The sequence below is a fragment of the Bufo bufo genome, chromosome 2 (genome assembly GCF_905171765.1).
Source record: "Bufo bufo chromosome 2, aBufBuf1.1, whole genome shotgun sequence".
Taxonomy (NCBI): Eukaryota; Metazoa; Chordata; class Amphibia; order Anura; family Bufonidae; genus Bufo; species Bufo bufo.
This window is the reverse complement of record NC_053390.1, coordinates 460,905,224-460,977,312: the sequence shown is the minus strand read 5'-3', so window position 1 is coordinate 460,977,312 and position 72,089 is coordinate 460,905,224. Positions and strand designations below refer to the sequence as shown.

General features: G+C 44.3%; 1 protein-coding gene across 4 annotated transcripts; it reads left to right on the top strand.

Annotated features, from left to right (window-relative positions):
• The first annotated feature begins 27,164 nt into the window (after positions 1–27,164).
• LOC120989502 (kelch-like ECH-associated protein 1A) lies at positions 27,165–66,092 on the top strand. 4 transcript variants are annotated; one of them, XM_040417645.1, is made up of 7 exons: positions 34,340–34,567; positions 37,641–38,447; positions 39,562–39,615; positions 39,760–40,238; positions 59,052–59,257; positions 62,449–62,625; positions 65,866–66,092. In XM_040417645.1, the coding sequence occupies exons 2-7, from the start codon at positions 37,884–37,886 to the stop codon at positions 66,027–66,029; spliced, it is 1,644 nt and encodes a 547-aa protein (XP_040273579.1). In that variant the 5' UTR covers positions 34,340–34,567; positions 37,641–37,883; the 3' UTR covers positions 66,030–66,092. The 4 variants fall into 4 exon arrangements, with proteins under 4 accessions (XP_040273577.1, XP_040273579.1, XP_040273578.1 ...); XM_040417643.1 differs by lacking the exon at positions 34,340–34,567 and adding an exon at positions 27,165–27,340 and having other exon boundaries at positions 39,562–40,238; XM_040417644.1 differs by having other exon boundaries at positions 37,854–38,447; positions 39,562–40,238.
• Positions 66,093–72,089: the final 5,997 nt, after the last annotated feature.

Here is a 72,089-nt window from a genome sequence, read left to right as displayed (position 1 = left end):
ACAAACAGGAAGTTAATATCCCCAACCATTCCCATTTTATTAAGGTGTATCCATCTAAATGGCCCAGCTTCAGTGCATAAAGAGGGAAACACATCATCATGTAGCAATTTTGCATATCCAGTGGCCTTGAGGTTTCCATTGATGAAGAATGGCCCCACTATTTTTGTACCCCATATACCACACCATACCATCAATTTTTTTGTTCCAACAGTCTTGGAGGGATCTATCCAATGTGTATATTGCTTATCTCAACGTGACGATGAGCCTTTCCTCAGGAGAAATGCTGCGCCTCATATTGGTGTCCATGAAGGTAAGGACAGTACGTAGAGACGACAGCAAGCTATCAAATGTAGACACTGACATCCGGCAGAACGAAAAGAACTTCTCTGGATGCTGCCGAAGATCTTGGTAGAGGGTATGAAAGTGTCCTTTCCGGTAGCGTTGGGAAACAATGGGATGCACCCAAAATCGCTGATTTCTACTCGGTTCCTCGTCCAACAAAAGGGAGCGCTGTCCCCATCAACGAGAAATAAGCCAGTGCAGTACGACCTCTTCCCAGGGATCTCAAGTCTCCCGGACGTTCAGGGAGTCTCCCGCTATTAGATAGCGGCTCCCTGACACCCGCATTTGAAACAATATATCCGGAAAGGTTTACTGATAGCAGAGCAGAGAGATAAGAGAAGTGACAGGACACAGAGTTTAGATTACAGGTTGAATTAACCCTTTAGAGTCAAATTGGCTTCTCAAGGAGATATATATGTTAAAGGCATCCCTTCTTCTGTCTCATTCAGTAGCTATATAACTATTGAGAGAGATGTATTTTTTTTTTATACATTTACACATTTAACCCTCCATTTTAATTATATTATTTACCCAAGTGTTAACCACCTGCCGCCACGCTAACGCCGAAAAGGCGTCATTGCTGCGGCGCTCCCAGGCTACACTAACGCCGATTGGCGTCATCTCGCGTGAGCCGATATTTCCTGTGAACGCGCGCACACAGGCTCGCGCATTCACAGGATCGGAAGGTAAGCGAGTGGATCTTCAGCCTGCCAGCGGCGATCGTTCGCTGGCAGGCTGGAGATGCGATTTTTTTAACCCCTAACAGGTATATTAGACGCTGTTTTGATAACAGCGTCTAATATACCTGCTACCTGGTCCTCTGGTGGTCCCTTTTGCTTGGATCGACCACCAGAGGACACAGGCAGCTCAGTAATAAGTAGCACCAAACACCACTACACTACACCCCCCCTGTCACTTATTAACCCCTGATCACCCCTGATCACCCCATATAGACTCCCTGATCACCCCCCTGTCATTGATCAGCCCCCTGTCATTGATCACCCCCTTGTAAGGCTCCATTCAGACGTCCGTATGATTTTTACGGATCCACTGATACATGGATCGGATCCGCAAAACACATACGGACGTCTGAATGGAGCCTTACAGGGGGGTGATCAATGACAGGGGGTGATCACCCCATATAGACTCCCTGATCACCCCCCTGTCATTGATCACCCCCCTGTCATTGATCACCCCCCTGTCATTGATCACCCCCTTGTAAGGCTCCATTCAGACGTCTGTATGATTTTTACGGATCCACTGATACATGGATCGGATCCGCAAAACACATACGGACGTCTGAATGGAGCCTTACAGAGGGGTGATCAATGACGGGGGTGATCATCCCATATAGACTCCCTGATCACCCCCCTGTCATTGATCACCCCCCTGTAAGGCTCCATTTAGACGTCCGTATGATTTTTACGGATCCACTAATACATAGATCGGATCCGCAAAACACATACGGACGTCTGAATGGAGCCTTACAGGGGGGTGATCAATGAGGGGGGTGATCACCCCATATAGACTCCCTGATCACCCCCCTGTCATTGATCACCCCCCTGTCATTGATCACCCCCCTGTAAGGCTCCATTCAGATGTCCGTAAGTGTTTTGCGGATCCGATCCATGTATCCGTAGATCCGTAAAAAACATACGGACGTCTGAATGGAGCCTTACAGGGGGGGGGTGATCAATGACAGGGGGGTGATCACCACATATAGACTCCCTGATCACCCCCCTGTCATTGATCACCCCCCTGTAAGGCTCCATTCAGATGTCCGTATGTGTTTTGCGGATCCGATCCATGTATCCGTGGATCCGTAAAAAACATACGGACGTCTGAATGGAGCCTTACAGGGGGGTGATCAATGACAGGGGGGTGATCACCTCATATAGACTCCCTGATCACCCCCCTGTCATTGATCACCCCCTTGTAAGGCTCCATTCAGACATTTTTTTGACCCAAGTTAGCGGAAATTTTTTATTTATTTTTTTCTTACAAAGTCTCATATTCCACTAACTTGTGTCAAAAAATAAAATCTCACATGAACTCACCATACCCCTCACGGAATCCAAATGCGTAAAAATTTTTAGACATTTATATTCCAGACTTCTTCTCACGCTTTAGGGCCCCTAAAATGCCAGGGCAGTATAAATACCCCACATGTGACCCCATTTCGGAAAGTAGACACCCCAAGGTATTCGCTGAGGGGCATATTGAGTCCATGAAAGATTGAAATTTTTGTCCCAAGTTAGCGGAAAGGGAGACTTTGTGAGAAAAAACAAAAAAATATCAATTTCCGCTAACTTGTGGCAAAAAAAATATTTCTATGAACTCGCCATGCCTTTCATTGAATACCTTGGGGTGTCTTCTTTCCAAAATGGGATCACATGTGGGGTATTTATACTGCCCTGGAATTTTAGGGGCCCCAAAGCGTGAGAAGAAGTCTGGGATCCCAATGTCTAAAAATGCCCTCCTAAAAGGAATGTGGGCCCCTTTGCGCATCTAGGCTGCAAAAAAGTGTCACACATCTGGTATCGCCGTACTCAGGAGAAGTTGGGGAATGTGTTTTGGGGTGTCATTTTACATATACCCATGCTGGGTGAGAGAAATATCTCGGTCAGATGCCGACTTTGTATAAAAAAATTGGAAAAGTTGTCTTTTGCCGAGATATTGATCTCACCCAGCATGGGTATATGTAAAATGACACCCCAAAACACATTGCCCAACTTCTCCTGAGTACGGCAATACCACATGTGTGACACTTTTTTGCAGCCTAGGTGGGCAAAGGGGCCCACATTCCAAAGAGCACCTTTCGGATTTCACCGGCCATTTTTTACAGATTTTGATTTCAAACTACTTCTCACGCATTCGGGCCCCTAAAATGCCAGGGCAGTATAACTACCCCACAAGTGACCCCATTTTGGAAAGAAGACACCCCCAGGTATTTCGTGATGGGCATAGTGAGTTCATGGAAGTTTTTATTTTTTGTCACAAGTTAGTGGAATATGAGACTTTGTAAGAAAAAAAAAAAAAATCATCATTTTCCGCTAACTTGTGACAAAAAATAAAAAATTCTAGGAACTCGCCATGCCCCTCACGGAATACCTTGGGGTGTCTTCTTTCCAAAATGGGGTCACTTGTGGGGTAGTTATACTGCCCTGGCATTCTAGGGGCTCTAATGTGTGGTAAGTAGTTTGAAATCAAAATGTGTAAAAAATGACCTGTGAAATCCTAAAGGTGCTCTTTGGAATGTGGGCCCCTTTGCCCACCTAGGCTGCAAAAAAGTGTCACACATGTGGTATTGCCGTACTCAGGAGAAGTTGGGCAATGTGTTTTGGGGTGTCATTTTACATATACCCATGCTGGGTGAGATAAATATCTTGGTCAAATGCCAACTTTGTATAAAAAAATGGGAAAAGTTGTCTTTTGCCGAGAGTGGAATATGAGACTTTGTAAGAAAAAAAAAAAAAAAAAAATCATCATTTTTCGCTAACTTGTGACAAAAAATAAAAAGTTCTATAAACTCACTATGCCCATCAGCGAATACCTTAGGGTGTCTACTTTCCGAAATGGGGTCATTTGTGGGGGTTTTCTACTGTCTGGGCATTGTAGAACCTCAGGAAACATGACAGGTGCTCAGAAAGTCAGAGCTGCTTTAAAAAGCGGAAATTCACATTTTTGTACCATAGTTTGTAAACGTTATAACTTTTACCCAAACCATTTTTTTTTTACCCAAACATTTTTTTTTTATCTAAGACATGTAGAACAAAAAATTTAGAGAAAAATTTATATATGGATGTCATTTTTTTGCAAAAATTTCGTTAAATTTCGATTAATAACAAAAAAAGTAAAAATGTCAGCAGCAATGAAATACCACCAAATGAAAGCTCTATTAGTGAGAAGAAAAGGAGGTAAAATTAATTTGGGTGGTAAGTTGCATGACCGAGCAATAAACGGTGAAAGTAGTGTAGTGCAGAAGTGTAAAAAGTGGCCTGGTCATTAAGGGTGTTTAAGGTAGGGGAGCTGAGGTGGGTAACATAGTACATAAGGCCGAAAAAAGACATTTGTCCATCCAATTCGGCCTGTCATCCTGCAAGATGATCCAGAGGAAGACAAAAAAAAACTTGTGAGGTAGAAGCCAATTTTCCCCACATTAGGGGAATAAAAAATTCCTTTCCGACTCCAATCAGGCAATCAGAAGAACTCCCTGGATCAATGACCCCTCTCTAGTAGCTATAGCCTGTAATATTATTACACTCCAGAAATACATCCAGGCCCCTCTTGAATTCCTTTATTGTACTCACCATCACCACCTCTTCAGGCAGAGAATTCCATAGTCTCACTGCTCTTACCATAAAGAATCCTCTCCTATGTTTGTGTACAAACCTTCTTTCCTCCAGACGGAGAGGATGTCCCCTCGTCACAGTCACAGTCCTGGGGATAAATAGAGGATGGGATAAATCTTTGTACTGACCCCTGATATATTTATACATAGTAATTAGATCTCCCCTCAGTCGTCTTTTTTCTAAAGTGAATAACCCTAATTTTGATAATCTTTCAGGGTACTGTAGTTGCCCCATTCCAGTTATTACTTTAGTTGCCCTCCTCTGGACCCTCTCCAGCTCTGCTATGTCTGCCTTGTTCACAGGAACCCAGAACTGTACACAGTACTCCATGTGTGTTCTGACTAGTGATTTGTAAAGTGGTAAAACTGTTCTTATCACAGGCATCTATGCCCCTTTTGATGCAACCTATTATCTTTTTGGCCTTGGCAGCAGCTGCCTGACACTGGTTTTTGCAGCTTAGTTTGCTGTTTATTAAAATTCCTAGATCCTTTTCCATGTCAGTGTTACCGAGTGTTTTACCATTTAGTATGTACAGGTGATTTGCATTATTCCTTCCAATGTGCATAACTTTAGATTTGTCAGTGTTATGTCTAGGGGTGCACCGAAATGAAAATTCTGGTCCGAAACCGAAACCGAAAATTCAGGATGCCCTTGACCGAAAACCGAAACTGCCTTTTTGCCCAAATACTTTTAAAATACATTTTTTTTAATGATTGGCGCTGTTATGGAGAGGGGGATCTGTGGGTGGCGCTGTTATGGAGAGAGGGATCTGTGGGTGGCGCTGTTATGGAGAGGGGGATCTGTGGGTGGCTCTGTTATAGAGAGGGGGATCTGTGGGTGGCGCTGTTATGGAGAGGGGGATCTGTGGGTGGCGCTGTTATGGAGAGGGGGATCTGTGGGTGGCGCTGTTATGGAGAGGGGGATATGTGGGTGGCGCTGTTATGGAGAGGGGTATCTGTGGGTGGCGCTGTTATGGAGAGGGGGATCTGTGGGTGGCGCTGTTATGGAGAGGGGGATCTGTGGGTGGCGCTGTTATGGAGAGGGGGATCTGTGGGTGGCTCTGTTATGGAGAGGGGGATCTGTGGGTGGCGCTGTTATGGAGAGGGGGATCTGTGGGTGGCTCTGTTATGGAGAGGGGGATCTGTGGGTGGCGTTGTTATGGAGGGGGGGGGATATGTGCACTGTTATGGGCATAACAGTGCACAGATCCCTTTCCCCATAACAGTGCACAGATCCCTTTCCCCATAACAGTGCACAGATCCCCCCTCCCCATAGCAGTGCTATAGACCGATCCCCCTACCCATAACAGCCCCGGCCCTGCTGCTCACAGCATCATTCACTGCATCTTTATTTTACCTTACAATCGTGACGCTCCAGTAAGAACTCTGCAGGCAGAGCGGAGGGCGGCGTAACGTCACTTACTCACGTGACGCACCTGCTCTGCCCACTTTATGAATGAAGGAGGCGGAGCAGGCGCGTCACGTGAGTAAGTGACGTTACGCCGCCCTCCGCTCTGCCTGCAGAGTTCTTACTGGAGCGTCACGATTGTAAGGTAAAATAAAGATGCAGTAAACCGCCCGCCCGGCGCCCGCCCGCAGATGGTGGGTGACAAATCCTACACCCCATATTTTCGGCCGATATGTAACAATATCGGCCGAAATGGATTAGGTACATTTTCGGCCGATATTTTCGGCTGCCGGAATTACGGTGCACCCCTAGTTATGTCGCATTGAAAAAAATTCCAGAGGTCCCCAGAAATGAAAAACCCCAAGAAGTGACCCCATTTCGGAAAGAGCACCCCCGTACGAACATTGTAAGTGGTGGAAAGGGTACTTTTTACCAAACAGGTGTCTCCCAGAAAAGATTATGTAGTGGTTGTTGGAAAGGGGGTATGCAAGTCAGGTAGACTAAATCAGAGATATGGAAATATTACAGGGCGCATAAAGGATGAAATAAAAAATCCATGGATGAGTGGTAGGTTCGGAAGCACTCTTTCATGCAGAGGCCTGGTTTATCAGGGCAGGTGACGCAATGATAAATGGTGTCCTTTCATATTCCCCTTTTGTAACAAACCTGACATCTTTTTTGGGTCTTTACCCTTTTTTTGCTGTTTGTGGCACTTCACCAGGGAAATGTTGTCCTGGTACAACATGGGCACCATGACCTCCTGATTAAGTACTCAGGCCCACCCCTTCCTGACTTTGGAAAATTAGGGCCTTGATTACCGCCTCTTGGAACTGAAGGAAAGTTCCTGTGTGGCCTGAAGTTCGATGTAAAATGTACGCATTGTACATTGCCATCTATACAATGTATATAGCAAGCTTTTTGTACCACACCTTAGTTTTACGCATGGCACTGTAGGGCTTCAGAACTTGATCAGACAGATCAACCTCTCCCATGTGCATGTTTTATTCAAGGATGCAGTCTGGCTTGTTGACAGGGATACCTCGCACTTGGGCAGGAGAACTGGTGTTTGTGTGAATGGTGGTTAGTACAAGGACATCCCTCTTGTCCTTGTACTTAACCGCCAGCATATTCTCATGGCGGTAGTTGCCCTACCAGGGATATAGGGAGCTCTCTCAGATTTTTTATGCACTGTGCCGCAAGCCACAGTACCTCAGGCTTTTAGGGACATAAATAGTGGGATGCTGGTGTAATAGTTATCTACATAGAGGTGATAACCATAATCCAGCAGTGGGTGCAGTAAGTCCCACACAATCTTACCATTAACTCCTAATATGGGGGGGGGCATTCAGGGGGTTGTATCCGGGAATCTTTCCCCTCATAAACCCGGAACCTGTAGGTGTACCCGGAGGTACTTTCGCACAGCTTGTAAATTTTCATTCCGTACCGTGCCCGCTTGCTGGGTAGGTACTGGTGAAATTTACCCCTTCCTTTACAATGTACAAGGGACTCGTCTATACTAATTTCTTTTTCTGGGGTAAACACCTCTGTCAATTTTGAGTTGAGGTGCTCCAGGAGGGGTCTTATTTTGAATAGACGGTCAAAATGTAAGTCATTTTGGGGGGGCACTGTGCGTTATCATTATAATGTAGGAATTTGAAAATGGATTCAAATCTAGAGCAGGACATGGCCATTGTAAATTGGAGTGTAGTACAAGACATCTGAACTCCAATATTGTCTCATTTTTTTTTTTTTTTTACCAGGCCCATATGCAGCAACAGCCCCCAAAACCTCATAATGTCTGCTGCATTTACAGGGGTCCAACCTAGGGGACTAGCATATGAGGATGTCGGGTTTTGAGCAATAAACTGCTGGGCGTACAAATTTGTTTGGGTCATCATCAAATTTATGAAATCGTCAGAGAAATAGATTTTGAAAAAATCTATTTCTGTGAAGCCCGTGCAGTCAATCTGAATTCCAGAGTTTCCCACAAACTCTGGAATTTGGGGCTCATAACTCTCAGGCAGTGTGGTCCATAGGGGATCACTTCATCTCTCCTGGGGCGTCTCCTTGAGGGTCCCTCATAACCGGATGACGATGATGATGGAGTAGAGGAATGTGGCATCCTCTTCTCCCTCACTTGCAGACTCCGTTTCAGAGGCAAGGATGGCATATGCCTCTTCAGCGGAGTACATTCTCTGGGATGAATTCGAAATTTTTATTTTTATTGGTGTATGTAAAGTGAAAAGTGTCAGGGGGGTGTATGTAGTGATTTAACACGTGAGGGGGCTTGTAATGAATGAATTAAAATAAAATTCATGATAAAGAAAAAAAGAGAAAGAAAGAAAAGAGAAAAAGATAAGTGAAAGAATAAGATAAAAAATTTGAAAAAAAAAGGCTCCAAAAAATAAAAATTTAAAAATTTAAAAAAGGCACTAAACCTGAGCAGACGCAGTCAGTAATTGACAGTACTGATCGGCGCTCAGCAAGTGCAGGACCCACGCACGCAGACGGCACGTGTGTGGGTTCAAAAATCTAAACTAGTACTAACTAAAATTGACATATATACAGTTGCAAGTAAAAGTATGTGAACCCTTTAGAATGATATAGATTTCTGCACAAATTGGTCATAAAATGTGATCTGATCTTCATCTAAATCACAATAGACAATCACAGTCTGCTTAAACTAATAACACACAAAGAATTTAATGTTACCATGTTTTTATTGAACACACCATGTAAACATTCATAGTGCAGGTGGAAAAAGTATGTGAACCCCTAGACTAATGACATCTCCAAGAGCTAATTGGAGTGAGGTGTCAGCCAACTGGAGTCTAATCAATGAGATGAGATTGGAGGTGTTGGTTACAGCTGCCCTGCCCTATAAAAAACACACACCAGTTCTGGGTTTGCTTTTGACAAGAAGCATTGCCTGATGTGAATTATGCCTCGCACAAAAGAGCTCTCAGAAGACCTACGATTAAGAATTGTTGACTTGCATAAAGCTGGAAAGTTCAAAGCCTTGCTGTTCATCAGTCCACAGTAAGACAAATTGTCTATAAATGGAGAAAGTTCAGCACTGCTGCTACTCTCCCTAGGAGTGGCCGTCCTGTAAAGATGACTGCAAGAGCACAGCGCAGACTGCTCAATGAGGTGAAGAAGAATCCTAGAGTGTCAGCTAAAGACTTACAAAAGTCTCTGGCATATGCTAACATCCCTGTTAGCGAATCTACGATACGTAAAACACTAAACAAGAATGGATTTCATGGAAGGATACCACAAAGGAAGCCACTGCTGTCCAAAAAAAACATTGCTGCACGTTTACAGTTTGCACAAGAGCACCTGGATGTTCCACAGCAGTACTGGCAAAATATTCTGTGGACAGATGAAACCAAAGTTGAGTTGTTTGGAAGAAACACACACCACTATGTGTGGAGAAAAAGAGGCACAGCACACCAACATCAAGACCTCATCCCAACTGTGAAGTATGGTGGTGGGGGCATCATGGTTTGGGGCTGCTTTGCTGCGTCAGGGCCTGGATAGATTGCTATCATCAAAGGAAAAATGATATCCCAAGTTTATCAAGACATTTTGCAGGAGAACTTAAGGCCATCTGTCCACCAGCTGAAGCTCAACAGAAGATGGGTGTTGCAACAGGACAACAACCCAAAGCATAGAAGTAAATCAACAACAGTAAATCAAAATTGCTTAAATCACCTTTCTTTCCCATTCTGACATTCAGTTTGGAGTTCAGGAGATTGTCTTGACCAGGACCACACCCCTAAATGCATTGAAGCAACTGCCATGTGATTGGTTGACTAGATAATTGCATTAATGAGAAATAGAACAGGTGTTCCTAATAATTCTTTAGGTGAGTGTATATATACAGGTGAAACTCGAAAAATTTGAATATTGTGCAAAAGTCCATTTATTTCAGTAATGCAAATAAAAAGGAATTGCATTAATGCAGCTGAAAATTAGAATTTTGTAAAAAGGTTCAATATTCTAGGCTAATTAATCCATATCCCCTGAGCAAAGGGTACCTCACAATTGAGACTTTGAGGTTTCATAAGCTGTAAGCCATAATCATCCAAATTATAACAAATAAAGGCTTGAAATATCTCGCTTTTGCATGTAATGAGTCTATCTCATATATTAGTTTCCCCTTTTAAGTTGCATTACTGAAATAAATGAAGTTTGCACGATATTCTAATTTTTCGAGTTTCACCTGTGTGTATATATATATATATATATATATTTGTGTTAGGTGCTTACGGTAGTACAGTAAAGAGCCCTGGGATGCAGGGAAAGAAATGCAGTCGGTTGTGGTGTGCCGAAACCGAGGATGAGGTAGGCCTGAGAAAGAAGAGGGCCCACCCAAGGAAAAGACATAGAAGAAATGAGTTGTAAATGAGTGGAGTGGTGGGAGGGACAAAGCTCAGACCTCAGACGGTGCAGGAGCCAGGTAAGGGGGTGTGCCCTAAATAGGCTGGAGGCGGACCTCAGCCCCTCCCACAAATCCAGGCAAATGCCTTAATACTTGTGTTAGGTGCTTACGGTAGTACAGTGAAGAGCCCTGGGATGCAGGGAAAGAAATGCAGTCGGTTGTGGTGTGCCGAAACCGAGGATGAGGTAGGCCTGAGAAAGAAGAGGGCAAAAATGGAAATAAACCAGTTTATTGTAGCCAATTAATACATGAATAGCTCAACCCGACATGCTTTGGAAAGCCACTCTCAATTCTTGTGCTGGATTGGGAATGTATCGTGCATAAGCGGATGACTTCCAGCGCCCCAATTTCTTGATGACATGAGTAGGGATGTTGGCACTGGAGGCTGTGGATGCAGCTCCGAAGCGAAAGGAGTGCCCTGAGTAGTTGGCTGCGTTGAGGCCCAGTTGGGTGAGAAATGACCTGACATGGGTCATGAAGGTGGTGGTGGTGAGTACCGACCCATGAAGTTGAAGTAGTGGTTGAGAGGGTAGAAACTTGTGAAGCTGACTGTAGGTGTCCAGAACCGTTACTGGACACCATTTGTTGTGCGTGGGGTAATATGAAATGTTGACGGGTGAATGCTGACTATTCTTGGAGTGAGGTATGGTCAGGATGTAATGATCCAGGTGTTTTGTCAAGTGGGAGACAAGAAGACAAGGTGAGGTTTGGGTCATGGAGGTTGTAGTGAATTCCCCGGGTCTCAGGAACCCATAGAAGGCTAAGTAAATTGCAGTTTTGATGACGGAGTTGGTATCTGTTTCAAAAGGCGTGGCGTCCAGCAAGTCGGATAATGCTTTGAAGATATGACTGTTGATGGGTAGCCTCTGAGCTGGACGTGCGGGTTCTGTCTTCTGAATGCCTCTGAGTATTGTTTTGATCTGGTGTGAGGCCATGAAGCTGATGTTGTTGGGATGCATGATTAGCATATGATGTTGAATGCCAGTAAGATATAGTTTGATGGTGTTGTATGACATTTTGAGTTTGAGGTGGCAGAAAGAAGCAAACCCCAAAAGAGACGTCATGACGAAAGAGTGCGTGATGTTGTGTTCCAACAGGAACCTGTTGAATAGTGTGAATGCTCTGTTGTATGTTCTATGTGTATTGTCTGACAGCGCTAAGTGGGACAAAGACTGGCTATGCCGCATGATGACCTCTAGTCCAGAATGAGTTGTTGAAATGATGGAGTGCTGGAGGCCGTGGGTGATGCTGATGGGAGAGCCTGATGAAATGCCTGAAATTTGAAGCGAGACAAATTGTCAGCTGCCGAATTGCACACCCCCGGGACATGGAAACAATGCAAGAAGAAATCATTGCAGGCGGCCAGCCAAGTAAGTCTTCGCATAAACCTCATGATTGTGAGGGATTTAGAACGACCTTTGTTGATGATCTGGCAGATTGCTTGGTTGTCTGAGTAGCACCGGACCGACATGTTCGCCCATAAATGACCCCACGCCACGGCAGCCGCTACGATGGGATAGATCTCAAAAAGCGCTGAGGTAGTGGAGAATCCTTCCAGACCCTGGACCGCAGGAGGCCAGCTGCCCCACAGCCAATTGTTCCCAAATATGGCCGCAAAGCCTGTGGTAGATGCCGCATCTGACCAGATAGAGGGGAAGGAGTCCGACAGCTCCTGCCATTCCAGGTGGACAGAAATCTCCTCCACATGCCCAGATCCGCCGCAGCGTGGGCATCCAGGGACAATCTGTGCGAGTCGTGTCGGAACAAGGGGAAGAGGTGCAGAAGCTGTGATATGAATGAGCGACCCTGGGGTATGATGCGCATGGCAAAGTTCAGGGAGCCCAGCAGGGACTGTAGTTCTTTGCGGTTGCAGGTGCCGAGTTGAAGATAGTCGTCTATGTGGGTGAGAATATCCTGGATCTTCCCGGATGGCAAACTGGCTTGCATTGAGGCTGAATCCAACTGGATACCCAGGAAGGTGATGATCGTGTCTGGCCCCTCTGTCTTCTTGGTGGAGAGGGGTACCCCCAGTTCCTTGAACAGCTCGATGGTGGCTCTGAGGCTGGAGGGGGGGGGGAAGTGTTTTCCTCCACCAGTAGGAAATCATCAAGGTAATGTAATACCAACGGGCACCTTGCTACATTTAAAAGCAACCAGCATAATGCTTCTGCAAATATGTCGAAGATTGCCGGGCTACTCTTGGAACCGAAAGTCAACCGGGAGAAAAAATAATAGTCCCCGGACCACTTGATGCCGTGAAGGTGCCACAGTGTAGGGTGAATCGGTAGCAATTTGAAGGCGTTGGCGATGTCGGTTTTGCTGAGCCATGCCCCCACCCCTGCTTGTATGATGGCGGTGATGGCGTGATCTATGGTGGTGTATTGCAGAGAGAATTCCTCCGAGGGAATGAGGGAGTTGAGACTGGGGTTGGCTGAACCGTGTGGCGCCGATAGGTCGATGATGAGCCTCTGTTTCTGGGAAGATTTTCCAGTGACGATGCCAATGGGGTTGGTGCGCCATGTGGCGAATGGGGGGGTTTTGAAAGGTCCTAACACAAAGCCCTCCGTTACTTCTTGGGCTATGAGGGCGTCAATGGCGGTGGGGTTGTGTAGAGCGGATAAAAGATTGGGACATTCCAGGGTGCCAGTTGGCATGTACAGGATGCCCGTGTGGAAGCCTTCTGTCAACCCTGAAACGAGGAAATTTGAGAGATGCCTGGATGGGTGTTGTGACATGAACGCGGTAAAAACTGGCATGTTGATGGTTGTTAGATACGGTTTTGCAAACATTTTATTTGGGCACATGGACTTGGCATGCGCCCGGAAACATTTGGTACATATATGTAACAACTTACACCCGCTGTAATTGCAGAACCCCTCATTGAAATTATTGCAAATCTGGGATTTGCCCAGAAACTTGATCGGCCGACCCAGCTTGTCCCGGGCTGACCTTTCCGGGACCCCGGAGGGACCGGCTGCTTGTGAGAGGGCCTGTCTGTCCGACGTGTTCGGGCAGAAATTGGTGGTGTGGGCCGTGGAGGAGCAGTGTGCACAGGCTGGGGTCCTAAGGCCTGCGAAGTGGCGACAGAATATGACCGTGTCTATCCTCGCCCAGTTGGAGCGGACTCCGTACTGGGAGAAAGCCCCCGCCACTTTCGCCGAAAAAGACCTGTGATAGTCATAGAACGCTGACCCTCCGTATTTGTTGCCCAGGTCCACCAGTTTGTGCATGTAGAGGTCGAATTCTTCCCTTCTGTTGGGGTAGACCGCACAGATGACCTCTCTATAGATTCCGAAAGCCAAAACGAATTCGGGAATGGTCAACTTACTATTGAGACGGGCATCCCTGGACTTGACCACAACTGAACCTCGTCATAGGCATAAGTTGTGTTCTCGACCACATCCTGGGAGGCAATCAGAAGGGAGGCCAGGTTTACATCCTTACCTTCCAGGAAATCCCTTTTCAAGTGTTCTGGTATCATGTGCGCCGGGTTGACCTCCTGGTCCTCCAGGCTAACAGACGGCGTGATCACCGGTAATCCAGCCGGTGCCGGTGACGCCGCTGGTGGCGGACCTGCCAAGGAAAGGGTCGTGGTGACCGATTCTAGCCTCTCCAACCTGGCGTTGAATGTAGACATGGATGTCATCAGAGAGGCCAGCATGGCATGGATGTCCCCGGTGCGGGACTGGCTAGGTCCTTCCCCTGCATCCCTATTATCGGTTGATGCGCGCAGCAGCCGGAACAGCTCCGCTTTCCTAGCCGTGGCGGGGAAGGGAACATGCCATTTCCTCAACTCCGCCGTAATGCGCGGAATTGTCCAGGATCTGATGGATGCTGGACTGGCTAGATCGTCTCCCAGGGTAGCAGTGACGGATCTAGCAGGGGTGCCAGGCAGGGAGAAGTTTTCTAACCCATCCAGAGACATACTAAAATAAAACAGTTGATTAGCTTGGGGAAACACAGGATCGTGCTGGCAAGCTAGCTAGGCCGGACGGCGAAAAAATTATACTTGCATGGTGACAGATGAGGCCCTGCTAATTTGCCAAGCGGCTTGAGAGGCTCTACCTATGAGTTGGCGCGAGGGGTTAATGAGGCCACTTGTTGTAGTGGCAGGAGCGTTGGCCTCTCGGTGACTGTAAGACAGGACTAGGGGAAGGGAGTGACAGGTGAGGCCCTCTCTATGCAACACGCGAGGCGGCTTACTAACGAGTGGCGCGATGGGCGGCTGCCTCTGAACGTTTGAGGCGGGATGTCGGCCTCGCGGGACCACTAACTGATGGCGAAGCCAAGAAGGGGGTAACCTAGTGGGATGATGGTGCCCCTAAAGCCAGCACGCTGACCCTAACGGGACCATCCGAAATGTAAGGAGAACCTGAGCATGTGAACGTACCTGGTAGCAAGAAAAAATTCTCCGGATACACGGCAGTGCAAAATATATTATAGGTTGACCGCCTAAAAGGGGGAGGGTAGACATAAAATAGTATGATGAAATGTGAAATGTATTTTGCACATATAGCATGACCCAGGAGGATCATGACGGTTGCCTGCGAAATGACAGCTTGCGCATGGTGTGAAAAAGAGAGACCTGTGGCCGTATGCCCATGCAGAAGGTGGGAACGTGCGGCGTGAAATCAAAGATTTTTTTTATTTTTCCCTGACATGCGGCGGAATACCAATAACCTCTTTTTCTCTGTGTTGATTTTTTTTTATTTTTTTTTTTGGGTGCCAATTTAAAGTGGGGGGCTGCTGGGGTGATTTTAATATGGAGGGTGCATTGTTTGGGGTGTGCTGGATGCCCCCCTTGACTGTGCAGCCTGCGCAGGAGCGGGTATGCTGGGGAAACCGCCCGCCCTGGAGTTCCGCCGGCCAGCTGAACCGGACAACCCGACGGCGGCTCCCCGCATCAGATGTATCGCGGGCGGCCGCCAGGACACCGCGCATGCGCCGACGAATCGCCACGCATGCGCAGTACCCCGGCCGCGCGCACGCAGACCAGGCACCGGCGCCATCGGCAGGAGGAGCGGCGGAACAGGCCGGAGGCGGTGGGGAGGGGATGCCTGGAGCAGCGGAACAGGCCGGAGGCGGTGGGGAGGGGATGCCTGGAGCAGCAGTGTGCCCAGCGAAAATCGGTCATGGAGGGAGGGTGTGCCGTGCGCACCGCATCTGTGCTACCGGCAGCCGTGCAACATGAAGCATGAAGAGGGGGGGGGCATGAATGTGCATGATTGTGGGGTGATATGGAATGAACAAAATAATGGGGGATGAGCCCGAAACCACTGCCTTTGGTGCAGGGGTGTTGACCGGAGTGTTGGTACGGTGTAGGTAGATTTATGCCTGAACAAGACATGACAGAAATGAGATGCTGGTGACTTATGCGAGAAAGCCGTGACTTTAGTGCAGCGTTTGATGAAATGAAATGATCAGAAATGGGGGATTAGCCCAGAACCACTGCCCGCATGCAGCAGGGGTGTTGACCGGAATAGTGGTACGGTGTGGACAAATTTGTGCATGAACAAGGCGTGACAGAAATGAAATACTGGTGACTTGTACGAGAAACCGGGACATTGGTGCAGCGTTTTGGTGAAATGAAATGAACCGGTACAGGGGCAACCGTGAGGCCCTGACTGCACCGTATGAATGACTCACAGTTTAACGGGCAAACGCGACCCACAGTGAACCGAGTGAAGCCGGAAAATAGAACAGAAATGCTTCCAAATCCAGAAACAGACGGCAACGAAAAACTCTCAGAAATTCAGCGGCTCGCAGGTAACTCTTCAGAAACTCCACAAGCGACTTCCTCTCACAAAGCTCAGACCTCAGACGGTGCAGGAGCCAGGTAAGGGGGGTGCCCTAAATAGGCTGGAGGCGGACCTCAGCCCCTCCCAGGCAAATGCATTAATATATATATATATATATATATATATATATATATATATATATAGCACCAAAAATAACACAAGTGCTGATCAGCACTTGCCAGTCACAGTTCGCACACAGAAATATTGGTGCAGAGCCAAAAAACAAAAACAAAAAAAGGACGGAGAGGTGGGTGAAGGGGGGAGGGGACAGGGACAGGGAATGGGGATCTGAAACTGCTGCAGATGAGCCAAAGATCACTACAGCTGTTCCAGATGTTGTTATTTTTCTTCTTCTTCTGAAAAGCCCTAAATGAAATGCACTGATTTATGTGGTAGTACCACAAGTCCCAGCTGACATCGAGCAGCACAGAGGGGCACAGGTCCTCTCTGCAAGCAGTCACCAAGCTAGAGTGGCTGCCTGCAGAGAGGCACCAATGGTTCTTTCTGCTGCATAGTGCTGCCATTGGCTGGAGCGTTGTTCCAACCAATCGCAGTGCTGTGAGGGGACATCAGTGTCTGATGTCCCCTCCCTGACCTCGGAGGTGACATGGGCTGATGTAATCAGCCACAATCACCTCCGTCCCAGCAATTCAAAACTGATTTTACAAACTTTGTTTACCCTTTAGGTGTTCCACAATAATTAATGGAAAATAGAGATAACATTTCAAAATTTCACTTTTTTGGCAGATTTTCCATTTGAATCCATTATTTCCAGTTACAAAGCAAGGGTTAACAGCTAAACAAGACTCAATATTTATGGCCCTCATTCTGTAGTTAACAGAAACACCCCATATGTGGTCAGAAACTGCTGTACGGGCACACAGCAGGGCGCAGAAGGAAAGGAATGCCATATGGTTTTTGGAAGGCAGATTTTGCTGGACTGGTTTTTTGACACCATGTCCCATTTGAAGCCCCCCTGATGCACCCTTAGAGTAGAAAGTCCCAAAAAATTACCCCATTTTAGAAACTATACCCCTCAAGGTATACAAAACTGATTTTACAAACTTTGTTAACCCTTTAGGTGTTCCACAAGAATTTATAGAAAATAAAGATGAAATTTCAAAATTTCACTTTTTTGGCAGATTTTCAATTTTAATAAATTTTTTCCCGTTGCAAAGCAAGGGTTAACAGCCAAACAAAACTCAATATTTATGGCCCTGATTCTGTAGATTACAGAAACACCCCATATGTGGTCGTAAACTGCTGTACGGGCACACGGCATTGCACAGAAGGAAAGGAACACCATATGTTTTTTTGGAAAGAAGATTTCACTGGGATAATTTTAAGCTGCCATGTCACATTTGAAGACCCCCTGATGCACCCCCTAGAGTAGAAACTCCAAAAAAGTGACCACATTTTGGAAACTACAGGATAAGGTGGCAGTTTTGGTACTATTTTAGGGTACATATGATTTTTGGTTGCTCTATATTACACTTTTTGTGAAGCAAGGTAACAAGAAATAGCTGTTTTGGCACCGTTTTTATTTTTTGCTATTTACAACATTCATCTGACAGGTTAGATTATGTGGTATTTTTATAGAGCAGGTTGTCACGGACGCGACAATACCAAATAGTACAACTTTTTTTGGTTGTTTGTTTCAGTTTTACATAACAAAGCATTTTTTAAAGAAAAAAAAAAAGATTTTTTAGGGTTTCCACATTCTGAAAGCCGTAGTTTTATTTATTTTTTGGGCGACTGTCTTGTGTAGGGGCTAATTTTTTTGTGATGAGATGATGGTTTGATTGGTACTATTTTGTGGTGCGTATGACTTTTTGATCGCTTGCTATTACACATTTTGTGATGTAAGGTGACAAAAAATGGCTTTTTTTTACACCGTTTTTATATTTATTTATTTTTACAGTATTCACCTGAGGGGTTAGGTCATGTGATATTTTTATAGAGCATGTTATTACGGACGCAGCGATACCTAATATGTCTACTTTTTTTTTTAATGTAAGTTTTACACAATGATTTCAATCTGGTGAGAAATATGCACAGCTAATCCTACTTGGAAGATTAGAGAGAATTGTGATAGTATGAAACATGAACTCTCTTCTAAAGCCTCTAAATTATGGCAAACACTGCATAGTCATATCGCCACAATCTCTCAGCCTGCTTATGGTGTGTCACCACTAAATGGAGCTCTAGGACAACTGTGTACAGCAGATTAACTTTTATTCAATGAAAAGCCAGGACTATATTAGTGTTCTGAAGAAAAGTAGTACTCAAGATTCACTAGAAGAATAGTAAAGCTTCCAACATACTAATTCTGAATCGGGCAGCTTAGTATGTTAAACTAAGTTCAAAGAAGCATAAAGAATCAATTACAGGAGACATCATCTCACCTTTCTGAATCCGCCATGCATTCTATAAAATAACCTAATCCACAATCTTCAAATTATTCCACTCAGTTAGTAGCTTATGAGCATGTGCAGAAGCTGAGTCTAATAAGATACATACCGCCTTTCTGCAAACAAAGGCTGAGATGGAAAATGAATTAGCGCACAAAAAAAGCAGAGATGGAAGCCAGAGCAGCTGAAGCAGAATGGGAAAGAGCAGTCGACGCTGCTGAAATAGAGGTCTACAGAAACAATGGGGGAAATTTATTAAGGTATCTATAGAGTGGCGTAAAAAAATAAAATAAATAAAATTGCAAATTATGGCACACGCCATGTCTGTGCAATAATTTTTAACTTTTTGAGCCAGAAAAGGAGTCTGGGGTTAGCCCCGCTGGATTTATTATAACTTATGCCAGAAACTGGTGTAGGTTAGGGCTTAAACGATTACTCATATTAATCGATTACCTCGACACAAAAAAATCCTTGATGCAAATTTTTTGCATCAATGATTTATTTGTGCCGTGTGACCACGGAGTGTGAGTGAAGAGCTTGGTATTATTCGCGCACTGTGGTCACCCGCTGGATCGCACAGCGCCACACTGGATCCTGATGTACACACATCTTTAGAACTTAGTGCACGTAAGCACACACTATGACCTGATGCTGTGTGAAGTCAGGTCCCAGTGCAGTGCGTGACGAAGAGGATGGAAGATCTCTGTAGTGTCGGCAGCACACCTACAGGAAAGGTAAGTATTTAAGTTCACTGGTGCTGTGGCTGGGCACTGATGGCTAAGAGGAGGAGTTGGGGAACTGATGGCAGTGGGGGAAGCTGGTGGCGAGCTGGTGGCATGGGGGGAGCTGGTGGCATTGGGGGAGGAGCTGGTGGCATTGAAGGGGAAACTGGTGACACTGCTGGAGGAACTAATTGCATTGGAGGGGCAACGAGGGGAGCAACTGATGGCACTGTGGGGAGGAGACTGATGGCAAGGGGGCTGATGAGTTTTTATAGAAAACGTTCTTTTAATTACTTTTTTTATTATAGTACTTGATTAATCATTGGATTCATCGGTAGAATACTTGATTACTAAAATAATCGATAGCTGCAGCCCTAGTGTAGGTTATAGCTCAAGTATGGGCTAGCCCCTAGCTGGAATGAACTTGTGTTTCTGGAGCACGGACTGCCAGAGATGCAACTACTTTATTAAAAGGCATTTGCTTCTTAATAAATATGGTGCGTCCTACTCCAGCGCAGACAGATCAAGACTGGCATATGGGAACGCCAGCCTTGATAAATCTCCCCCAATGTGCGCATGCTACAACCGTGGCAAAGTTAAAGGTTCTAAAAGCTGCATTAGTTTAAGTAAAGTGGTTATAGAGGATCTCCTTATATGCACAAAAGGATGTACAAAACCAAAATACTGAAACTTTGATTGCAGAAAATATTCTTGACTGTGCAAATATTTCTCCAGAATAATAAGGCACAAATCCTTCTGCAACATCCCACCTCCAATGTTAGTACAATGTATTACCCAAATAGCATCTTGATCCTCCTTCACACATCAGAGCCCTGCACCTCATCAACCTAAGTACATAGACACCCAGGTACAAGCAGGGGCATATCTATAGGGGATGCAGAGGTAGCAGTCACTACCAGGCCCAGGAGCCTGAGGGAGCCCAAAGACCCTTGTGACATATAAGAAGACACCAGTATTATAGAAAGTGCATGCTGGAAGGGCCCTGGGTATGAGCCCATATGTCAGCAAGTTATCAAACACCTAACAGATCTAGTTTCATGTATGACTAGACTTCTGGACCTGCTCCTGGGCTGAATGCCTATGCAGTCCCATATCTTCTTATGTCTCTTAGTCAAAACACCAGAAACAATATTATCAGCACTACTTAGCCAGCAAGTTACTGCCCAGGACCAGATGGACCCAAGGACCAAGCTGAGAAAGGCATGCCTTACAATATCAAAATTGTTTTGTTCATGTAAGTTATCCAATTATGCTATGGATACTATGGGGATTCGCTCTGGTAGTTAGGACTAGCGGATGCAGTATAAAGGCAAAGTACACAGTTCTTGAATCAATTAGCTGTGTTTTTTCACACATTGGCATATAACAAAATGCAGATAAGGTGTATCACAAAATGCAGGTGGCTTGGTCCATAAACAATAAAAGTCACCTTTTCTCCTGGGTGTTAATTTAGACCCTGTTAGCAGTTCAGCCTCATCAAGTCCATAGGCGGCCTGTTCGCCTTTAGAGGGGCCTGAGTCCTCCAGCCCGGCTCAAACCTCAAATCCCAGCACAGCCATCAGTTCACAGCACACAGACTCCTGAGGTCCACTGTCAGAGGGAGGTAAATACACCACGCCTGGCAGTGCTGGCTGGTTTTTAATGCCTGGCAAAACCCGGCCTGGAATACGGGGAGTAGTCACCCACCCAGCACTTTGACTACTTCCAGTAAGAGTCATCCCAGATCAGCTATGACAGCCATGCTAAATCTCAAGGTGTCAATTAGCAATAGTTGCTGCTGACACATAAAATACCAGCTCTTACTTCCCCGAGGCCAGGAACCTTGGTGACACATACCTTCCATCCACGATGATTCCAGGTACCTTCTTAAATACCCCCCCTTTGTACAACCCTGAGTGGGTCAACACCTGTCCTTAAAGTTCTGTAAGGACAGGAACCACCTGGTGATTCAGGCATTTCTCTCTTTGGCCTGGCTCATCCACTTGAGAGAGGAGTGGTCAGTCACCAGGTGGAGCTTTCTCCCCAACAAATAGTAGCGGATAGACTCGAGTGCCCACTTGATAGCCAGGCACTCTCTCTCCACTATACTATACCTGGTTTCGGCTGGGGTGAGCTTGCAGCTTAAAAAGACAACGGGATGCTCCTCCCCGTTAACTTCCTGAGAGAGTACAGCACCAAAGCTTACTTCGGACGCATCTGTCTGTACCATGAACTCCCTATTGAAGTCGGACGTCACCAAAACCGGTGACCCTCACAGGGCCGAATTCAAAGTGGAAAAAGTATCTTCTGCCCGCTCATCCCAGTGAACCATCACTGATTTTCATCCCTTCAAGAGCTCTGTCAAGGGTGCGGCTATAGTGGCAAAGTGGGGAACAAATCTCATGTAATAGCCTATCATTCCTAAGAACGACTTTACTTGTTTAGTGGTGACAGGTCCGGGCCAATTTCTTATTGCCTCTATTTTGTTTACTTGGGATTTGATCACTCCGCGCCCAATGACATACCCCAGGTATTTTGTCTCCTCTAACCCTATCGCACATTTTTTGGGGTTAGAGGTTAATCCAGCTTTTCAAAGGGAGTCTACTACAGCCTGCACTTTGGACAGGTTACTTTCCCATTCGGTACTGTGGATGGCAATCTCGTGCAGGTAAGCCGAAGCGTACTAATGATGTGGTCGCAGCACAATGTCCATTAGCCTTTGGAAAGTGGCGGGGGTGCCATGCAGACCAAAGGGTAACACCTTATACTGGTACAGCCCCTCTAGTATGATGAAGGCCGTTTTCTCTTTGGCAGCTTCCATTAAGGGTACCTGCCAGTATCCTTTGGCGAGGTCCAAAACATAAAAATAACCTCTCAATCAGCTCCTCTACATGGGGCATGGGATACGCGTCGAACTTTGGCTATCCGGTTTGGCTATCAGTACTATAGGGCTGGCCCACTCACTTCTAGACTCCTCGATGATGTCTAGTTGCAGCATTAGTTGTACTTCCTCAACTTCCTCGGGTACCCGGTATGGTTTCAACCAGATTTTCGCCTGAGGCTCAGTGACAATGTCATGCTGGATTATGGAAGTGCGTCCAGGGAGGTTTGAGAACACATCCGTGTCCCTGCTGACGAACTCCCTCGCCTCATGAGTCTGTTTAGAGGAGAGGCTGTCAGCAATCTTCACTGTGGCAACCGTCAGTACTGGTCTCCCTATCCTTCCACAGTTTGAGTAAATTCACATGGTACACCAGCTCCGGCTTCTGCTGCCCTGGCTGGTGTACCTTGTAGTTTACTTCTCCAACCTTTTCGAGTACCTCGTAGGGTCCAGCCACCTAGCCAGTAACTTACTGACCTCATGGATGTCTGCCATATAGTGGTTCGAAGGGCGAGAACCCAGTAGAGGCCTGGGACACTTCTCGCACTGCGAACATAAGATAGGGCAGAAGGAGGTCCCAGTCCTTTCCATCCTTAGCTACTACTCTTTTTAACATAGTTTTTAACATTTGATTAAACCTTTCTACTAGGCTGTCAGTTTGCAGGTGATAGACGGATGTCCGTATTTGTTTGATATTCAGCAACTTACAGAGCTCCCGCATGACCTGGGACATAACAGGAGTCCCCTGGTCAGTCAGAACCTCTTTGGGTATCCCCACTCGGGAAAACATCTCCATTAACTCTTTTGCTATGAGTTTGGCCGATGTATGTTGCAGTGGCACCGCGTCCGGGTACAGAGTGTGAAAGTCCAGGACGACCAAGATGTGTTGGTGCCTCCTTGCGGACTTCTGGGCCTACAAGATCCATAGCGATTCTCTCAAATGGTACCTCGATAATCGGGATGGGCACTAAGGGACTGCGGAACAGGTGCTGGGGGCTACTGGTTTGGCAGTTCGGGCAAGACTTACAAAAGTCATCCACCTCTCTAAAGACACTGGGCCAGTAAAATCGTTGTAGTATCCGCTCCTGTGTCTTCTGCAGTCCTAGATGACCCCCGAGAACATGTTGGTGGGCTAACTCTAACACAAGTTTTTGATAGGCCCCGGGCACCACCAACTGTTCAACAGGTTCATCCCGCAGCTGGTTTACCCGATATAGCATATTCTGGTTGACTACAAAATGGGGAAACATCGACCTGGCCCCACATCAAGTATTACCATATTCTCCCAGGCCCGGGATAGGGTTGGGTCTCGGCGTTGGGCTATACCGAAATTCTCCCCGGAGATGTTGAGGTCTGTCAACCCAGGACCCGGTGGCAACTCCTCCACGTCTCCCACCATTACCCTACACGGGGTGGTCTCCCTCTCTTCCACCGAAGTGGCGGTCACCCCTACTGCTGGCCCTTCGGCCTCAGGTTCCTAGGGTTCTGGCCGCCCCCCTGAACAAGCCCAATCTCCTTATTCCTGTCTCAAGAGTATCCTTAACTCTCACAACCGGCCATAGGGCAGGGAAACCTGGAAAGTCTCTCCCTATTATGAGTTCATAGTGGAGATTTGTGGCGACTGCCAATTTGTGGGTCCACCTGCAGGCCACCGTGGTTAGAGACACCAGCACAGTGGGGAAGTCTTTCAAGTCTCCATGAATGCACATCACCCCAACTTTCCGGCCAGTATACTCAGCGGACCGCACCAGGATAGCCCTTACCAGGGTCACCAAGCTCCTTGAGTCCAGCAGCACCTCTTGAGTGTCTCCCACACAGTTTCCTAGCATATAGCGATTGTCGGTAACCACAATTAGTGTCCATGGGCTCAACCCGATGAGAACACTCAGCCCTGGTGTGGTCAGGTTCCTAACACCGCCAGCAGATTAACTGGGTCTGGCCCATGGGGGAGCCTCCCAGGGGTGTTTTATTAGCTCATACCGGTGGGCCTGAGGTGGGGAGTTCTGGAGTTTGCCTGCACTCCTCTGAAAAGAACCCCCCTTGAAATTATTGGTGGCCTCATAGCGTTCCACCAGGTCCACCATTTCCAGGGCATTTTTAGGAGATACCTGGCCGATCCAGTGCTGGAGAGGGGGTGGCAGCGCCCTCCAGAATATGTCAGGAAATAGTCTATCCATCATAGCCGTGGGACTCAGCACATCAGGCACATCAGGCTGTAGCCACTTTTGCAAGAGGTGGAGTAAGTCATAATACTGGGGTCTCGCGGGCATAGCCGGCTTAAACCCCCAATGATGTACCTGCTGGGCCTGGACTAACACATTCACCCACAGTCTTGCCAAAATCTCACCCTTTGCCTTTGGGTAGTAGGCCGCTTGATCATCCTGCAAGTCGAAATACACCCGCTGGGACTCTGATGCCAGGAAAGGAGCGACGACCTCAGCCCACTGGTCTCGGGACAGATTTTCCCTGGTGGCCACTTTCTCGCCAGGTAGGTTTCGATGTCGTCTGCGGGTGTCATCTTAGGGATCGCTGCACGGACTGCTTTCCGGGCATTGTGGACCCTTGGGGTTTCTCCTGCTGTCTGTAAAGCCATCACGTGTTGTAGCAGCAACTGGTTGGTCTCTTGCTACTGCAAATTAGCCTCCATGAGGGCCTTCACAACAGTAAGAGCCGTCCTGGATCAGCTATGACAGCCATGCTAAATCTCAAGAAAGATGTCAATTAGCAATGGCTGCTGATGACACAAAATACCAGCTCTTACTTCACAGAGGCCAGGAACCTCGGTGACACATACCTTCCATCCACGATGATTCCAGGTACCTTCTTACAATACCCAGTATGGTAATGTATGGGAGTGATGGAGTTAAACAACCATGACACAGCCCCTAAGGAAGCTGAGGTGTGGGATTATTAACTCCACCCCTAGCTTAGTTTACAGTAGTCCGTTTCTAACAAAGTAAGGCTACATTCACACGTCCGTGGTGTGTTGCGGACCTGCAAATTGCGGGTCCGCAACACACCAGCCCGTCACCCCCATAAAAATGCCTATTCTTGTTCGCAAGCTGCGGACAAGAATAGGACATGCTCTATCTTTTTGCGGAGCTGCGGACCCAAAATCGGGGCCGCGCTCCGCAATTGCGGCTGCAGACAGCACACTGTGTGCTGTCCGCATCCATTCCGTCCCCATACAGAATGAATGGGTCCGCACCCATTCCGCAAAATTGCGGAAAGGATGCGGACCCATTTTGCGGACGTGTGAATGGAGCCTAAGGGCTCGTTCACACGACCGTTGGTGTCCCATTCTGTGAACCGCAAATTGCGGCCCGCAATGCACGGGCACCTTCTGTGGGGCAGGCACATGGAACGGAACCCCAGAAAGCACTCCGTAGTGTTCCGTTCCGTGCTTCCGTTCCGCATCTCCGGATTTGCGGACCCATTGAAATTAATGGGTCCGCATTCGTGATGCGGAATGACAACGGAACGGTGGCAGTGTATTGCGGATCCGCAAATGCGGTCCACAATACGGGAATGGGACACCAACGGTCATGTGAACGAGCCCTAAGTGAGAGGTTGTGTTTTGTCTCACTCCTAGTACTAGGCTTTAAGATACAGAGACTAACCATCTCTGCGTGATCTACCAAGAGAGAACCATCTTTACATTCAAATACTCATAGAGAGAGGGAGAAAGGAAATTCCAGAATCTGTAATGGCTTAGAAAACAGGATTAGTAAGGTACACTGGTATCAAAAGCTAAAGACATTACTGCTGTGAATGGAGTACAGCTAAAACACCAGGTGGTCGTTCATATCCCTGAATCTGTACGCTGTAGTAGCATATTACAGCTATCTTACCAAAAGTATTATTGGCAGCCTCAGATTCTGCAGAGGAAGAGTGAAGGAGTACATTAAATCTAAACTTGGCATATGCCTATGAAGGAACATCTGGGGGACGATTTGCACTGTACATTGTTGGAACTGTGTTCTGAGACTGTTGGAAGTATTACACCCTTCATTTTGCACTACAGCAAAGAGACATTTATTTAGTTAAATCTGGCCTGGTTACTGACTCCATTGTGATCCCTGCCTTGCACCCATACACTTAACTTCAAGGGCACCCCACTTACCAACAGGCAGAAGCCCCGGTTATCCAGTTGTGTGACTGCCCCATTGTTTTTTGTACAAGAATCAATAAGAATCTTGCATAAGCAGTGGACTAAATTAGGCATTAGCAATCCCTTTATTCACTAATTCTTATGTAGCTGTGTAAAGCCTCTAGTTACAGTATGCCATGAAAGCAGCCCATTGTTTTATTTTAGGGAAAGAACATATGGGGACATTTATCAAACTGGTGTAAAGTAGAACTGGCTTACTTGCCCAGAGCAACCAATCAGATCCCACCTTTCATTTTTGACAGCATCTCTGGAAAATGATAGGTGGAATCTGATTGGTTGCTATGGGTAACTAAGTAAGTTTTACTTTACACCAGTTTGATAAATGACCCTAATAGATCTCCAATAAAAAAAATAAAAATAAAAAAAATAAAATAAATAGAGACACCTAATGGAGAGCTATTGATTAAAAAGAAAGGCACCCTAGCACTCATACAATAATAATAAGAAGCATAATAAAATGCTTAATTGTACGTATTAAATGGGTGTAAAATCAACATTAGAAGTGCAGAGCAGTGCATAAACTGCTGGCTGGACTGCACAGCTTTGCCTTCTCTCCTACAATGATTTGGATGAGTCATTGTGACTGGATAAGTGCCAGAGAGCGCTCATTGCTCCCGTGCACACCTACATCTGAGCTCTACATTACTATTATCTGACTGAGGGGAGGTCGCTGCACTGTAAACTATCTAAAGAATGGCATGTCTTTTCCCATGAGAATTGTCAAGGAGCACTACTATACTTCAGGAGCCTGTGTGATCATTTCAAGTACTAGTGCTTCAGCCAGAATTTGGTCTGATTCTATGTCACTAAAGGTAAGTGTTCCTGGATGTCATTTGGACCGGATTATATACCACTGTGTGTGCTTTTCTATGCTTTCCAAGGATACATTTTAGGAACATGAAGGAAAACCCTTTGCAGCCTATTTGTTAGCTCACCTATTCTACACCTTTTCCATCACAACATACCAGCCTGGATAATATGAGCAATAAAGGGTGTAGTTTGGGGGAGTTGTAAGGGGAGGGGGTCTGTGGAAGGACACCTGGGCCACATAGGTTCCAGGCTTTATATTCATTCTTTTGTTAGGCATACCTCTAAGGGACTGTCCAGGAGCACAAATAACTCCATGTTTTTGAATATGCATTGCTCAATGTACGGATGTAGCAGGGTTAAAACACATGCTTTATGAGACATGTTATCTAAACTAAATGCAACTAAATGCGTTAAGCAATTGCTTTTCAATGGCTTTTGTTTCAAGATAACGCGATGAGTTAAGAAATTTGAGTTAAGAGTGTGTGTGTTACCCCTGCTACATCTGTATGTCCCCAACAGTGCAAAGCAGCTTATAGGAGCCAGGGCTGGAGTGCTGGTTCCTGTCCTGCCAGTGTGAAGAAAGAAGACGTCCTGGCTCCTGTGTGATGTCTCCACAAATATGACTAGCAAAAGTGATGATAAGGTGCTGTATTGAAAGGATATTTACTCTTAACCCTTGTTGGGTAGAGTTAGAAAGCACAGTGCATGAGCCTTAGGCCTTATGCACACGACCGTTCCATTTTTTGCGGTCCGCATCTGCAAAAAACGGAAGCCGCCTGTGTGCCTTCCGCAATTTGCGGAACGGGCAGCCCATTGTAGAAATGCATATTCTTGTCCGCAAAACGTGCGGGGCCGCGGAACGGAGCAACGGATGCGGACAACACACGGAGTGCTGTCCCCATCTTTTGCGGCCTCATTAAAGTGAATGGGTCCGCATCCGAGCCGCAAAAACTGCGGCTCGGATGCGGACCAATACAACGGTCATGTGCATGAGGCCTTAGAGAGACCCCAACTGAGACACACATGTTATTTTGTGTCCTCCTCTGCTCAATAACATTTCTCAAAATGGATTGATACAAATGTAGCCAGCATTAAAGTCATACCTGAAGCATTATCACGCTAAATTATCTCACTAAGGCTACTTTCACACCTGCGTTCGGGTGTCCGCTCGTGAGCTCCGTTTGAAGGGGCTCACAAGCGGCCCCGAACGCAGCCGTCCAGCCCTAATGCATTCTCAGTGGACGCGGATCCGCTCAGAATGCATCAGTCTGCCAGCGTTCAGCCTCCGCTCAGTGAGCGGACACCTGAACGCAGCTTGCAGCGTTCGGGTGTCCGCCTGGCCGTGCGGAGGCGAGCGGATCCGTCCAGACTTATAATGGAAGTCAATGAGGACGGATCCGCTTGAAGATGCCACCATATGGCTCAATCTTCAAGCGGATCCGTCCCCCATTGACTTTCAATGTAAAGTCTGAACGGATCCGTTCAGGCTACTTTTACACTTAGAAATTTTTCTAAGTTATAATGCAGACGGATCCGTTCTGAACGGATGCAAACGTCTGCATTATAGGAGCGGATCCGTCTGATGAAACATCAGACGGACCCGCTCCGAACGCTAGTGTGAAAGTAGCCTTACTTTGCTTAATTATGTAAAGCTTCTAAAGATTAAAGGTGTTGCTGACTTACCCTGCTGGGAAGGTGCACTATCCCACTGATTTTGGTGCTGGCTACATCTGTACATACTGTTGATAATGGGAATAAGGCAGATTGTGGCAAGGGCACCCACCTACTTCCCCCCTCTTTGTAGGAGGCCCAAAGCAGTATAGCAGAGATGGTAGTATGGGTCCATCCTAGGTAGAAGGTTCTGGTCAGATATAGTGTGGCGTTGACAGCAAACAGTCCATGGAGTTCAAACAAATGCAAGAGGTTCTTAAGCATAAGAACATAGGACCAGATTTATCATTAGCTCAAGTCAGAATAATGGAGTGAAAATCGCTTAAACTGCACAAAAATTTGCGACTTTTATTGGCTCTGCACTATGCTCGCCAGTTTTATGAGAGTAGGCGTGTTTTCTTATGTAAATGAAACTCTAGACAGATTTACTATTGCGACTATTTAAAAGTCGCAAAAAAGTCGCAATTTCACTCCAGTGAGGACCATGCTTATCTTATGTGATTTTTTAATAGAACATGCGACTTTTTCGTAAAGACGTGCGACTTTTGTAAAGCTGCTTACTGACGGTTAAACTGCTACCGTCAAACCACATTTATTACAGTCTTAAAGGGCCGATCTTCACTTAGCCGCCTCTTCCCAAGACTGTGGCACGACCCTCGAGGCAGGCCACAGCATGGATGTCACAGATCAGCCTGACAGCTATGTCACACCAATTACTACCATCACTGGTCACATGGCAGAATTGAAGAACAAAACCTGGTTGTGGTGAGAGACAACCCTATGTAAAAGTTACCGGCTACACAGCTCCATCACCAAGCAGTGTCATCAAGCGGACTCTAACCACTAGGAGTCCTCCCTCCCATGGCCACCAACTACACATAACTATATGTAAAGAAAACAGCCATCCTTTATTGTTCTGACTCAATAACTCGACTGAAAATGTGAAGCTCTTGAGATGGTATGGCTATGGTAGTCTGTATTGAATAGGTATTTACACCTTGAAATCTATCAGGCAATGTAAACTCAGCTAAAGAGGTAAGTATCCTGTCACGTAACAGGGCTGCGCACAGTAAGGTCACAGTACAATGGAGACAAGAAATAATAAGTGTAGCCCCAGTCTCACCCAGCCCCTTTCCGTGCTTATTTGCACAATCATCCTAAGGCTACATTTACACGACCGTAAGGCCCCTTTCACACAGGCGAAGATTCAGCGCGGGTGCAATGCGTGAGGTGAACGCATTGCACCCGCACTGAATCCGGACCCATTCACTTCAATGGGGCTGTTCAGATGAGCGGTGATTTTCACGCATCACTTGTGTGTTGCGTGAAAATCGCAACATGTTCTATATTCTATCGTTTTTCACGCAACGCAGGCCCCATAGAAATGAATGGGGCTGCGTGAAAATCGCATAGCACCCGCAAGCAAGTGTGGATGCAATGAGATTTTCACGCATGGTCGCAAGGAGATGATGTTAGTAAATTGATAAAAGTCAATTTACTGTATTATTTTACTTTATAACATGGTTATAAAGGAAAATAATAGCATTCTTAATATAGAATGCCTAGTAAAATGTGGCCTGAGGGGTTAAATAAAAAAACTCACCTCATCCTCTTGTTCGCGCAGCCGGCATGTCTTCTTTCTTCAACATTCAGGACCTTTGATGATGTAATCGCGCTCACCACGTGGTGAGCGCAGTGACGTCAGAGCAGGTCCTGCTGAAAGAAGGTAGAAGGATCTTCTATCTTCATTAAGAAGGACCTGCGCTGACGTCACCACGATCACCACGTGGTGAGCGTGATTACGTCATCAAAGGTCCTTTTGCAGGTCCTGAAAGATGAAGAAAGAAGATGATGCCGGCTGCGCGAACAAGAGGATGAGGTGAGTTAATTTTTTTTTATTGCTTAACCCCTCAAGCCACATTTTAGTAAGCATTCTGTATCAAGAATGCTATTATTTTCCCTTATAACCATGTTATAAGGGAAAATAATAAAATAACCCGAACTTCAGTGAAGAAGTCCGGGTTCGGGTCTGGGTACCACATTCAGCTTTTTCTCACGCGCGTGCAAAACGCATTGCACTAGCGTGGAAAAAACTGAACATCGGAACGCAATCGCAGTCAAAACTGACTGCAATTGTGTGCCTACTTGCGCGGGTTTCCCGCAATGCACACGGTCCGTTCCACGTTTTGCAGACCGCACATGGTCAATGCTATATAGAAAATGCCTATTCTTGTCCGCGGCTGCGGACATGCTCTACATTTTTGAGGGTCGGGGAAAAGACAGACACACAGAGGACAAGACGACAATGAGCAAGCAAAGTCAGACAGTACCAAATCACCTAGATTCATTTTTCCATCACATTATTCACTGCTCGTTTCCATGGTAACAACCACCCTGCAATCCAGCAGCTGTGGCCGTGCTTGCACATTCTAGAAAAAAGTTCCGGCCTATGCTCACCCCTGCAGTCCCAGCCAGCAGAGAATACGACACTTTTTCCTATAGTGTGCAAGCATGGCCACTGCTGATGGATTACAGGGTGGCCGTAACCCCTGAATAAGAGTAGTGTATAATGCGAAAACGAATAAAGCTAGCAAAACAGGCAATAACAATGCATTAGTAAGTACTATATGATAAATGCCACTTGCTGAAGTGAGGCAGCCACTTTACGTTATTAGCCATACATAACATAATACATAAATATTGTATGTGCATATAGAAGCACATTTATAATGGAGACAATGTGACCAATGAGTGCTGTGTAGCCTGCGCCCCATGTAATGTACAGCAAGTGCATGTCGTTGTGTTATGCGACCGCAACTTGGGAGCTTTTGCGACTGTCGATTGTAGTTAGGCAGGTAGCAGCACGATCCCATTCACTGACATTACTTGCAATACAATGGTTTGTATTGATTAAGGACATATAGATTGTCCAGAACGCGTTTACAGTCAGGGTGCTGTGATTATTCTTCAGTACTGCAAGCACTTACAAAGAAAGGATTGTCATAGCTTTTCAGAGCGGTGCTGGTTTTCACTTTATTGATAAGGCTACTTTCACACTCGCGTTTGTATTATCTATAACATAGCCAGGACGGATCCGTCTTGAACAGCATTGAAAGTCAATGGAGGAGGGATCCGTTTTCTATTGTACCAGATTGTGTCATAGAAAACGGGTCCGTCCCCATTGACTTACATTGTGTGTCAGAACGGATCCGTTTGGCTCAGTTTCATCAGACGGACACCAAAACGCTGCAAGCAGTCGTTTTGGTGTCCTCCTCCAAAGCAGAATGGAGACGGAACTGAGGCAAACTGATGCATTCCGAGCGGATCCTTTTCCATTCAGAATGCATTAGGGCAAAACTGATCCGTTTTGGACCGCTTGTGAGAGCCCTGAACGGATCTCACAAACAGAAATCCAAAACGCCATTGTGAAAGTAGCCTTACTTGCAATACGGCCAAAGTCATGGTCTAGTCCAAAGCCTAAACCTCAACAAAATGTAAAATATAAAAAAAAATTGCTGGATGTAATTTTATCTAAATAGTTAAATAAGTCTAAGGCCTCATTCGCACGAAAGTGAAAAATGGCCGGCACATGGCCAATTTTAGGGCCAGCTGAAGTCTATGGGGCCGTTTTCATGGCCAGACAGACCCCACTGAAATCAATAGGCCCATTTTCAACGGCCATATAGACAAGAGTGCACCGTCTAACGGCCATTAAAATGGCTACAAGGGCCTTTCAGGGGTTACAAAAGTCTATGAAATTCCTTTTTCTGTGAAATTTGTCATTTAAAATGGTTGCCGAGAGGCCATTAAAAATGGATAGAGGGCCGGGAAATAGAGGCACACATTGATGCAAAATGGCCATGAAAACTGATCATATACCCAGACACAGCTGAAACCAGACATACCCTTATTTTCACCCTGGCAGCATCCCCGAGGCTAGCATCGGAGCGTCTCATGCTCCGATGCGCTCCCTTGCCCTGCGCGATCGCTCTTTTGTTTATCATAACACACTGCCGGGCGGAAACTTCCACCCGGCAGTGTGTTCGGTGACGTCACCGTCTCTGATGGGCAGGCTTTAGCGCTGCCCTAGCTGTTTGACTGGCTAGGGCAGCGCTACAGCCCGCCCATCAGTGACGGTGACGTCACCACGATTCCTGTCATACCCATAGAGAGGCCCGGTACGTCACCGGAACTCCTAAAAATGCCTTTGCTCTGCGCAATTTAGAACAGGGCAAAGAAGAGCATCGGAGCATGAACTTCTCCAGTGCTCAAGTCAGGGGGGCTGCCTGGGTGAAAATGGAGATATGTCCCGGACAACCCCTTGAACTATCGTGTAAATGCAGCCTTAGGGTACAGCCACACGGTCAGGATTCCTGCTGCCATTTTGGAAAGCCAGAATCAGGAGCGGAACATAAAAAGGTGAGGAAGTATAAAATACAGACATGATGTCTCCTTTTCCCTCCTGATTTTGGCTTCCAAAACTGCATCAGGAGACCTGACCGTGTGCCTGTGTCCTAAGGTCCGGTTCACACGGAGGCTTTTGTCCGTGACAATATCTCCCACAGCTGCGCTGGGCTTTCTGCCGTGGGCTTTCATGCGGACCTGCTCTAGGTTTAGCTGCCTTGAATGGGGTCCACGTGGTAACCGCGCCAAAAATGGACCTGTACATTCTTGGCACAAACTTAAAAAACCACGTAGCAAAAACCCTCGGCCACAGCCTTCCATGGTAAAAAATGGAAAACCGTTTCAGCACAGATTCGACCCAGATTTCAGCACCGAATCACTGCTGAAACCGGTGCCCCAAATGCCCCGTCTGAACCGACCCTAAAGCTTCCTATGTGTGTACTTTCCCATAGAGCCTGTCACATGTTGTGTAACCGCAGCTCCAGCCTCTCACCAGTTGCCTGGAGATTCAATATTTAGAGACATTTGCAGTGAAAACTGCCGAGTCACCGCTGTAATTCCAGTCAGCAGAGAGAGCTTTGGACCCGCGTCATGTCTGGCGGGCGCTCACTTTCAGGCTTGTTTATGATGTTTGCATGGCGGTCGCACTATTTTCACATTATAGAATGACTTAGTGGGTGGACAGACACAAACTTAGGGCTCATGACACTTCATGGAGAGATGCTCTTAATGGCGGGAGGACGTTTCTTTTCCGTCAACTACAGTTCCACGTTCTATAAAGTATGCTTTTCTTGCACCCATCTAATAAAATGACTTCTGTGCTCGTGACCTGCATAGCAGGGGTTAATGAGGAACTCGGCGCTTGCGGCGCAATGATTCAGGGCTAGGACAGCTTGGTGTGGGTGACAGTGCAGTAAATTACTGCGCCCAGCTCCACAGCAGCAGGCACCTTTCCCTGTGTGGCTCCACTTTGTGACATCCACTTTGTGTTCCTGCACACAGATTATTAAGAGCTTTCACTTCTGGAATGGGAATGTACTGTGACTTCAGAAGAGTCAGCCAAAGTAAGCCTAGATTGGGGCAATGGAGAATCTGGAGGTGAAATGCAACAAAGGAAGACCGAACGGTTCTGGAGAGTGGGCCTGGAACACAAGGTATATACAGCACTTCTCTTTTCATTTCCATCACATCCTGGGTCTCACAGCCTGACTTCCTCTTTTCAAACTGAGACACAAATGCATAGTTATTTCCGCAGCCATTCTGGCATATGGGAAAAAATAAAAACTCACACTCATGACTCTGGGAAGTAGTGCTAACCACTATATATATATATATATATATATATATATATACACACACACACACAAAATCATGAGGGAAAAAGGAGACCTCATATCTGGCCTTTATACTTTCTCACCTTTTATGTTCCACCCCTGATATACTTCAGCCTCAAAAATTAGCTGTTATATGGAGAGTGCTGCATCAGAAAGGACACACACCCGAGAAAGGAAACACCCCCAGAGCTGCCAGCCTGAAGAAAATGGAGCAATGAATGGGGGGGGGGGAATCTATGGATCCATATACAAACACATTCACATGACCGGTTGACTGATCCAGAAAGCACGGGAGCGGCCGTGTACACACCACTTCACGTTGCGGACCCGTTGACTTCCATATGTCTGCGATCTACAAGATGTGGCCAAACATAGGACTTATCTTTTGCAGTGTGGAGGCACGGATCCCAAAGCACACGGAAACGCACAGAAGGGCATTAGCATCGCAAAAGATAGGAATGTCCTATTTATTGGCTGCATCTTGCAGATCGTGGACCCATTGAACTCAGTGGGTCCGCACCAGGGTACGGGGTGCACACGGTCTGTGCCCATGTTTTGTGGATCCGTGGTTTGCCGTCAGGCAAAATCACAGTCTTGTGGGATGCGTTATTCGGTACAGGACTGGTTCTAGCTTTGTTACAAAGAGATTGTCATGTACTATATCACATCGTTTTTTTTTTACATCAGTCATGACATAACACCTTTAATGAAGTTTTTACATGGTGCCATAGCCTCTCTCTCACAATATTCAAAGGTGTACCGCAAAGTCAAACATATATAATATTCATGATATCAGTATGTAGAAATACAAGTTTACTTCCAGTCAGTGTAATGATGAATGGAATGAAAACCCTAACAATTTTCTCTCATTGTGTTTTATAAGCAATTGTAAAAGTAGTATTTGTTTTTCGGTGTCTGCACCCATTTTTAGTCTATTTGCTTCACTGCCTAGCTTTTGGAGATACTTTTAAAACCCTTTCCAGCTTCATGCAAGTCAACCATTCTTAATCGTAGGTTTTCTGAGAGCTCTTTTGTGCGAGGCATCATTCACATCAGGCAATGCTTCTTGTGAAAAGCAAACCCAGAACTGGTGTGTGTTTTTTATAGGGCAGGGCAGCTGTAACCAACACCTCCAATCTCATCTCATTGATTGGACTCCATTTGGCTGACACCTCACTCCAATTAGCTCTTGGAGAGGTCATTAGTCTAGGGGTTCACATACTTTTTCCACCTGCACGGTGAATGTTTACATGGTGTGTTCAATAAAAACATGGTAACATTTAACTCTTTGTGTGTTATTAGTTTAGGCAGACTGTGATTGTCTATTGTTGTGACTTAGATGAAGATCAGATCACATTTTATGACCAATTTGTGCAGAAATCCATATAATTCCAAAGGGTTCACATACTTTTTCTTGCAACTGTATATTGATGCTCTAATACATGCTCGAGGTCACCAAAGGGTTTGTCTGGACAGCTAAATTTCAATAAAAAAAAAGGCCTCAGAACAATGTGAAATAATAAAATTAGTGAAACTCACCTTCCTAATTACTCACCGCTCCCGTTCCATGTCTTCCCAGTCCCCTGTTGGTCTCTACTATCTGGTCCCTCTTGACATACAGCTGGGCTGAGCAGCCATTTTTTCTGTTTGTGGAGAGGGACCAGGAAGCATTGGAAAGGGAGCTGTTTGGGATTGGTAAGGTTAATATTTTTTGGGCTATTGCTTGACGGGTCGATCCTAGATATATTTATTTCTTTGTTGATCATGTTAGGGGCTTTGTTAGGCTACTTTCACACTGGCGTTTCTGGGTCTGCTTGTGAGATCCGTTTCAAGTCTCTCACAAGCGGCCCAAAACGGATCAGTTCAGCCCCAATGCATTCTGAATGGATAAGGATCCGTTCAGAATGCATCAGTTTGGCTCCGTTCAGCCTCCATTTCGCTCTGGAGGCGGACACCAAAACGCTGCTTGCAGCGTTTTGATGTCCGTCTGACGAAACTGAGCCAAACGGATCCGTCCTGACCTTTTAATGTAAGTCAACGGGGGCAGATCCGTTTTCACTGACACAATATGGTGCAATTGAAAACGGTTTTGACTTTTTTTTTTTTATAGAGTAATGCAATCAGTTCTGAACGGATACAAACGTTTGCATTATCAGTTCGGATCCGTGTGTGCAAATACCAGACGGATCCGTACCGAACGCAGGTGTGAAAGTAGCCTTAGTTAATATTTCCCTAATGGGACAATGGACAGCATCAAATCGATTAATGTATATTATATTTAACATTGCAATTATTTATTCTGTTTTATATACACTTAGGCCATAATTGAGGTTTTTCTTTTAATATACTGTGTACCATATAGTATGACTGATCACCATCTCTACCTGCCTGTGTGCCCAACAATATATTTTCAAAGATGAAGGTTTTTTCTCGGGCTCAGACATGTCCTCCAAGCAGGATATGTTGGCTAATCTCTCAATTTTACACCAGTACGAGGGTTACTAAGACCGCAGAGTGCACCTGTCTTTGTTTTTGTAATATTATTTTTTACTGTTCATCACATTCACACATTTGCTATCCTGTGTAGGATGTCCATTGTGGTACTTGTGGTCCGCTGCAGGCATCCTACATTGTATGCATTTTTGCTGGGGATTGCCATTGGCAGCGGACGACAAGTGCAGGATCTGCCCCCCGGTATAGATGCGCCACTGCATATGGGGTTGAGCACTTCCTGCTTTTCAATACCACGCCAATCTGTAGTTTGTATAACTACAAGTCAGTTTATTTCTACTCCACTGCATGTATGATGCATTAATAATGCCGCTCAGAGTCGCTTTGTCACCATCACACATTTATTAGTGAATGTTCTTTTTCCCTTTCTTTTTTTTTTCAGCACTTTTAAAGTGTCATTTATTGGGACACATCTGCACAAAAAAATATATGAATATCTGACATGATTTGATCAGATCAGTCTGGCCATACAAATACCAACCAGGACATTGGACTTGTGTCAGCAATAACTTATTTACTTTGAAAGGCAAACTGACTATTGTGTTGGTTTATAATTTAAGATGCAATGAGCATGAAACATAATGTCATATTTTAGATGTTCTCTAAGTGAGCTGCAAGCCCGAGGATGTTATGTTCAAGGAAGAAGAAATGCAGTCTCAAGCACAGCACAACTATCGCGGTCCCTTCTATGAAAGGCCATGGCTACCTGGATTACACTATTGAAAACCATTCTTCAAAAGCTTTCGAAAAAATGGATGAGCTTCGAAAAAATAATCAGCTGTGTGATGTCCTCATAAAAGTTATTTATAATGGGCACGAAGAACACTTCCCAGTACATAAGATTGTGCTGGCATCTTGCAGTCCCTTTTTCCGGGCTATGTTTACCAATAACTTCCGTGAGTGCTATGCCAAGGAAGTCACCATTAAGGACATATGCCCCATAGTAATGCAGAGACTAATAGATTTTGCCTATACGTCGAGGATAACCGTTGGAGAAAAGTGCGTCTTGCATGTGCTCTTAGCTGCCATGAGATACCAGATGGAGGATGTGGCGAAGGCTTGCAGTGACTTTCTGATGAAACACCTTGAGCCCAGCAATGTCATAGGAATCTCCAACTTTGCAGAGCAAATAGGATGCACAGAGCTGCATAAAAATGGAAGGGAATACATCAATATGCACTTCAGCGAGGTAACTCTTATACCTGTATTCCCTTCCTGTTATTTTATGGTCAGCGTCAAACAAAAGGAATCATTTACCCACACTAAAAGCTTTAGCAAAGCAGTAGTGTATGTCCAGTATACTACTCTTTAAAATGGGCTTGCCGCTTCACCTGAAATGCCTGTTTTAATAAAGCACACCTGCAGATCAAGAAAAAAAGATTTACATTAACTGGGGAACGAACGTGGCGCCCTCCTCATCTTTTCAGCTGCAGGTCTGCTAATTCTCCCCCTCTGCCCTTCAAGATGGCTGCACCATTTCTCAGACTTCTAGGGCATACTGTGCTTCAGGCTCTTGGATTGGTCAGCCCTGTTCACATGAGCAGTACTGACCAATCCAAGGGCAGAAGGAAGTACAGTATTTTGAGCTACCAAACACACAGACTGAGAAGGGGTGCAGCCATCTTGAATGGCAGAAGAGGAGCTTGTGAACTGATCCGTCTGCAGCTACAAAATATGAAAATGAGGACACCATGTAAAAATTCAGTTTGTTCTCCATTAAAGAGAACGTGTCACCAGTGACCTCCCGATCAAACTGTTTGCATAGACACTTTACATTTTACATACGGTAATTTGCATATTAAATATAACAGACATTTCATGAGAGCTGACGAGTCCTATTTCAAGAGGTATTTTGGCTTCAGCAAATAACGACTATTTCTGGTAGAATGAAAAGTTAGACATACTTTGCGAGTCAAATGCTCATGGTGCTCAAGATCTCTGTTTGCTGTCATTGTATGGGATCCTTAGTGGTTTACTGCCCTGCTTAGGGCTCTGGCAGTACTTGGCTTGTTGCTTTGTCTTTGCACAATTTGTTTAGTTCCTTCTGTTCCTCAGCCAGTTCTTTGCATTTCACCCATAAGCCCCTTGTTACATTGATAGTTATACACATGAGTGAGATCTACAGTGGAGATGTTTTTAGGACCATGACAAACAGAGTCTCCAGGTAGACCCTGTTTGGGGTTCATACCCTTCATTTTGTAAGTATGGGGAGATTTGTCCTACACTTTAACTTTAGAATGGAATGTGTAGCATTAATATAAGTGTATGCATTTATTATGTCACCATTATTTTTTACATTTCAGGTTACAAAGGAGGAGGAATTTTTAAATCTTTCTCATTGTGAACTATTGGACTTGGTAAGTCAAGAAAGCTTGAATGTCCTCTGTGAGACAGAAGTGTACAATGCTTGTGTGAGATGGATGCAGTGGGATTTGAACAACAGAGCTCAGTATTTTTATGTGCTGCTAAATGCAGTTCATCTTTACGCTCTTCCACCCAAGTTCCTGGCCGTTCAACTAAAGCAATGTCCCATTCTAAATAAGGAGAACTCTTGCAGGATGTATCTTTCCAAGATTTTCCAAGAAATGTCATTACACAAGCCTCTCCCACCAACAAAAGTACGGGGCAACCAACTAATCTATGTTGCTGGTGGCTACCTTCATACCTCATTGAGTTCAATGGATGCTTATAACCCACAGACTGGGGAATGGATTAAGCTGGCTGACATGGTAGAACCAAGGAGTGGTCTTGCAGCATGTATTGTCAGTGGGTTGCTCTATACTGTGGGTGGAAGGAATCATTCCTCAACAGACAATACAGACTCAAATTCTTTATCCTGTTTCAATCCGCTAAATAATCAGTGGACATCAATAGCACCAATGAATGTTCCGAGAAACCGTGTTGGAGTAGCAGTAGTTGATGGTGCCATTTATGCTGTAGGAGGCTCATCTGGATCGGAGCACCACAAAAGTGTTGAAAGGTAAGTGTCAGAAACGGTAATGCTTAGTGTAATTTGGTAGAAGAATCTTTTGTATAGTTGTACAAACGGAAATATGTGCACTATATAGAGATTTCAAATTATGCCCTGCTATCGGGAATCAGTGTTACATTAGGGTGTGGAAAAGAATTACAGAAGTCCTTCCCTAGGACTCTCTTATAGGGGCCAATGATTGGAAACAAAGTCCGTTCACCCAATAATTGGCTCTTGTAAACATGGAACCTTGTGTAACCAACATTGCTTTGGGTTGTTTAATCACTATTTTCTGTAATTTTTATTTCTTCATTGCATTGAACAAGGCAGCCAGTTGCAACTTGTGACAATTAGGCTGAGTCCACATCAGCGTTCAGCCTTTTTCGTTTTTCTGCTCCGTTATAGGAGCAGGAGAACATAAAGGATGGATTTGGCACATAACGGAGCCCACAGGCCCCATAGACTATAATTGGGTTAGTTAGGATTGCGCTCGGAGGCAGATTTTTGAAGCAGAGACAAAAGTCCTCCATGCATTGTGCAGTCTGGGGGCTCCATTCGGCTCAGTTATGTGCCGAATCCATCCTTTCCGTTCTCCTGCTCCTATAACAGAGCAGGAGAATGGTAAGGCTAAACGCTAATGTGAACTGAGCCTAACCTTAGTACAAGAATGACATCTGAGATACCTGTAAGAATAGGATACTTAGGTAGAAACCTTAGGTGCATGGTATCAATATGACTACCTGTCTCTCATATTATTTAGATATACATAAGTGAAAATAAAATTCCTGTCTTCACTTAGAGTAAATGAAGCACTCAAAATCCCACATAATAATGCTTTACTCATGAGCAGTCTACCTAACCACTTATGCCAGGCATGCTCAACCTGCGGCCCTCCAGCTGTTGCAAAACTACAACTCCCAGCATGCCTGAACAGCCTACAGCAAGGCATTGTGGGAGTTGTAGTTTTACAACAGCTGGAGGGCCGCAGGTTGAGCATGCCTGACTTATGCCAATAACTCTATCGCATAGACATGTACCCTTCCAGCAGGGATGGGTCTCTTATGATGGTTGGTAAAATTCAGTCCCGAGTAACAACCTGAAATGCAGCAGGTTAGGCTACTTTCACACTAGCGTTCGGGGCTCCGCTTTGTGAGCTCCGTTTGAAGGGTCTCACAAGCGGCCCCGAACGCATCTGTCCAGCCCTAATGCATTCTCAGTGGACGCGGATCCGCTCAGAATGCATCAGTCTGGCAGCGTTCAGCCTCCGCTCCGCTCAGCAAGCGGACACCTGAACGCTGCTTGCAGTGTTCGGGTGTCCGCCTGGCCGCGCGGAGGCAAGCGGATCCGTCCAGACTTACAATGTAAGTCAATGGGGACAGATCCGTTTGAAGATGACACAGTATGGCTCAATCTTCAACGGATCCGTCCCCCATTGACTTTCAATGTAAAGTCTGGACGGATCCGTGCAGGCTACTTTCACACTTAGATTTTTTTTTAAACTATAATGCAGACGGATCCGTTCTGAACGGATCCAAACGTCTGCATTATAGGAGCGGCTCCGTCTGTGCAGACATCAGACGGACCCGCTCTGAACGCAAGTGTGAAAGTAGCCTAACCGTGTAGATTTTAAAGAGTACCTGTCACCACAACATTTTTGAAGTGTTACAGCTTTCATGAACAGCGCTCAAACATTGTGGGAGAACAAACTGGTTTGTTTACTTGAAATAAACAGTAACCATTATCTGTAACCCCACAAAGATGGAGAGCACAACAGACAGCATTTTGCATCATAACCAGAGAGTAGATACTGTCAGGGGGTCACACTCACAGATATCTTCATGGACACCAGGATTTAAGGGCCAAACTGTGTTTTATTGCGACACATCCACGTAAACATAAACAGTTTTACTAAATAAACTCCTGCCCGGCTGGGCTCTGCCTAAACAGAATTATGATTTCCCTGACTCGCCTATAGTCTCAGATTTATATTCAGGGTCTCAGGCTCCAAGCCCAAGTCTGTCAGCTCAACAAACACGGTTCCACATTGGAAAGCGATCAGGCGCCGCATAGCCTTGTGGCCCCTCAGTCCTCCAGAGCCTCTGCTCCAGGTTCACACACCCTTCCCCAGACTGACACACTGAGGGTGGATTTATGCCAGAATGATTAGGGTAGGCTTCACCTGCGCTCACCTCAGGTATGAGGGAATACCCGTCCTGGGAGGGTGTGTACCGGCAGCTCCCACTGCCAAGCCTAACTGCTAGTCCAATTAAAATCCAGCCCAGAATACAACGCAAACAAAACTGTGCCAGCAAACTATCCTTTGCTGAGACCACTGCACACTTCTGGATTTTAGTTATCTTACCCAGCTGAGGTACCCTCGCTCCTGCACTGTACACCTTGCCACAATACACATGAATAAACACTGATGGATAACACAGCTCAGTCTACTTTCGGGTCAGCATAATACCATATCATATGGTACATGAAAATGCCTTTCTAACAAAGCTAGAACCAGCCCTGTACCTGACATGGATCCAGAGATCTCCCCATTCATTGCTCTGCTAGATTTATATCAAACTGACAGCTCAAGGGGAGGGTCTTTTCTGCTGTAGCTAAAGGGGGCGTGTCTCAGCTCTCCCTATCACAGCTCAGGAGGCGGACACTGAGCATGTGCGGGCTTCTCAGTGAACAGGTCAAATAAATAAGAAAAAAACTAACAACAGATGGCACTAAACAGATACATTTTATTGAATAACTCAGCAGTTTTTAACCACTTAAGGACCACAGGTTTATACCCCCTTAGTGACCAGGCCCTTTTTTACAAATCGGCACTCCACAACTTTAGCGGTTTATTGCTCGGTCATGCAACTTACCACCCAAATGAATTTTACCTCCTTTTCTTCTCACTAATAGAGCTTTCATTTGGTGGTATTTCATTGCTGCTGACATTTTTACTTTTTTTGTTATTAATCGAAATTTACCTATTTTTTATTTATTTTTTGCAAAAAAATGACATTTTTCACTTTCAGTTGTAAAATTTTGGGAAAAAAACGACATCCATATATAAATTTTTCTCTAAATTTATTGTTCTACATGTCTTTGATAAAAAAAAATGTTTGGGTAAAAAAAAAATGGTTTGGGTAAAAGCTATAGCGTTTACAAACTATGGTACAAAAATGTGAATTTCCGCTTTTTGAAGCAGTTCTGACTTTCTGAGCACCTGCCATGTTTCCTGAGGTTCTACAATGGCCAGACAGTACAAACACCCCACAAATGACCCCATTTCGGAAAGTAGACACCCTAAGGTATTCGCTGATGGGCATAGTGAGTTCATAGAACTTTTTATTTTTTGTCACAAGTTAGCGGAAAATTATGATTTTTTTATCTTTTTCTTACAAAGTCTCATATTCCACTAACTTGTGACAAAAAATAAAAACTTCCATGAACTCACTATGCCCATCACGAAATACCTTGGGGTGTCTTCTTTCCAAAATGGGGTCACTTGTGGGGTAGTTATACTGCCCTGGCATTCTAGGGGCCCTTATCTGTGGTAAGTAGTTTGAAATCAAAATCTGTAAAAAAATGGCCGGTGAAATCCTAAAGGTGCCCTTTGGAATGTGGGCCCCTTTGCCCACCTAGGCTGAAAAAAAGTGTCACACATCTGGTATCGCCGTATTTAGGAGAAGTTGGGGAATGTGTTTTGGGGTGTCATTTTACATATACCAATGCTGGGTGAGATAAATATCGTGGCAAAAGACAACTTTTACCATTTTTTTATACAAAGTTGGCATTTGACCAAGATATTTATCTCACCCAGCATGGGTATATGTAAAATGACACCCCAAAACACATTCCCCAACTTCTCCTGAATACGGCGATACCACATGTGTGACACTTTTTTGCAGCCTAGGTGGGCAAAGGGGCCCACATTCCAAAGAGCACCTTTAGGATTTCACAGGTCATTTACCTACTTACCACACATTAGGGCCCCTGGAAAATGCCAGGGCAGTATAACTACCCCACAAGTGACCCCATTTTGGAAAGAAGACACCCCAAGTATTCCGTGAGGGGCATGGCGAGTTCCTAGAATTTTTTATTTTTTGTCACAAGTTAGTGGAAAATGATGATTTTTTTTTATTTTATTTTTTTCTTACAAAGTCTCATATTCCACTAACTTGTGACAAAAAATAAAAAATTCTAGGAACTCGCCATGCCTCTCACGGAATACCTTGGGGTGTCTTCTTTCCAAAATGGGGTCACTTGTGGGGTAGTTATACTGCCCTGGCATTTTAGGGGCCCGAATGCGTGAGAAGTAGTTTGAAATCAAAATCTGTAAAAAATGGCCGGTGAAATCCGGAAGGTGCTCTTTGGAATGTGGGCCCCTTTGCCCACCTAGGCTGCAATAAAGTGTCACACATGTGGTATTGCCGTACTCAGGAGAAGTTGGGCAATGTGTTTTGGGGTGTCATTTTACATATACCCATGCTGGGTGAGATAAATATCTCGGCAAAAGACAACTTTTCCCATTTTTTTATACAAAGTTGGCATTTGACCGAGATATTTCTCTCACCCAGCATGGGTATATGTAAAATGACACCCCAAAACACATTGCCCAACTTCTCCTGAGTACGGCGATACCAGATGTGTGACACTTTTTTGCAGCCTAGATGCGCAAAGGGGCCCACATTCCTTTTAGGAGGGCATTTTTAGACATTTGGATCCCAGACTTCTTCTCACGCTTTAGGGCCCCTAAAATGCCAGGGCAGTATAAATACCCCACATGTGACCCCATTTTGGAAAGTTGGCATTTGACCGAGATATTTCTCTCACCCAGCATGGGTATATGTAAAATGACACCCCAAAACACATTGCCCAACTTCTCCTGAGTACGGCGATACCAGATGTGTGACACTTTTTTGCAGCCTAGATGCGCAAAGGGGCCCACATTCCTTTTAGGAGGGCATTTTTAGACATTTGGATCCCAGACTTCTTCTCACGCTTTAGGGCCCCTAAAATGCCAGGGCAGTGTAAATACCCCACATGTGACCCCATTTTGGAAAGAAGACACCCCAAGGTATTCAATGAGGGGCATGGCGAGTTCATAGAATTTTTTTTTTTTGCCACAAGTTAGCGGAAATTTAAAATAAATTTTTTTTTTCTCACAAAGTCTCCCTTTCCGCTAACTTGGGACAAAAATTTCAATCTTTCATGGACTCAATATGCCCCTCAGCGAATACCTTGGGGTGTCTTCTTTCCGAAATGGGGTCACATGTGGGGTATTTATACTGCCCTGGCATTCTAGGGGCCCTAAAGCGTGAGAAGAAGTCTGGAATATAAATGTCTAAAAAATTTTACGCATTTGGATTCCGTGAGGGGTATGGTGAGTTCATGTGAGATTTAATTTTTTGACACAAGTTAGTGGAATATGAGACTTTGTAAGAAAAAAAATAAATAAAAAATTTCCGCTAACTTGGGCCAAATAAATTTCTGAATAGAGCCTTACAGGGGGGTGATCAATGACAGGGGGGTGATCAGGGAGTCTATATGGGGTGATCACCCCCCTGTCATTGATCTCCCCCCTGTAAGTCTCCATTCAGACGTTCGTATGTTTTTTACGGATCCACGGATACATGGATCGGATCCGCAAAACACATACGGACATCTGAATGGAGCCTTACAGGGGGGTGATCAATGACAGGGGGTGATCAGGGAGTCTATATGGGGTGATCACCCCCCTGTCATTGATCACCCCCCTGTAAGGCTCCATTCAGACGTCCGTATGTGTTTTGCGGATCCGATCCATGTATCAGTGGATCCGTAAAAATCATACGGACGTCTGAATGGAGCCTTACAGGGGGGTGATCAATGACAGGGGGTGATCAGGGAGTCTATATGGGGTGATCACCCCGGTAATTGATCACCCCTCTGTAAGGCTCCATTCAGACGTCCGTATGTGTTTTGCGGATCCGATCCATGTATCAGTGGATCCGTAAAAATCATACGGACGTCTGAATGGAGCCTTACAAGGGGGTGATCAATGACAGGGGGTGATCAATGACAGGGGGGTGATCAGGGAGTCTATATGGGGTGATCAGGGGTGAATAAGGGGTTAATAAGTGACAGGGGGGGTGTATTGTAGTGTGGTGCTTGGTGCTACATATTACTGAGCTATCTGTGTCCTCTGGTGGTCGATCCAAACAAAAGGGACCACCAGAGGACCAGGTAGCAGGTATATTAGACGCTATTATCAAAACAGCGTCTAATATACCTGTTAGGGGTTAAAAAAATCGCATCTCCAGCCTGCCATCGAACGATCGCCGCTGGCAGGCTGGAGATCCACTCGCTTACCTTCCGATCCTGTGAACGCGCGCGCCTGTGTGCGCGCGTTCACAGGAAATCTCGGCTCACGCTGATGACGCCAATCGGCGTTAGTGTGACTAGGGAGCGCCGCAGAGATGACGCCTTTCGGCGTTAGTGTGACGGCAGATGGTTAATTACATACAATTACAAAAGTATTCAGATCCAGGTGCTGGTTTGAAAACTGTACAAAATTTTTCATGGGATAATTCCTTTAACCACTTCACATCCGGGCCATTTGCCCCCTTCCTGACCAGGCCTAATTTTGCAAATCTGACATATCTCACTTTATGTGGTAATAACTTTGGAACGCTTTTACTTATCCAAGCCATTCAGAGATTGTTTTCTCGTGACACATTGTACTTCATGCTAGTCATAAATTTGAGTCAATATATTTCACCTTTTATTTATGAAAAAATCCCAAATTTACCCAAAAAAATTTAAAATTCGCAATTTTTAAAATTTCGATTCCTTTGCTTTTAAAACAGAAAGTGATACCTCATAAAATATTTATTACTTAAAGGGATTCTGTCACCAGGATTAATGATATAGTGATATTTATATGTGCCCATTAGTCTCCATGCAGTGTCTAAAATGATCCCACTGTTTATGCTCTGTGTGTGTTAGATTCTTAAAAAAATCGATCTTATTGATATGTAAATTACCTCTGTCAGGAGCCCAAGGGGTTGTCCCACGATATGTTGGGGCCCAGCCTATCCCTGACGTCAGTTCTTCTCAGTGCCGTAATCTCGCGCAGGCGCAGTGGACACTGTAGTCTGCACCCATGCGGACTACTGGCACCGGCTTCGACGAGTCAACTGCGCATGCGTCGGCTCCCTCGTCGAAGACTGTGCTAGTAGTCTGTTAATCCTGGTGACAGAATCCCTTTAACATTCCCCATATGTCTACTTTTATGTTGGCATCATTTTGGAAATGTCATTTTATTTTTTTAGGACGTTAGAAAGTTTAGAAGCAATTCTTAAAATTTTTAAGAAAATTGCCAAAACCCACTTTTTAACCGCCTCCGGACCGCCTAACGCAGGATCGCGTTCCAGGGGCGGCAGCCCTGCGCAGAGTCACGCATATATGCGTCATCTCGCGAGACGCGAGATTTCCTGAGAACGCTCGCACACAGGATCGGAAGGTAAGCGAGTGGATCTCCAGCCTGCCAGCGGCGATCGTTCGCTGGCAGGCTGGAGATGCGATTTTTTTTAACCTCTAACAGGTATATTAGACGCTGTTTTGATAACAGCGTCTAATATACCTGCTACCTGGTCCTCTGGTGGTCCCTTTTGTTTGGATCGACCACCAGAGGACACAGGCAGCTCAGTAATATGTAGCACACTACACCCCCCCCCCCCCCCTGTCACTTATTAACCCCTGATCACCCCTGATCACCCCATATAGACTCCCTGATCACCCCCCTGTCATTGATCAGCCCCCTGTTATTGATCACCCCCTTGTAAGGCTCCATTCAGACGTCCGTATGATTTTTACGGATCCACTGATACATGGATCGGATCCGCAAAACACATACGGACGTCTGAATGGAGCCTTACAGGGGGGTGATCAATGACAGGGGGTGATCACCCCATATAGACTCCCTGATCACCCCCCTGTCATTGATCACCCCCCTGTCATTGATCACCCCCCTGTAAGGCTCCATTCAGATGTCCGTATGTTTTTTACGGATCCACGGATACATGAATCGGATCCGCAAAACACATACGGACGTCTGAATGGAGCCTTATAGGGGGATGATCAATGACAGGGGGGTGATCACCCCATATAGACTCCCTGATCACCCCCCTGTCATTGATCACCCCTCGTAAGGCTCCATTCAGACATTTTTTTGGCCCAAGTTAGCGGAAAACACATACGGACATCTGAATGGAGCCTTATGCGCAAAACACATACGGACATCTGAATGGAGCCTTATAGGGGGGTGATCAATGACAGGGGGGTGATCACCCCATATAGACTCCCTGATCACCCCCCTGTCATTGATCACCCCCCTGTGATCCAAATGTCTGAATGGAGCCTTACGGCGGGTGATCAATGACAGGGGGGTGATCACCCCATATAGACTCCCTGATCACCCCCCTGTCATTGATCAGCCCCCGTAAGGCTCCATTCAGACATTTTTTTGGCCCAAGTTAGCGTAAAACACATATAGACTGTAAGGCTGGGTGAGAGAAATATCTTGGCAAAAGACAACTTTTCCCATATTCTTTATACAAAGTTGGCATTTGACCGAGATATTTATCTCACCCAGCATGGGTATATGTAAAAAGACACCCCAAAACACATTGCCCAACTTCTCCTGAGTACGGCGATACCAGATGTGTGACACTTTTTTGCAGCCTAGGTGGGCAAAGGGGCCCACATTCCAAAGAGCACCTTTCAGATTTCACCGGCCATTTTTTACAGATTTTGATTTCAAACTACTTCTCACGCATTTGGGCCCCTAAAATGCCAGGGCAGTATAACTACCCCACAAGTGACCCCATTTTGGAAAGAAGACACCCCAAGGTATTTCGTGATGGGCATAGTGAGTTCATGGAAGTTTTTTTATTTTTTAGTTAGTGGAATATGAGACTTTGTAAGAAAAAAAAAAAAAATCATCATCCGCTAACTTGTGACAAAAAATAAAAAGTTCTATGAACTCACTATGCCCATCAGCGAATACCTTAGGGTGTCTACTTTCCGAAATGGGGTCATTTGTGGGGTTTTTCTACTGTCTGGGCATTGTAGAACCTCAGGAAACATGACAGGTGCTCAGAAAGTCAGAGCTGCTTCAAAAAGCGGAAATTCACATTTTTGTACCATAGTTTGTAAACGCTTTAACTTTTACCCAAACCATTTTACCCAACTGAAAGTGAAAAATTTAATTTTTTTGCAAAAAAATCGTTAAATTTCGATTAATAACAAAAAAAGTAAAAATGTCAGCAGCAATGAAATACCACCAAATGAAAGCTCTATTAGTGAGAAGAAAAGGAGGTAAAATTCATTTGGGTGGTGAGTTGCATGACCGAGCAATAAACGGTGAAAGTAGTGTAGTGCAGAATTGTAAAAAAGTGGCCTGGTCATTAAGGGTGTTTAAGCTAGGGGGGCTGAAGTAGTTAATGACCAGTTCAGGTATGAAGTCACTTTGTGGGGCTTACATAGTGGATACCCCCATAAATAACCCCATTGTAGAAACTACACCCCTCAAGTTACTTAAAACTGATTTTACAAGCTTTGTTAACCCTTTAGGCGTTCCACAAGAATTAAAGGAAAATGGAGATCAAATTTTAAAATTTCACTTTTTTGGCAGATTTTCCATTTTAATCCAATTTTCTTTAACACATCGAGGGTTAACAGCCTAAAAAAACTCAATATTTATTACACAGATTCTGCGGTTTACAGAAACACCCCACATGTGGTCATAAACTGCTGTATGGGCACACGGCAGGGCACAGAAGAAAAGGAGCGCCACATGGTTTTTAGATGCCATGTCCCATTTGAAGCCCCCCTGATGCACCCTTACAGTAGAAACTCCCAAAAAGTGATCCCATTTTGGAAACTAGGGGATAAGGTGCCAGTTTTATAGGTACTATTTTTAGGTACATATGATTTTTTTTGATCATTCATTCATTATAACCCTTTATGGGCAAGTTGACCAAAAAATTGGTTGTTTTAGCACAGTTTTTATTTTATTTTTACAGCGTTCATCTGAGGGGTTGGGTTCGGTCAACTGAAATATTTATAGAGCAGATCGTTACGGACGTGGCGATACCTAATATGAATTATTTTTCTTATTTTATTTGTTTTACACAAATGGCATTTTTCAAAAAAAAATTTTTTTGTTCTGAGAGCTATAGTTTTTGTTATGTATGTATTTTCTTATGTAGGGGCTCTTTTTTTGCGGGATGAGGTGACCGTTTTATTGGTACCATTTTGTGGGACATATGCCTTTTTGATCACTTGGTGTTGCACTTTTTGTGATGTAAGGTGACAAAAATGGCTTTTTTTGACACTGTAGGTACCTTTTGTTAATTCTTGTAGGTACCTTTTGTTAATTCTTTTTTTGACACTGTAGGTACCTTTTGTTAATTCTCTGCACTCCAGAGAATTTTTCACAGCAGCACGGTCACCAGGGGACACAGGTACACAGGAGCATGCATGTAGGAAGACGTACCGGCAGAGCAGCCATGTGTGACAGGAAAGCCTGCTCCCGCCCATCGTCTGCCTGCTCCATCGCACCAGCCCCTGGTCTCCCTGCTACTGTGCATCTGCAAGATACATACATACTTTCCTACCTTCAGCCTCCCCCGCCGGCCTCTCCAGCAGCACATTCCTCCAACCCCTGCTGCACACACTCTGCAGACAGAGTAAGGCTACTTTCACACTCACGTTTTGGCTTTCCGTTTGTGATATTCGTTCAGGGTTTGCATTCTAATGCATTCTGAATGGAAAAGGATCCGCTCAGAATGCATCAGTTCAGTCTCCATTCCGCTATGGAGCTTTTTGGTGTCCGTTTGATGAAACTGGGCCAGAAGGATCCATCCTGGCACACAATGTAAGTCAATGGGGACGGATCCGTTTTTCACAATCTGGCACAATAGAAAACGGATCCGTCCTCCATTGACTTTCCGTCTAGGCTATGTTAAAGATAATACAAACGGATCAGTTCTGAACTGATGCAGACGGTTGTATTATCTGAACGGATCAATTCATGACGGATCCACACAAAACGCAAGTGTGAAAGTAGCCTAAGTCAGTGAAAAGACGGATGTCCGATACATCGCTGGCTGCTATCCCTATGCTGCACAGACTGCGATGTGCCGGCAACATGCAATGTGCCGGCCGTTTTTTTTCCTCTGCACTGTATTTGCCCCATAAAATGCATTAACATTTTCCCCCCATTTTGAGGGGGAAAAAGTGCGCCTTATGGGGCGAAAAATACGGTATATGCAATTTACTGTGAGCCAGCCATCTTTCAGAATTTTTTGTGTTCACTTATATCACTGAGGGGTGGTCAGTGGGCTGGGCTCCAGTTTAACTGGTGAGCATCCTCCCGCTATTGTTAATATTAGAATGTATTGGCTCCGATGAGCCAAAGTTTACTTTACAAAGTCGTGCGAGACTTCGTATAGTAACTGAGAATTAATTATTACTTTAAAAAAACCTTGGAACCGAACCAGAGTTCAGTACCAAGGTTTTTTTTGTTTTTTTTTCACAGCAATGTAGAGAAATGGTGTTTTATTCAGTAGTTAGGCTGCATACATAGCGACATTTCGACCCTCAGGTCTTTAGCAACTTGACTTGAACATTGAATATGGATTTTTTCCCAAGGGGCTTGGAGTGTTCCTTATTCTTTTTTGTATAAGGTTTTTTTACAGTAATAATTCCCGAAGTTATTACACGAAGTCTCGCGTGTTATCGCAATTTCTGCGATTCTCATCTTCTTTTGTGTGGTGCCAAATCAATTAGAAGTATACGTATGCACATGCCATTAAGGTTGTTTTTCTATACCAATCGATACTTTTGTCCCGGTATCTTATTTGCCTGTTATCAATACTAGGCTGTGCTACTGCACAGCTCAGTATCAGAGAAGGGGGAGAAGGAAGCAGTCTCTCTCCCCCCTGTGCCGCTGCCACCAATGAGATCAAAGAGAGGAGGGCGCACTGCGCCACCAATGATAACTAACGTTTAATACATTACAAATACAAGCGGCAGAAAGACATTTGCCGGCACCCTGCCTCTGACAGGGCTCTGCATCCGCGGCAATTAACTGCTGCTGATCGCAGCTCCCTGTCAAAGGTCGGGTGCCGGCAATATGTTTCTGCCGCCGGCTGTATTTGTATTAAACGTTAATTATCATTGTGTTAATGATAATTAAAAATTTAATGTATTAAAAACATTGGTTGCGCAGTGCGCCTTCCCCTCCCCAGTATTAAAATCATTGGTGGCGCAGTGCGCCCCCCCCCCCCCCACCCCCAGTATTAAAATCATTGGTGGCAGTGGCCACAGAGTCCCCTCACCTCCTCTCATTGGCGGCAGTGGCAGCTTCTGATCAGAGCCCCAGCAGTGTAATCCTGGGGCTCCGATTGGTTACCATGGCAGCCAGGACGCTACTGAAGCCCTGGCTGCCATAGTCGGCTCCCTGCTGCTGTGTGCACTATGCACAGGGCAGCAGGGACAGTGTAAAGTCCTATTAACCTTAATAGAGATCTATTAGGGTGAATAGGACAAGGGATCTAGCCCCTAAGATAATGTAGGGATACACATCCTTAGCCTGGGGATGTAAATAGAGTGATTCCCTGTCCCTTATGTTTGTCAATCCCTCATGACCACAGGGAGGGAGTACTCGTCTTTAGGATCCCAGCGCTGGTACAGTTTCAGACCCTCTACTATATGCATTTACCATGTAAAGCGGATATGAACTGTGTGGAACGCATATCCCATCGATGCGTTCCACTGCCGAGTCAGGTGCATGGGCAGTAGCAAAGAATAGGCGGACCGTAAGCCTGTGCGCTCCACCTACAGGAAGTGGACACGGGCCAGGCGCCCCATCATTTGGCGGTGGGAAACAGCGCGTCCCCCACAGGCTATTTAAATCGGGCTGGCTGTCTTTGGCACAACACACCGGCGGAGACGTTAGTCTACATTCCTTGAGTAGTCCAAGTGAGTACATGTGACAGGCTTACTTTGCATTTAAAGCGCTTGTTATGTGTGTGGATTCTAGGACCTGCTCTTTCTTTGCAGGTATCTTTGGGTCATCATCACCCGGTGGACCTCAAGCAGAGGGGTTGACTCACAGGCAGTTTGTCTGTATGAGTTCATCGCTATCACCCCTCACCCCTTAGCAGTGGTTGCCGGTGCAGTATACAATTTTGGCACAGCATTTTGATTTTATCCATTCAGTGTCTTGTGTGTATTTGTTTATGTGATGTATATAACCCTCTGGGTGGCGTTTATTGCACCTAGCCACCTCACAATATATTGACCCCCTGAGGAACCCAAGAGTGGGAGAAACGCGGTGGGGTACAGGGACCCGTGAGGGCCAACTAGGGCTGTTGACAGTATAGGTATGAGGACAGAGAGTCCCCACCTTCAGGGGTCGTCTCTGGGCTGAGTGACACTGCAGGGATATCACAAGGAAAGTTTTCTCTTCACTGCATTGTCCCTATGATTGACATACGTATTAGATTACTATTTAAATCTTGAAATTTTTCTGAAATTTTCAAAAACCCAATTTTTAGGGACCAGTTCAGGTCTGAAGTCACTTTGCGAGGCTTACATAATAGAAACCACTCAAAAATGACCCCATTCTATAAACTACACTCCTCAAGGTATTCAAAACTGATTTTACAAACTTTGTTAACCCTTTAGGTGTTCCACAAGAATTAATGGAAAATAGAGATACAATTTCAAAATTTTACTTTTCCCACATTTTCCATTTTAATAATTTTTTTCCAGTTACAAAGCAAGGGTTAGCAGCAAAACTAAACTTAATAATTTATGGCCCTGATTCTGTAGTTTACAGAAACACCTCATGTGGTCGTAAACCGCTGTACGGGCACACGGCAGGGCTCAGAAGGAAAGGAATGCCATACGGTTTTTGAAAGGCAGGTTTTGCTGGACTGGTTTTATTGACACAAATTATGTCCCATTTGAAGCCCCCCTGATGCACCCCTAGAGTAGAAACTCCAAAAAAGTGACCCCATTTTAGAAACTACAGGATAGGGTGGCAGTATTGTTGGTACTAGTTTAGGGTACATATGATTTTTGGTTGCTCTATATTACACTTTTTGTGATGCAAGGTAACAAGAAATAGCTGTTTTATCACCATTTTTATTTTTTGTTATTTACAACATTCGTCTGACAGGTTAGATCATGTGATATTTTTATAGACCAGGTTGTCACGGACGCTGCGATACCTAATATGTATACTTTTTTTTATTTATGTAAGTTTTACACAATAATATCATTTTTGGAAGAAAAAAAAATCATGTTTTAGTGTCTCCATATTCTGAAAGCCATAGTTTTTTCAGTTTTTGGGCGATTATCTTAGGTAGGGTCTCATTTTTTGCGGGATGAGATGACGATTCGATTGGCGCTATTTTGGGGTGCATAGACTGAGAGTTGTGGATAGAAGGCATGTCCCACAGTCTGTGGCTCTCCATAATTAATTTGCAGCACTTTCAGAGTGCAAGAGCAACATGGAGGATGGCTCAAGCACAGTGGGTGAGAAACAATCATCTCCCATGCCTAAAGTATGTAAGACTGCAGCCAAAGACAAAAAGGAGAAGGTGAGGAATGATAGTAAGCAGCTGTTGGTGGGCGATTCCATCATAAGAGGTGTGAAGTTTGAGGAGAATGGTGTTGTGAGATGTCTCCCTGGTGCTACCGCTAGCAGGGATAGACGACGGATCCTTAATATTGTTAGGCAAGCAAAGCAGGAAAGGGAAGTGGATGTTATTCTCCATCTTGGGACAAACGATCTGGCTTGCAATGAGGTTTCAAAGGTGAAAGAAGCTTTTCACACACTTGGAAAGGATATACGGGAGGTTGCATCAACTGTTTCATTCTCTGCAGTTTTGCCTGTGCATAACCTTCAGCATGACAGGAAGATGCGCATTAAGGAATTCAATGTATGGCTTGGTGAATGGTGTCTGAACCAAGGATTTGGCTTTGTGTCTCATGTTAGCTCTTGTTGGAATGGAAAAGAACTGTACAAGAAAGATGGTTTGCATCTTTCTCTCAAAGGAACGAATGTCCTCAGTGAACAGTTCCAGGTATTTGCTAAGAAGCATTTAAACTAGGAAAGGGGGGCAAAAGAGTGATAATCCAGCAGTCCAACTGCCCCCCGGAACAATGCCAGAAGAGGCCAGTAGCACAAAGGTTAAGAAATGACAAGCTCAGAGTCTTGTCTACAAATGCTCGCAGTCTAGGGAATAAGATCAATGAACTTGAGGCTATAATGGCATCTGAGAATATAGATGTAGTGGCTGTTACTGAGACGTGGTTCAAGGGGAGTAATGACTGGGATATATCAATACCAGGGTTCTCTCTATACAGGAAAGACAGAGAAGGCAAGAAGGGGGGAGGGGTGGCCCTGTATGTGAAAGATAACCTAAAATCTAATTTGATACAAGTTAGTGAGAACAATTTAGAGTCAGTTTGGGTTACAGTGCAGCTTGATAATCATAAGGTAACTCGTGTAGGTGTGATATATAGACCACCTAGCCAAGTCAAAGAATTAGATGATCTACTAGTTGAGGAAATAGCTAAAATGACATTGAAGGGGGAAGCTATCATTATGGGAGACTTCAATCTTCCAGATGTAAACTGGAAAACCAAAATAGCTAGTTCTGCCAGGAGTACAGATATTCTAAATTCCCTACTGGGATTATCTCTACAGCAAGTAGTGGAGGAGCCAACCCGGAAGGAGGCCATTTTAGATTTAGTATTCACAAATGGGAATTTGGTATCTGATATTACTGTAGGGGAAAGCTTGGGATCTAGTGATCACCAGTCAGTGTGGTTTACTATAAGTACAGTGACTGAGTCACACCACACAGAAACAAAAGTTTTAGATTTTAGAAAAACTGACTTTTCTAAAATTAGATTAGTGGTATACAAGTCCCTATCAGACTGGAACAGTTTCATTGGAGTCCAGGAGAAATGGGACTACTTAAAAGTGGCACTATTGAAGGCAACAGAAAATTGCATTAGGCTTGTCAGTAAAAGCAAAAAAAGGAAGAGACCACTGTGGTACTCAGCAGAAGTGGCCAAAATCATTAAAAACAAAAAGATAGCATTTAGGAATTATAAAAAAAAAAAAAAAACGAGGATGACAGACAAATTTATAAGATTAGGCAGAGAGAGGCCAAACAAGTTATAAGAGCTTCCAAAGCACAGGCAGAAGAGAAATTAGCTCAGTCAGGGAAAAAAGGCCAGAAGGCATTCTTCAGATACATAAATGAAAAAAGGAAACTAAAACAAGGAATTACCAAATTAAAAACAAAAGAAGGAATGTATATAGAACAAGATAAAGAACTAGTTGACTGCCTCAATGAATATTTCTGTTCAGTTTTTACAAAGGAAAATGAAGGAGAAGGACCTCAGTTAGGAAAGAAGACTAATGAATCTTTTGATGCATGTGTCTTTACAGAGGAAGAGGTTCTAAGTCAGCTGTCTAAAATTAATACAAATAAGTCACAGGGGCCTGATGGGATACACCCAAAGCTATTAAAAGAGCTCAGCGTTGAACTAGCAAAACCATTAACAGATTTATTTAACCAATCGCTGGCAACAGGAGTCGTCCCAGAAGATTGGAAATTAGCAAATGTTGTGCCCATTCACAAGAAAGGTAGTAGGGAGGAATCGGGCAACTATAGGCCAGTAAGCCTGACATCAATAGTGGGGAAATTAATGGAAACCATACTTAAGGAGAGGATTGTGGACCATCTAAAATCCCATGGATTGAAAGATGAAAAACAGCATGGGTTTACTTCAGGGAGATCATGTCAAACTAATCTTATTGATTTTTTCGATTGGGTGACTAAAATAATAGATGGAGGAGGTGCAGTAGACATCGCTTATCTAGACTTTAGTAAGGCTTTTGATACTGTCCCACATAGAAAGCTTATCAATAAATTGCAGTCTTTGGGCTTGGACTCCCATATTGTTGAATGGATTAGGCAGGGACTGAGGGACAGGCAACAGAGGGTTGTAGTCAATGGAGTATATTCAGACCAAGGTCTCGTTACCAGTGGGGTACCTCAGGGATCTGTTCTGGGACCCATATTGTTTAATATCTTTATCAGCGAAATTGCAGAAGGCCTCGATGGTAAGGTGTGTCTTTTTGCTGATGACACAAAGATTTGTAACAGGGTTGATGTTCCTGGAGGGATACACCAAATGGAAAAGGACTTAGGAAAACTAGAGGAATGGTCAAAAATATGGCAACTAAAATTTAATGTGGATAAGTGCAAGATAATGTACCTGGGACGTAAAAACCCAAGAGCAGAATATAAAATCAGTGATACAGTCCTAACCTCAGTATCTGAGGAAAGGGATTTAGGGGTCATTATTTCAGAAGACTTAAAGGCAGGCAGACAATGTCATAGAGCAGCAGGAAATGCTAGCAGAATGCTTGGATGTATAGGGAGAAGCATTAACAGTAGAAAGAGGGAGTTGCTCATGCCGCTCTACAGAACACTAGTGAGACCTCATCTGGAGTATTGTGCTCAGTACTGGAGACCATATCTCCAGAAGGATATTGATACTTTAGAGAGAGTTCAGAGAAGAGCTACTAAACTAGTACATGGATTGCAGGATAAAACTTACCAGGAAAGATTAAAGGACCTTAACATGTATAGCTTGGAAGAAAGACGAGACAGAGGGGATATGATAGAAACTTTTAAATGCATAAAGGGAATCAACAAGGTAAAAGAGGAGAGAATATTTAAAAGAAGAAAAACTGCTACAAGAGGACATAGTTTTAAATTAGAGGGGCAAAGGTTTAAAAGTAATATCAGGAAGTATTACTTTACTGAGAGAGTAGTGGATGCATGGAATAGCCTTCCTGCAGAAGTGGTAGCTGCAAATACAGTGGAGGAGTTTAAGCATGCATGGGATAGGCATAAGGCTATCCTTCATATAAGATAGGGCCAGGGGCTATCCATAGTATTTAGTATATTGGGCAGACTGGATGGGCCAAATGGTTCTTATCTGCCGACACATTCTATGTTTCTATATGACTTTATCATCGCTTGCTATTACACTTTTTGTGATGTAAGGTGACAAAAAATGGTTTATTTAGCACAGTTTTTATTTTTTATTTTTTACGGTGTTCATCTCAGGGGTTAGGTCATGTGATATTTTTATAGAGCCGGTCGATACGGACACGGCAATACCTAATATACCCAATGATTTCAGCGGACATCCTGTTCTGATTAACCCCCGCCGCGCCGCAATCGTGTTGTAAAGTTAAGACGTACCGGTACGCCCTGGGTCCTTAAGGACTCGGGAAACAGGGTGTACCGGTACGCTCTAAGTCCCTAAGGGGTTAAGTCAAATTCAGTGAAGAAGTTTCTGTCACTTCTCATGTGACTCACTGCTCCAGAGTCCATGCAACAGCCTTGAAACATGTGACATTTGTCACTTTAACCCCTTCAGGACCCTGCCATTTTTCATCTTAATGGGAACTTGTCACCTCACAAAACCATCCTAAACAGGCGTAGAAAATGGCAAATGAGACTGACCTGTCAGACCTTCCGCCCACGCCATGCCCACTTATTTAGACCTGGCGTAAGTGGGAAAAGTCACGGATTGCAGCACAACGGCCTAATTTAGGCATATTTCTGCTTGATAAATTACCCTATATTACTATGTTATGATCACGGGTAATATACTATGAGTGTACAGTAAAGGTTTTGTCCTGTTAGTGATTCTCACTGTTTCATTCTATAGATATGATCCTGAAATCAACCAATGGACATTTATAACTCCCATGCAAGTTGCACGAATTGGGGCAGGAATAACGTCATGTCGTGGCCTTTTATATGCAGTTGGCGGATTTGATGGAGAAAACCGACTGAGCACTGTAGAATGTTATCATCCAGAAAATAACCAGTGGTATTATGTGGCATCAATGAATACTATACGAAGTGGTGCAGGTTGGTACTTCTCATCTCTTGTAATGACTGTGCATTACACCCCAGACTAACCTTCATACTGCTCTGGAGTGCAGTAGTTTACTGTGCTAGCATTAAACTGCTATGAATACCTATACATATTTTATGCATATTTATTTTTCCTTGTGCCAATAAACAATTGACTGTTTAGAGATAATATTTGCTGTGTTCTGATCTGGTGAGTTGAATTTGCCAAGCCTCTGGTCTGGTCTTATGCAGCACAGTGAAGTTATGCTGGTACAGCAGGGCCAAAGAACAGATGTTGCAGAGGTGGTGAAGTAGCAGATGTAGCAGGGATGGTGACATTTCAGAACTGTAGTGAAGCAGAGATGGTGGTGCACCAAAGCTGAAAATGTTGCGGATATGGTGGTACACCAAAGTTGGTGTAGCAAAGATGAAAACGTTGCGGAGATTGTGGTGTGTCAGAACTGACAATATTATTGAGTTGGTGGTGAAGTAGTGCTGAGGACGCTGCATAGTTGATGGTAAAGCAGAGCTGAAGATGCGCACAGTGTGGTGTGGTAGAGCTCATCCAATGAATGATCATTTTGGTTGCAATTGTCCATGTTTATCAACTACGCAAATGTGTACGACTACCTCTAGGAACTCAACTTCTCTTTTCAGGACTATGACCCTTCAAGTCAGTTAGGTAGAAAACCCTCCCACAAACCTTGCCTTGGTTGATTTCATATTAACTGTTAAAAACCTATATAGAAACAGGAGAGGTCTTGATTTCAGTAAATAATTTCTTAAAGAGCTGTTCTGGTTTTAATTTTATTTTTTAGGGAACAGAATGTTGAACAATTTTCTAATATGCATCTATTTCAAGTTTTGCTCACAGACCTTTATTATATCCATGCAGTAACCTCTCTCTAAAGGGAAAAAAATGGTTTGGCTTGTTGTAGTCCTGTAAAATACATCCATAGGAGATCTGAATAGGACTGAACATGGCATCAGTCATGTGACCCTTACATCCATGTCATGTCACCTGGCTTTAATTACCTGCCCAGGTATCTAACAGGTGAATAGTAGTGTATTGAGGAGCAGAACATATACAGCATATGTGCTATTACTACCTGTTGCAGAATCTCTTCAGCATGTCTGTCAGTGTTTATGTAGAAGCATATCTCTGAGTGTATTAGAGTTTATTTACCCTAAACTGTATTAACAACATAACATCACCTAGACACAGGCAGCCATCACCTCACCTAAAGACAAACAGCTACGTAAATGAACACCGTGAAGTAGTTACTGTAATAACAATAAAAACATTATTCCACAACAAGTTTTATTTAGTTATGACATGGATGTGTGCTGACCTAGCACATGTATGTCATATAACACTGTTGCTTACTGAATGTCAGGAATTATATGATGTGAAGAATGTCACATGACTGATGCCATGTTATCGTTAGGCCATGGACACATTACATAGGGCTAATACATGGGCTATACCATTCTACTGCATATAGGGGTCAGCTGATGTAAAAAAAAGGTATGTATGCAGAATTTTAAATGGTAATAAAAAAAATCAAAACTGTATTTACCCGTGTAAGAACTAGAGGACTGAGCTGCCATGTTCTTTTTAAAAAGAGGCTTTCTCCTGGCAACCCTTCAAAACAAACCATACTTATTCAATCATTTTTTAATTGTACTGTCATGAATGTGAACATTTAACATGCTTTCTGAGGCTTGTAGTCTGAGCATTGGAGTGACTTTGCAGGGACATCCACTCCTGGAAAGATTGGCAACTGTCTTTCTCACTGTACATTGATGGACTTCAAATTTTTTGGAAATGGCTTCATAACCCTTCCTAGATTGATGATGGGCAGTAGCAATTGTTTCTCTGAGATCAATACTGATGTCTTTCCTCTTTGGCATTGTATTAACATGTAATTGAATGCTCCAGACCAGCAAACTGCCAAATCTTTGGCTTTTTTAGAGGTGGTCACACTTGCTGATGATCAATTACTCAAGCACATTTGATTGGCAGTACCTGGCTACTACTTACCCTTGTAATTCCTATGAAAGCAGTAAAAATGTACCTAATTTTAAGACCTACTAAAGACCAGAATTTTTTTATATTATGCCCTGGTACGTAAAACCATAGCATTCAAAGAGGATGTACTTTGCTTTGTCATTAACTCACAGGACTCATGGCAGACATATGCAGGTTGTACACAGAGCACCATTCACACTTGAGACTAATGCCACACACATGCCACTTGCACATAGAGTACATTCTGCATACACGCCACTTATACACGCCAATGCCACTCACACATACATGCACACACAATATCATTGACATGTCTGCATGAGGCTACTTTCACACCAACGTTTTTGCTGGATCTGTCATGGATTAGCAAAAACACTTCCGTCATAATAATACAACCATCTGAATCTGTTCTGAACGGATCCATTTGTATTATCTCTAAAATAGCCAAAGAGCCTTTTGTGTCAGAGAAAACGGCTCTATCTCCATTGACTTACATTGTGTGTCAGGACGGATCCGTCTTGCTCCGCACCACATCACGGACAGAGAAACGTTGCTTGCAGCGTTATTCTGTCCACGATGGAGACGCAAACACACTGAACAGAGTGCATTTTGGAGCATTCCGTTTTGTTCAGTTTTGTCCCAATTGACAATGGGGACAAAACGGAAGCGTTTTCCCCCGCTATTGAGATGCTATGACGGATCTCAATAGCGAAAAGGGAAAACGCAGATGTGAAAGTAGCCTTACCCCTAAGCACTGTACAGCTCATCTCTGGCATCAGTTGTTAGAGAGGGCTTGTCACCTGGAAACACTTTTAAACTTGCATATCTCTCTCAAATGGTCCTGCTCCCTTGAATAATTTTTGAAAGCCATTAGATTTTTGGAGAAGATTTGTTGATTCAGGGATCTATTCTGAGATTTGGAGTTGGGAAGTAATTTTTTTCACTAAGATGAGAAAAATATGGTTCCACCTCATGAGGGTGTTTATCCTTCCTCTGGATCAGCTTTGCAGGATAATAGGCATGTGAAAGGCTTTTTGAACGATTGGCGATCAGCTTCTACATTGTCAACCTTTATTGGCTCGGCATGGAACTGTGTAACAGTACCATCATTTTTTATCATATCCCTATTCATGCTAACCATTCATTAATAAGATACACTTCTTTTCTCTGACAGGAGTTGTGTGTCTGGACAATTATTTATATGCTGTTGGAGGATATGACAGCAGTAATCAGCTAAACACTGTAGAGCGGTACAACATAGACCACAATTACTGGGAGTCTGTGGCACCAATGAAACACAAAAGGAGTGCGCATGGCCTGGCTGTGCACCAAGGAAAGATTTATGCTCTTGGTAAGATTTCCATTGCATGAAATGACAAATGACAATCTGGTTAAAGAGATGGCACTTTTTATAAAATTTCAGTTAGAGAACCTAAAAAAATAATTTTTTTCTCAGATTCTAATTAGCAATTCAGTACTAATAATTTAAACTATGGCTACACTGAGACTTTGCCTGTGAAGCCCGTTCATGGCAAAAGTCCAAAATGTAGCCCTGCCTGCATTGCAAAGCAAATAGGGCCACACTGCAATCTGCAGCCTGTATTGAAAATTGAGGCCACTAAACTGCCACCAACCAGTACTCATGAATGGTAACAGGTTGACAATTATCTCCCTCTTCATTCTGGAAGAGTTGGCTTAATGAAGATCCATCACCTGTCTGCAGTGCAATCTGCAGGCAGTATGTTATAGAGCAAGAGGAGCTGAGCAGATTGACATACAGATTTGTGGGAACTTGTTATTTATTATTCTGTATCTTTTTCTTCTGACTTTAGTTGGGAGGTGTTACCAGTGATTGATGTGATTCCGTGTATGAGTGTGTATACATAGATAGCTGTCAGTCACTGATGGTTGTCCACAGGGGAGGTGTTACCAGTGATTGATGTGATTCCGTGTATAAGTGTGTATACATAGATAGCTGTCAGTCACTGATGGTTGTCCACAGGGGAGGTGTTACCAGTGATTGATGTGATTCCGTGTATAAGTGTGTATACATAGATAGCTGTCAGTCACTGATGGTTGTCCACAGGGGAGGTGTTACCAGTGATTGATGTGATTCCGTCTATAAGTGTGTATACATAGATAGCTGTCAGTCACTGATGGTTGTCCACAGGGGAGGTGTTACCAGTGATTGATGTGATTCCGTGTATGAGTGTGTATACATAGATAGCTGTCAGTCACTGATGGTTGTCCACAGGGGAGGTGTTATCAGTGATTGATGTGATTCCGTGTATAAGTGTGTATACATAGATAGCTGTCAGTCACTGATGGTTGTCCACAGGGGAGGTGTTACCAGTGATTGATGTGATTCCGTGTATAAGTGTGTATACATAGATAGCTGTCAGTCACTGATGGTTGTCCACAGGGGAGGTGTTACCAGTGATTAATGTGATTCCGTGTATAAGTGTGTATACATAGATAGCTGTCAGTCACTGATGGTTGTCCACAGGGGAGGTGTTACCAGTGATTGATGTGATTCCGTGTATAAGTGTGTATACATAGATAGCTGTCAGTCACTGATGGTTGTCCACAGGGGAGGTGTTACCAGTGATTGATGTGATTCCGTCTATAAGTGTGTATACATAGATAGCTGTCAGTCACTGATGGTTGTCCACAGGGGAGGTGTTACCAGTGATTGATGTGATTCCGTGTATGAGTGTGTATACATAGATAGCTGTCAGTCACTGATGGTTGTCCACAGGGGAGGTGTTATCAGTGATTGATGTGATTCCGTGTATAAGTGTGTATACATAGATAGCTGTCAGTCACTGATGGTTGTCCACAGGGGAGGTGTTACCAGTGATTGATGTGATTCCGTGTATAAGTGTGTATACATAGATAGCTGTCAGTCACTGATGGTTGTCCACAGGGGAGGTGTTACCAGTGATTGATGTGATTCCGTCTATAAGTGTGTATACATAGATAGCTGTCAGTCACTGATAGTTGTCCACAGGGGAGGTGTTATCAGTGATTGATCGCATTTTCTGTGTAAGTGTGTATACATAGATTGCTGTCAGTCACTGATGGTTGTCCACAGGGGAGGTGTTACCAGTGATTGATGTGATTCCGTGTATAAGTGTGTATACATAGATAGCTGTCAGTCACTGATGGTTGTCCACAGGGGAGGTGTTACCAGTGATTGATGTGATTCCGTCTATAAGTGTGTATACATAGATAGCTGTCAGTCACTGATAGTTGTCCACAGGGGAGGTGTTATCAGTGATTGATCGCATTTTCTGTGTAAGTGTGTATACATAGATTGCTGTCAGTCACTGATTGTTGTACACGGGGGAGGTGATATCAGTGCTTTATAGCATGCTCTGTGTAGGTGTGTACACAGAGATAGCTGTCAGTCACTAATAGCTGTAGGTGGGTAGGTGTTATCACTGATTGATAGTATTTTCTAAGTGTGTATACATAGATAGCAGTCAGTCACTGATAACTGTACACAGGGAAGGTGTTATTAGTGATTGATGGCATTTTCTGTGTAAATGTGTATACATAGCTGTCAGTCACTGATAGTTGTACACGGGAGATATTATCAGTGATTGATAGCATTCTTTGTGTGTATACAGAGATAGCTGTCAGTCACTGATAGCTGTACACTGAGGCAGTTGTCGTTATATGAAGAGCAGAGGTTTAAATGTATAAATTACAAGTTTTGCTGAATCTGCCGAGCTTCTTCTCTAGAACATGCTGCCTGAAGATTACACTGCATTTCATGGTGACAGTTCCTCTTTAAAACATAAAAAGTAGAGTCGGTTAATAAAAACCTAGATTTGCTGCCTTTTTGTTAATATTTTTTTAAAATTTCTTTGTTTTGTGTCTGTTCGTATACAAAGCTGCTTTTAATTCTACTTTATTTTGAACCAAACAGCTAACAGTGGAACTGTTATCTAATTTCCCACAGCAATATTCTGACTTTATATGCAGTAAAAATGATTGGTACAATATCTAAGTACTGTATTTACAATGTGACTTTTTATTTAAATTCAGTCTATGAAATCTTATTCAAGATGTTCATACTTATGCCTGGTTTTCCCTATTGCAATAAACAATTATGGCCTTGTAATGTCAATTATTTACCCAGCAATCAAAAGTCATATCAATTCAGATTATCTTCAAGAAAGTATAACCTCTGCAGCTGAATTGACAGTTGAATCTTATCTGTGTACTGTACCTGTATTTTTGCTTACTGTACCTGTATTTTTACCTTTGGTTCCTTTGTAAGACACAGGTGGATTTTGAAAAAAAAAAAAGTTTTATACAAAGAGTTACTGTCGCTATTTTCTATGTCACGGAAGAAAAACAGGCAGAAGTATGTTTATAATAAATTGACAAATTTATTTGAATCCTTATAGATGCCAAGAACGTGCTTTATCATATGGAGCACACCAAAGCTTTCAAACAAAACAGCTGCTCTTGCAGTAATGCTAGCTCTTTGGGGTAGATTTCATGATTCTTAATAAAATATCTAACATAAAGGAGTAGCCGAAAGCAGTTTTTTGTAATACATGTGCATTTCTTCTCACAGGTGGTTTCAATGCTGAAGGTTTTCTTTCTTCTGTGGAATGTTACTGCCCAGAAAGTAACACATGGAGTGAAGTGGCAGAAATGCCCATAGGGTGCAGTGGCATGGGCGTAGCAGTCACCATGGAGCCATGCCCGGACGGACACAAGGACATTGAAGAGGGTTAATTGAAGATGTTTGAATACACTACTGCTTCTAAAATCCTACTGGTTGTAAACAGAGCTACTTGATCCTGAATACAGTTTAATATGATATTTAGCTGAATCTTTGTGGGAATAAAGTTCACGAGGAGACATGAAGTACAGGGAGGACGGACAGGACAGACTGTGGTAATGTGGGGCTGGGGTAATGGAGACTGCATACAAGAGCTGCTGCTCATTAGCTACATCTGCTCATGAACTCAATTCTAACAGAGATTCAGCTAAAGATCCTATCTGTATTCAGGATCATAATCCCTGACAGGTAGAGATGAGGATGAGGCAGCTCTTTACCTCATTGTTGTAAAGTAACTTGTCCTCCTATGTGATTAGGACAGATTTTGTGTGTACTAATAGGACGGCGACCATTTTGTTTCTTCGAATGATTGCTCCCCAGACAAAACGATCCATTATAACTAATAAAAAAGGTATTTGGGAATATATTTATAATGAAGTAATATTAAAGTATTTTCATTTTCTTAATTCCCGGAGAACCCCTTTAACCACCTCAGCCCCCAGTGCTTAAACACCCTGAAAGACCAGGCCACTTTTTACACTTCTGACCTACACTACTTTCACCGTTTATTGCTCGGTCATGCAACTTACCACCCAAATGAATTTTACCTCCTTTTCTTCTCACTAATAGAGCTTTCATTTGGTGGTATTTCATTGCTGCTGACATTTTTACTTTTTTTGTTATTAATCGAAATTTAACGATTTTTTTGCAAAAAAATGACATTTTTCACTTTCAGTTGTAAAATTTTGCAAAAAAAAACGACATCCATATAGAAATTTTGCTCTAAATTTATAGTTCTACATGTCTTTGATAAAAAAAAAATGTTTGGGTAAAAAAAAAATGGTTTGGGTAAAAGTTATAGCGTTTACAAACTATGGTACAAAAATGTGAATTTCCGCTTTTTGAAGCAGCTCTGACTTTCTGAGCACCTGTCATGTTTCCTGAGGTTCTACAATGCCCAGACAGTACAAACACCCCACAAATGACCCCATTTCTGAAAGTACACACCCTAAGGTATTCGCTGATGGGCATAGTGAGTTCATAGAACTTTTTATTTTTTGTCACAAGTTAGCGGAAAATGATGATTTTTTTTTTTTTTTTTTTTTTCCTTACAAAGTCTCATATTCCACTAACTTGTGACAAAAAATAAAAACTTCTATGAACTCACTATGCCCATCAGCGAATACCTTGGGGTCTCTTCTTTCCAAAATGGGGTCACTTGTGGGGTAGTTATACTGCCCTGGCATTCTAGGGGCCCAAATGTGTGGTAAGGAGTTTGAAATCAAATTCTGTAAAAAATGACCTGTGAAATCCGAAAGGTGCTCTTTGGAATATGGGCCCCTTTGCCCACCTAGGCTGCAAAAAAGTGTCACACATCTGGTATCTCCGTACTCAGGAGAAGGTGGGGAATGTGTTTTGGGGTGTCATTTTATATATACCCATGCTGGGTGAGAGAAATATCTTGGCAAAAGACAACTTTTCCCATTTTTTTATACAAAGTTGTCATTTGACCAAGATATTTATCTCACCCAGCATGGGTATATGTAAAAAGACACCCCAAAACACATTCCTCAACTTCTCCTGAGTACGGGGATACCAGATGTGTGACACTTTTTTGCAGCCTAGGTGGGCAAAGGGGCCCATATTCCAAAGAGCACCTTTCGGATTTCACTCCTCATTTTTTCCTGAATTTGATTTCAAACTCCTTACCACACATTTGGGCCCCTAGAATACCAGGGCAGTATAACTACCCCACAAGTGACCCCATTTTGGAAAGAAGACACCCCAAGGTATTCCGTGAGGGGCATGGCGAGTTCCTAGAATTTTTTATTTTTTGTCACAAGTTAGTGGAAAATGATGATTTTTTTTTTTTTTTTTTTTTTTTTCATACAAAGTCTCATATTCCACAAACTTGTGACAAAAAATAAAAACTTCCATGAACTCACTATGCCCATCAGCGAATACCTTGGGGTCTCTTCTTTCCAAAATGGGGTCACTTGTGTGGTAGTTATACTGCCCTGGCATTCTAGGGGCCCAAATGTGTGGTAAGTAGGTAAATGACCTGTGAAATCCGAAAGGTGCTCTTTGGAATGTGGGCCCCTTTGCCCACCTAGGCTGCAAAAAAGTGTCACACATCTGGTATCCCCGTATTCAGGAGAAGTTGAGGAATGTGTTTTGGGGTGTCTTTTTACATATACCCATGCTGGGTGAGATAAATATCTTGGTCAAATGCCAACTTTGTATAAAAAAATGGGAAAAGTTGTCTTTTGCCAAGATATTTCTCTCACCCAGCATGGGTATATGTAAAATGACACCCCAAAACACATTCCCCAACTTCTCCCGATTACGGAGATACCAGATGTGTGACACTTTTTTGCAGCCGAGGTGGGCAAAGGGGCCCATATTCAAAAGAGCACCTTTCGGATTTCACAGGTCATTTTTTACAGAATTTGATTTCAAACTCCTTACCACACATTTGGGCCCCTAGAATGCCAGGGCAGTATAACTACCCCACAAGTGACCCCATTTTGGAAAGAAGAGACCCCAAGGTATTCGCTGATGGGCAAAGTGAGTTCATGGAAGTTTTTATTTTTTGTCACAAGTTAGTGGAATATGAGACTTTGTATGAAAAAAAAAAAATAAAAAAAAATAAGCATTTTCCACTAACTTGTGACAAAAAATAAAAAATTCTAGGAACTCGCCATGCCCCTCACAGAATACCTTGGGGTGTCTTCTTTCCAAAATGGGGTCACTTGTGGGGTAGTTATACTGCCCTGGCATTTTCCAGGGGCCCTAATGTGTGGTAAGTAGGTAAATGACCTGTGAAATCCTAAAGGTGCTCTTTGGAATATGGGCCCCTTTGCCCACCTAGGCTGCAAAAAAGTGTCACACATCTGGTATCGCCGTATTCAGGAGAAGTTGGGGAATGTGTTTTGGGGTGTCATTTTACATATACCCATGCTGGGTGAGAGAAATATCTTGGCAAAAGACAACTTTTCCCATTTTTTTATACAAAGTTGGCATTTGACCAAGATATTTCTCTCACCCAGCATGGGTATATGTAAAATGACACCCCAAAACACATTCCCCAACTTCTCCTGAGTACGGCGATACCAGATGTGTGACACTTTTTTGCAGCCTAGATGCGCAAAGGTGCCCAAATTCCTTTTAGGAGGGCATTTTTAGACATTTGGATACCAGACTTCTTCTCACGCTTTGGGGCCCCTAGAATGCCAGGGCAGTATAAATACCCCACATGTGACCCCATTTTGGAAAGAAGACACCCCAAGGTATTCAATGAGGGGCATGGCGAGTTCATAGAAATTTTTTTTTTTTGGCACAAGTTAGCGGAAATTGATATTTTTAATTTTTTTCTCACAAAGTATCCCGTTCCGCTAACTTGGGACAAAAATTTCAATCTTTCATGGACTCAATATGCCCCTCACGGAATACCTGGGGGTGTCTTCTTTCCGAAATGGGGTCACATGTGGGGTATTTATACTGCCCTGGCATTCTAGGGGCCCTAAAGCGTGAGAAGAAGTCTGGAATATAAATGTCTAAAAAATTTTACGCATTTGGATTCCGTGAGGGGTATGGTGAGTTCATGTGAGATTTTATTTTTTGACACAAGTTAGTGGAATATGAGACTTTGTAAGAAAAAAAAAATAAAATTCTGCTAACTTGGGCCAAAAAAATATCTGAATGGAGCCTTACAGAGGGGTGCTAAATGACAGGGGGGTGATAAATGACAGGGGGGTGATCAATGACAGGGGGGTGATCAATGACAGGGGGGTGATCAATGACAGGGGGGTGATCAGGGAGTCTATATGGGGTGATAACCACAGTCATTGATCACGCCCGTGTAAGGCTTCATTCAGACGTCCGGATGCGTTTTGCGGATCCGATCCATCTATCAGTGCATCCGTAAAAATCATGCGGACATCTGAATGGAGCTTTACAGGGGGGTAATCAATGACAGGGGGGTGATCAGGGAGTCTATATGGGGTGATCACCACAGTCATTGATCATGCCCCTGTAAGGCTTCATTCAGACGTCCGGATGCGTTTTGCGGATCGGATCCATCTATCAGTGCATCCGTAAAAATCATGCGGACATCTGAATGGAGCTTTACAGGGGGGTAATCAATGACAGGGGGGTGATCAATGACAGGGGGGTGATCAGGGAGTCTATATGGGGTGATCACCACAGTCATTGATCATGCCCCTGTAAGGCTTCATTCAGACGTCCGGATGCGTTTTGCGGATCGGATCCATCTATCAGTGCATCCGTAAAAATCATGCGGACATCTGAATGGAGCTTTACAGGGGGGTAATCAATGACAGGGGGGTGATCACCACAGTCATTGATCATGCCCCTGTAAGGCTTCATTCAGACGACCGGATGCGTTTTGCGGATCCGATCCATGTATCAGTGCATCCGTAAAAATCATGCGGACATCTGAATGGAGCTTTACAGGGGGTGATCAATGACAGGGGTGTAATCAATGACAGGGGGGTGATCAGGGAGTCTATATGGGGTGATAACCACAGTCATTGATCATGCCCCTGTAAGGCTTCATTCAGACGTCCGGATGCGTTTTGCGGATCCGATCCATCTATCAGTGCATCCGTAAAAATCATGCGGACATCTGAATGGAGCTTTACAGGGGGGTAATCAATGACAGGGGGGTAATCAATGACAGGGGGGTGATCAGGGAGTCTATATGGGGTGATCACCACAGTCATTGATCATGCCCCTGTAAGGCTTCATTCAGACGTCCGGATGCGTTTTGCGGATCCGATCCATCTATCAGTGCATCCGTAAAAATCATGCGGACATCTGAATGGAGCTTTACAGGGGGGTGATCAATGACAGGGGGGTAATCAATGACAGGGGGGTGATCAGGGAGTCTATATGGGGTGATCACCACAGTCATTGATCATGCCCCTGTAAGGCTTCATTCAGACGTCCGGATGCGTTTTGCGGATCCGATCCATCTATCAGTGGATCCGTAAAAATCATGCGGACGTCTGAATGGAGCTTTACAGGGGGGTGATCAATGACAGGGGGGTAATCAATGACAGGGGGGTGATCAGGGAGTCTATATGGGGTGATCACCACAGTCATTGATCACGCCCCTGTAAGGCTTCATTCAGACGTCCGGATGCGTTTTGCGGATCCGATCCATCTATCAGTGGATCCGTAAAAATCATGCGGACGTCTGAATGGAGCTTTACAGGGGGTTGATCAATGACAGGGGGGTAATCAAGGACAGGGGGGTGATCAGGGAGTCTATATGGGGTGATCAGGGGTGATTAGGGGTGATCAGGGGCTAATAAGGGGTTAATAAGTGATGGGGGGGGGGGGTGTAGTGTAGTGTAGTGGTGCTTGGTGCTACTTTACTGAGCTACCTGTGTCCTCTGGTGGTCGATCCAAACAAAGGGGACCACCAGAGGACCAGGTAGCAGGTATATTAGACGCTGTTATCAAAACAGCGTCTAATATACCTGTTAGGGGTTAAAAAAAACACATCTCCAGCCTGCCAGCGAACGATCGCCGCTGGCAGGCTGGAGATCAACTCTCTTACCTTCCGTTCCTGTGAGCGCGCGCGCCTGTGTGCGCGCGTTCACAGGAAATCTCGCGTCTCGCGAGATGACGCGTATATGCGTGACTGTGCGCAGCGCTGCCACCTCCGGAACGCGATCCTGCGTTAGGCGGTCCGGAGGTGGTTAAGGGTGCATTCACACGACCGTATATATTTTGCAGTCCGCAAAACACGGATCCGCAAAAAATAGACATGACGATGTGATGTCCATGTTGTTTTTTTTTCTTCCCGGATCCATTCCAACACTGCCTATCCTTTTCCGTTATCATTTATCATCAGAACAAAAGATAGAAGCAATAACAATAAAAGAAATGCATTACAAAATTACATCTATCTTCATAAATGATTATTTTAAAGGATGTTGTTGCAAACTGGAAAACCCTATAAAGGAAATGGGTTCATACAGCAA

Excerpts from the sequence above, each read along its gene's own strand:
- LOC120989502 (XM_040417643.1), top strand. The coding sequence starts at position 37,884 with ATGTTATGTTCAAGGAAGAAGAAATGCAGTCTCAAGCACAGCACAACT. Across the intron at positions 38,448-39,561 it reads TCAATATGCACTTCAGCGAG|GTTACAAAGGAGGAGGAATT; the intron begins GTAACTCTTATA and ends TTTACATTTCAG. Across the intron at positions 59,258-62,448 it reads TACTATACGAAGTGGTGCAG|GAGTTGTGTGTCTGGACAAT; the intron begins GTTGGTACTTCT and ends TTTCTCTGACAG.